Here is a 68,631-nt window from a genome sequence, read left to right as displayed (position 1 = left end):
TGTGCGCGGAAACATTGAGTAGTATTTATTTCCCCTTGTTACACAAAAACATTTATTTTATCCTGTTTGGATTTCGTTAGTTTTCAAATAATATGTGAATTGGTTGTATATACATCTTAATTTGTTATAAATGTACACTACTCGCATAAACAAATCTGTCAAATTTATATTGTGTATTGAATTTAATATTATTTGTTATTATTAGCGTAAACAATCGGTAAGCAAAACTATAATCTTGTTTATTCATTAATTCAATTATTACTTATAACTCGAATTTCTGTAGTTTCACAAACATTTCCTTGTGTCACTCACATTCAACGATTGAGCGGTATTGCTTTTTAGTTATGATACACAATTTCCAGAATAAAATTTGAATTGTATTTTGTAAATTAACTTTTTCGAAATTATTAATTTCTATTACTAGCTTTTACGCTCGCGCTTCGCTCGCGTAACATCTAAGGCGTTTCCACATAAAGGTCTCGAATACACAGTGATTTCAGCGTAACAAAACTGGCGATTTCATTGTCGTTTTCAGAAACGAATAAATAAACACGATGATTTATGTAGTCAACTAAAATTAGCACCCTGCTTTCGAAAGAGAAACTTGTCATAAAATGTGTCCAAATAAAAAATTTAAACAAACCCAATTTGTGTTTGTATGTATTGGTTGAGGGATGAGGCCCCGGGGGGGGGGGGGGGTCACTTGTATATAAACCAAACGGGGAGGTGCAGCAGCCACTTCAAGACATGAGGCACTTGCGCTACCTGTTTTACTGAAAAATATACGGACTTGAACTACCATTTACCAAAATCCAGTGTTCTATAAAAAGACGGCAGAAACAAGGCCACGCCAGAGAGGGCGCAAAATTTGTACTGGTTCCCAGCATGTTGATCTGCACATGGCCAAAGAGACCGTTCATGGAAAAATCACGAACGTGTTTTGAAAGTTTATCGCGCATCGCGGGGTGTGCATGACGACGATCATCAAGAGTGGTCACAGTTGAATGATTTTGTCCTAGGCTGGATGTTTCGTGTTCTTCTACTGATGCGAAAACTCTAGGCCTATTCAAAGGTATTTAGCGATGGGCTTATAGCATCCAGTATGCTAAAATACCTGAAAATTTGGCGATAATTCGTGACATTTTGACACGGGTGGGCGGGCTAGGGACTTAAACTACTAATTTCACCCTGTCATTTCCCACACTTGTGCTACCAACTCTTCATATTTTCCCACACTTGTGCTACCAGGCCCTCGAAAATATACCCGTAAATGCGGCACCTCCCCGTATGGAAATATTTAAGAGTGACCCCCCCGGGGATGAGGCACAATTTTTTAATATAATTTGTATCCACTCAGTAACGAAATAGGCCTATTGTTTCATGTTTTATAGGCCTATAAATAACATACCACTAAATACAGTAAAACATTTGTGATTTGTTAAAACTGTCCATGTTAAAGTCGATTGAAATAGTAAAGTATGTATACACCACTACGACGACGTTTATATTTTTTGTAAGTATCAATTAATAAAAACGTTGAGAAGCAACTGTCAGTAATAAAGTTTGTATATTATGTGTTTATATATATAACAGTAGAGCCTATCCACAACCACAGTAATACAGTTTATTTGTATATATTTTTATATTATATCTAACAGTACGCACACTCACAGTAAGACATTTTCGATTCCAAATGACGACCAAAAATGGTTATTTACAGTAATGTTTGCAATTTTATTCTCCAAGGGCCCATAAATTTACATATGTGTTAAACCAAGGGCTCATAAATTTACCTACTTGTGTTAAACCAAACTGGCAGACTGAGAGATTGGAATTGTCCATTCATCGTAAATCAATACATTTGTATAAGCGTATATTAAATCTATCAAAATAGTATTTTTAAAGAAAATCTGCCTGTCTTCAACATTATGATGCTTTACTCGATCTGTTCAACCGGTTTTCAGCTATTAAAAACAATTATCGTAGGAGGAGATAGGAAAACACCCCAATTTGAGGCAAATCGTTGAACCTAAATCGTTTTAATCGTCAATAACTAATTATATAACTCAATTTAATTAGTAAACAGGGTTACATCAGGTGGTTAAAATCAGTCCCGAAAATATGAACCACCTTTATATACCATCGAGTAAAAATTCTAGAAGTAAGGCGTGATTTAACGAATTTTGCACTTACTTAAATTTATATATAGATTAAACACAAAGGATAAAATACGTAGTGAAAATCAATGTTATGAAATCGTTCATTTGTGTGTTTTTTTATAATTTTATAGCATACAACATTGCTGTATTTAATGTTATCAATATAGTATCATCAGCATTAAGATTAGCATAGTACTGTATCATCAACATTTGTTTAAATTAATCACTGTAGTCAACAAAAAGATGGTTGTAGAGTCACTGGTTCTCCTAGTTTCATCTCCTTTCCTGAACCACATAATTTCGTCCTAAAACAAATGAAATGATATTTTCAACCGAGTGATTGTGGTAGATATGCCAATTAATTGATTATAAAGCTTGGTTTGCACTTGGACGCCCTTTCAAGTTTTCTTTAATAATTTGTCATTCATATGTCAAAACATTTTTATGAACTGTTTGATATATGTAGAAACAGATAAAATGCATTGATGAAATGAACCAGTAACTTTTAATTCCAGAAAAAAAAAATCACATTTCAAGTTAATATTAAGTTAATTTCATTTTTCTTCTTTTGAATTCTTGATTGATGGTGGAATATATGCAAAGAACAATAAATAACATAGGATGGAAAGTGTGAAGTATCACCTTCTTAAAATTACTGTTGTATATTATTATGTATAGTAAAATATTATCAAGCAGTCCTGAAAAATACGAAAAAATTATTTTGCTTTATGCCATTTGCGCCAAAATGTTTTTCTATTTACGAATATTAAGCCGAAATGCTTCTGCCGTCTAAAACCTATACTAACGTGATATGCCTTCAGTTTCTTTGATTAATTGCGGCATCGTACTTTTAGTATTATTGTAGGCCTATTATTATGGAGAAAGATATGCGCGATAAAGTACACAATTCGATTTGTGTCAACAGAGTCCAGGACAAAACAAAGGAAACCAAACACCGAAATGGATGGAAAATGTCATTTATTATTAAATGACGAAATAACTAAATATATAATGTAAAACTACTGTAATAATAATAAAGGGGGCAGCCACCATTACATTATGTAGATTATGGTATTGATATTACATCTAATACCTTACATTACGTGAAGGTTGTCCTGTTGAATATATAGTATTAACAATTAGCATTCACCATTGTTATATACAGTGGGAAAGCCACTTCGCGTTTTGACCGTTAAATCGTGTAAAATCGACTTACTTCCGCATTGACGATTTTGAAGCGCCACCTATCGTTGAAAACTGACGATTTTCGTCGCCTAGCAAATAAGTGCTGTTTTATTTTAAGCTCTCAAGAATATTTAAGAACCGCCCAACATTACCTATTATGGTAAAAGCATTTCCTAATAAGTATAATTGAATAACCAATCGGTTTTCTTCAAAGAAACCGAAGCTAATACAATACATTCGGCGACTGAAGTCGGGACTCGTGAAATTTATAAATGTGGTACGATTTGACTACTGTTTTGTTGTCCATTTTCTGAATAGTCGGAGGTGCATCCCAACAAATTAAAAAAATTGTAATCAATTGTTTTATCAAGAATAATATTAGTTTAATCGAGTATGATATATTTCTATCCTGTTCAAAATGTGTTGGTGTATTCTCAGGCCTCGAAAGGTAGGTACATTTTCTAGCTGTGAGCGTGGTTTCGGCAACGCGAGATACGTGTGTCAGTATAGGCGATAGCGAGACGTGTGTTGGTACTGTGTTGATGCTGATCCGATAGTCGTTAAGTTGTACTGATTACGAGTATCATTGGTCCTGGCCGGCCTAGCCTGGTGATCTGATCCCCCCCAAAAAATACTTTTTTTCAATCAGTATTAATATTATTTTGTTTTTCATTTATTATTTGATTTATTAGGCTCAATAGATGCCTAGCTAGGCTACTAGTAGGCCTAGATTATATAAATAGTAATAGTAAATACTGTAATTTAATTAATAAAATACAGCTTCCATTTGCCTTACTTTTATGTCATCATATAATATTATAATTATATATACAACCAGACATTAACATTTTTTTAAAATAATATTTATTATTTTTTCTGACACTTTCAGGAATCGTTGATGATGCAGAGTTCTTTGTATTTGTGACTTCAAACTGAGAGTGAAGTGGATAAAAAGATGACACCGGTACCTACCGACATTGTCATACCCAAACTATAATTTAATTATTTAAAACAAAATGTTGAATTACAAATATATATGTATGTTGCAGAGGATTTAGATGAATTACAATACAAATATTTATGTTGAATGCAAACCTACTACACTATACTCTGTAAATGATGTTATTGTCATGTGGTAGACCTTAAAAATTGAATATTTATTGTATGTTAGGCCTATCTTATATTTTATTAATACTGTATTAGTTTAATATTACTATTAATTTATATTATACAGTACTAGGCCCCTAGGCCTAGCCTAGTTTGTACATGTTTTTACCCAAAAAAAATGAATAAATAATTTGTTATTCAATCTAATTGCTTGTTTGTTCATCAATAACAAAACAATTGTAAGCAAGTATATAACAGTTCTTGTTAGCCGCTTATTTCAGGTCATATTATTAATATTAGCTAGGCCCGACGCGCCCGATCACAACGTCACTAAGTGACTTTCCGCCCCTGGAATCAAAGATACTATAGCGCCACGAAGTGGCGCAAGATATGGAAGTCCTATCTCTTATACACTGCGCATGAGTGAAATTCCATGGGCAGCCATTCCGGCAAGCAACTTACGCGATCACATACCCCGGAAGTGTATAATAAACCATTGAACCACATCCACGTGTGACGTGTTATTGTTTGTTCGGGAAGTTTTCTCGTGTTGTATTGGGTAAATTGTAGTGGTAAGTTTTTTGAATATATATTTTTTTGTTAGTAAACATTAACAAAATTATTAAATTGTTGTTTAAATTTAGTTCAGCAGGCGTTTCTGCGCAATCCGATCTAGGGCCTAGATAGTAGTAGGCCTAGGCATATTTAATGCCGAATACTAGGCCTAGTTTAGTTAGTATGATTAATAAAAAAAAGTCTGGGAGGATGAATGATATTGATTGGCGTCTTGATCAAACAAGGCTTGGATGGATGGAAGATTAAGAAAAAAACTGAAGCTGTTCGGGAATTTTTAATAAAAATGTACAAGACAATAGGCCTATAGCGTTTTATTAATAATAACATTAACAGAAATAATTAAATGTAATGAAATAAAAAATCGTGAGGATGTTGTTGTTTGTTTGTTTTATTTAATAAATTTAAATTATAAATTTGATCCTCATATTTATTTTCTTCATCTTTATTTGAAAAATATTTAGTTAATTAATGTAAACATTTTTTAATACTTACAATATTAATAAATAGTATATTGACTTTTGTTTTGAATTTAAAAACTTATAGTATTTTAAAATACTATAATAAGTAATCAAATGATTATGTAACAGTTCGAAAAGTGACCAAATAATTTAATGATATATTTTTCCCTATTTCAGAAAGATATATAAGTCTGTCATCATACTGTAAAATTGAGAAGATAGATGATTGAGTGCAAAGTGGTATTTTACACAAGAATTAAATACAAAGGCCAGAACTGATGGACAATTATATTTTAATAGTAATAATAGTTTATATTTTTGATTCTTGAAAAGGAGCAGTATCCTATGGGATTACAAATAAAATCACTATTTTCACACACCTCATACTTTAAAGAGAAAGGAAATAACCAGAATTCAGTTATTATCAGTACTGTTGTTTAGGCCTATTGGCTTCTTTTGTAATACAAGAAATCAAAATAATAGAATTTTCCTTGTATTTAAGAAGGCTAAAACCATACATTCGTAATTTATTTATCGAGTGTATTTAGTTATTCCATCATTATTTATTAATATTGTATAAAGTGAGATTTTTCAGTATTTTTATTGCATTTTAATCCTGTCTGTAATATTGAAAGTTGAGCTAATAAAAGTGGGTTGAAAAGAACAAATTATGATTATGAATTTTTAAAATTAATATTTAATACTTTTACTTTTTTATTGTATGTACAGTATACTACAGTTGTGGCAGATCGGAGTAAAATTCCCCTTGCAATGAAATAACTTTGTAGGCCTGAAGCACACAAAATAGAAAGAGAGGGTCCGAACAGTGGAAAGAACATCCCCCTGCCCATTAATTTTTTTTTTTTTATTAAAAAGACAGTTTTGGACAATATATTTGGCAATTATTACAATTCATCTCCAAAAAAATGCTTCTCTCGCACATAAACTAAGCCATCATCCCAGCCTAGGCCAAACGCGGCCGACCTTGGGCGTGAAGTGCGTAGCATCGCGCTGCGCCCCGCGACACTATTTATAACTATGCCTCAACCGACTGCCTACAAAATTCGTCCTCCATACAGTCAGTGTTTATTCTGTAGCCGTTTGAGGTTGGACAGTGATATACGCATATGTAAGTGTAATATCAAATGGAGTAAATTTATATAATCGAATTTTATATAGATGTTCTTTCATTTTGACGCGAAAGATAAAATAAAGTCGTACTGTTTATCGCGTAGATGTAAATCCTATTTGTTTACATTGATTTGGTGGCGTGCCGCATTGCCTACTGGGTAATCCGCTTGCCGGAATGGCTGCCCATGGAATTATCATTTTTCGAGCGTCAGTTCCATATCTTGCGCCACTACGTGGCGCTATACGATCTTTGCCTGGAATAATCGCTCGCTAATAGGGCTAGGCCTCGGACTCGTATAAAAGCTATTATAATAGTTATGATAAATATTCCTCAACTAAAATGTTTACTGTGATAAATAAACAAGTAATAATATGCGTTGTATTGGAATGTATTTATTTATATGAATTCTTATACGCGGACAATTATAAACATCGCGTATATCGTTCGCTATAAATAAATTCATAAACACGATGACGATGTGTTTACAAAATGGCGGTTTCGCTAGTTTTCGATGGAACAAATAGTGGTACCTTTAGTTTGAATAGTCGGAGCTGCATCCCAACCACCGAATTTTGTATCTTAATATCGTATTCTGTAGATTATTAATTTTTCTAACAGGGATTTTAAATTCAGGACTGTTCAATTTTTCTAAATATTTTATTTTAATGATTTTCTAGGGTACAATTTCGGAAAAAAGACATTGGTTGATTTTGCCGTTAAATTACAGATTATCGTTTTGTTCAAATACATTTAATTTTACATGACAATATATTAAAACCATTTATGAATTTATTTCACTAACAAAATTTTTCCGATAATCAACTAAATTTACAAATATTGTGTTTTTCCAACACCCTAAAATTTAGCCATTTTGAACTAAATTAGAAAAGTAGGGCGCCCTCTCCGAGTCGAAATTTGACACGATTTGTCGACTGGCTGTCCCACTGTATAGATAAACGCACCATTAATATACTTGTAAAATAACCGATAATATAATATAAAAGTTATAGGTCTATACAGAATCGTAACTAACATATCGTAGAATTAATATACATAAACAAATTGAGATATAATTATTTATGGGCACACACACCACTAGACTTGCCCCAAGTCTGTATTATCTTTTTTTTAAATTTATTGGTTTTTATTTCGACCGCGATTTTTGTCTGAAAATACAGACTTGTGAAACACGTATAGAAATCGATTTGCAGACCGCAAACATCCGATAAGAATGACGTAGGTTATCATACCGTATTTGGCTATATTGGGCGGGCGGTATGTAAATATGGATTTCGAATCAACCAATGATCATTTTGTTTCAAAATGAAAAAGATCGAGACGTACGTACAGTGCTGAATGTACGATCGAGACTGTTGAAATATAAAATCGTAATGCCAAGTTGTTTTGTTTATTAATTGTTTAGTCCTTGGCCTAGGCCTCTTTCGTAGGTCCCACTCAACTCGCACGCATGACCTGGCAAATAAAACGCCAATAAAGTAGCCCTACATACCACCACCGGCACACAACAGGACAGTGTCTGGGTGGGAATTAAATCAAAATTATCTCCGCGTAATAAATGATCCATTCAATGTTTGATTTGCGGAGAAGCTATAGCCTATTATCAAGACGAGTTTCATGTTCTTGGGAAAAAATGCCATCAAATGTTTACCAGACTACTAGGTATATAAAATAATTTCTAGCCTTCAGAAACTTTCATAAATGTACCCAAGTACACATTGTCTAAACGTAACATAGCGCATGCGCATCATCTTAGTTGTTGAGTCTTTGAAATTCTGAAATATGAATATTAAAACGGTGTACGAGTGAGTAGCCAATCGCATGCAGCTGAAACTAGTCAACCGGATAATCGTATGCACCAAGAATTCTTGGTGTCAAACCACGTGACTTGTGCGTGTTTCCCCAGACGGAGTATCCAAAATCAAGTAGTATACGTATGAAACGCCATATGTGCCAAAATATTTATCTTTTTACTAATATTAAGACAAAACTCCGTCTGGAACCCAGACTAACACACCACGAACACATAACAAAAATTGAGATATAATTAATTAATTCTATCATGAAACGGTGGAAAGAAGGGGTGGATGGAGGGAACAACAATTTATTGACGTGTTGGTCCGAAGGAAGGCAAAAGGAAAAAGAATGTACATTACTTAAACACATATACAAAATATCTCCTGAACGCCAATGGGTCAAAGACATGACATTCTCGAAGGTAAAAGCCATTAAACACGTATACAAAATATCCCCCTGAACGCCCTTGGGTCAAAAGTACACGACCTTCTCAAAGTTAAAGGCAATAACAGAACCCTTGGGAACATTCCTGAACTCTATCGACACAAACCCATCTTTCATTTGGTGAAAAATGTTCTTTTCTGGCTGATATATTGTGACGCGTCGCCATAATCCTGAAGAGCGTAATAATTAACCTTGTCATCTGGGGCGGATTGCTATAAAACTGATGGTCTTAACTCCCCGATTAAAGCTGGTTTTATCAGCGGTCTTACTAAAGCCACCCCTGACCATTGCTATAAAACAGTCAGACAGATAAGACTACGTAAAGTAACAAATTGAGGGCGTACTTTGCGCGTAGAATACCAAATAAGGTAATGTTTGTCAAGCTTGTTCAATTCACAATCATAACAGTACGTACATTTCTACGCGAGAAAATCTATTCTAGGCCTATATAAGAATAAAATCACCGTTATTATTTGATTTAACACTTAAAACTCGTTCAATTGGTTGCCTTTGACGATAAATAATAGGCTATGAAAAAGCAACAGACTGTTTTAAGACTCCTTCGAGTAGGCTTTAATTTTAAAGACCGCTTACAGGTTAGACCGCGGTATAGCAATGGCCTATAATAAAGACTACTTTACTACTCTACTACGTCACGAATTATAGCCGGCTAAGCGCTAAGACCGTTTATAGACCGCTTTAGCAATCCGCCCCTGTTGTTTTATACACCTAAAACGCGTTATACTGTTAAGCTGACGCACAAATTAAAGGCACTGTATGTTGCTATTGTTGCGCGCGATAAATTTACAAACAGTTATAATTACGCCAAATTCAGTGCAAATAGACTTCAGGTCATGTCATCATGTCAATGTTCGTAGAGCGCATACAACGCACGCTTACACATTTTTAAATTCTTAAAATTAATGTATCGTTTTGATTGTCAACATTATATTTAATATGCGAATAATGAAGACATACCCCTTGTTTATTAGAAGTTAATGTCATTTAACTTTATCCATTCTTTCTTATAATACGTGATTGTTTTATGGTGACGATATACAAATGCCTACGCATCTTATTAACTATGCTGTATATTGATTCACTTTTTCTTGCAATCAATTGTTTAAGTTTAAAACGTAGTCATGGTAAAACGAAATATGATCAGTTTATAAAAATAATCTCTGTTTTTCATTTTAAATATTGATTACATCATTTTATAGATTTACCTCTATCTTTATTATTTTTTATTATTGTAAATAAATAAAATGATGGCAAATGTAATTAATATTTTCGCCAGCTTTGTCCTGTGGTCAGATTTGTCCTGCGGTCAGATTTGTCCTGCGGTCAGATTTGTCCTGCTGTCAGATTTGTCCTGCGGTCAGATTTGTCCTGCTGTCAGATTTGTCCTGCTGTCAGATTTGTCCTGCGGTCAGATTTGTCCTGCTATCAGATTTGTCCTGCTGTCAGATTTGCGGTAATCGTTAATATCATGTTTTAAATTTAAAAACTTGCTCTCTTTATTTAATGAGAAGAACAATTAGTGACGCCACTTTTTTATTGCTGCTACTAATCATCTAAAAAAACTTGTAACATTACAAAATCACATTCTATTTAAGTAGTGTGGTATCTATGATCAGTTATATATGCTTCTGTATATGCATTACCTTCTTGTTTAAATGTTACCGTACTTATTTATCTATATATAAATTATGGATAATTCTGACATAGGCGAGCACAAAAGAAAAACTTCGGTACAAATCTTTTTCTTGGATACCTACCTGATCTATCTATATATCCTACCGTGAAATGTAAATTTGATAAAATTAGTTTTCACTATTACGATATTGTTCCATATTTCTAGCTTAGGAAGATATTATAAAGGGTTTTGTAACAAAATTTCTGATTTCATCGGTATATTTTCAATTCAATTTCAATTGTACGCGGGTCGAAGTGATTTCTGGGTTCACACATGTTCACCTTGCAACTTCCTGTTTTCAACTAAGTTGGCCGTTAGTGGATCTGAACATCGCTTGCGAAGGTACAGATAGTTAAACAATTAAAATTATACTGCAAATTAATAACGATCAAATTATATATACGCCATAAAGCATCGGAGTATTTTGTGGGGAATAGTATTATAAAATTACATAGGGAGATCTGATGATAAGACCTTTTTTTTTTAAATCGAGTGAAATCCCGGTAGACTAGTTTTATTGAGTAAGCTGGCAGGAATAACTGTGGGCTATCTGGGTCCCGTTTAGGACCGGGATACGTCTGCCCATGTTGCAAGCCGTCTAAAACGTCTTCCTTCTTGGGCCGAAACGGCCCACTCTGTCACGGAAGTTAGTTTCAAAAGATGTTTAAACTAAATTATGTATTAATTATTAGGATGGTATTTATTTGAATAAACGCCCAACACCTCCCCAATCAAACATCACTTTGAATAATAATCGCCCCCACCTCCCCCACCCCAAACCCAACTATCTAATAAACGCCCATTCACATTTAAAAACAAAATATTGTATTATATTTGTAACACAATTATACTATTTGTATAAGTACTATTAGTATAATTCATCGCACTGTTGTCTACAATTTACCAAGCATTTGTTATTCTTTTTTACCACTTTTCATTTTAGAGGATTTTATTGTATTATAAATGTTACCATATTATTAAAACTAAAAATTAAAAATATCCCTCGAATAAGCACCTCCATCAATTGAACTTCGCCTCCCCACCTCCGCCTTATAAGAGCCCTACTAAACAATAAACACTATACTTTAAAATGTTATTAATCTAAGACACTGTGAAACCGAGTAGCTTTAGTTTTACGAATGTCAAGCATTTCAATAATGGTAACCGACAGAAAACGTACAAGGAGAACGTCCTTCTAAAACCTTTTTACCCAAGTCATTACACTTCCTAGAGGGGGAGCGAGCGAAGCTTAAACGAATGAGTCTGGGATTTAATAATTCGACCCCAACCTAAATATGGAATTGGATCCCATCCAAAGTACATATACATAGAAAATGTAATTTTGGCGCCGTCAAAATACTTCCACCATACAGTAGGCAAGCAAGTCTACTTCATTTGCTTTTCTGATGTCTTTTTAAATTTTTGACTGAACAGTTCTTGCTTCGAATATAATTCATCCCTCTGTTTCTTTGCAAGTGCAGAGCATTACAAAGATGTTGCCAATTTGCTCCTTAGAATGTTTCTTTAAGTACCAATTATTACACTATTTTTTGCTTCTTCTGTCTTTACAGTTGCTTTTTTTAATGATGGCACAGTAATATATTTAATAGATCCCCATCTGCATTCAAAGTTTCTATTCCATATTTCTGGCATTTTCTGTCAAAGAAGTTGAAAACTGCTTGATGTCGAAAAATTAAATACTATAATTAGTAGTGGCAAGAAATTACTTAATTAGTATTGGCAAGAAATTACCTTAACGACCCCTGTTGGATTCCGTTGATGTGTATCTTTAACTGATGGTTCTTCATCCTTGTTGGCACATTATTTAATGTCCTTGTTATATGCTCATTGAATCTTGGAAACAACATTCAAAAGATAAACATTATATGTCATAAAAAGTTGTTCATAAATGATCGACACCAAACAGATTCAATTTCTAGCAATGAAATAGCAACTTTAAAAGAGCAGAATGGAGATGCTGACTATACCGAAAACTACAGTATGACATTTATCATTTTATGTGTCATCTCAATTCCCAATTGGAAATTGAGATGAGCTTGTGGGAATGATGAGTTTAAATAGCCAGACCCACAGACAATCGCCTCATTACAATATTTTTTTTTATTTTCCTTTACCAATTTAAAGAGATGAAGTTCTGAAAGATGTAGTTGTAGGAAACACAAAACAAGATGTGCGCGTGAGTACAAATCAGTTTCTGAAATACAGTTGATGTTCACAACCTTTCATACTGTTCTGTAAAATAACTAGTTTCATGAGATTTTGTAAATGGAAACTTAATGATAAATTAAGGAGATACAGGACTTCAAAATGGTATAGTAAATATCGGCCATTTTGAATTTATGCTAATTAACACACTTCCTGACGTCCGATTTTGGTAAACTTTGGAAATTATGTTCATTTCAACAAGGAGAATGTTAAGAAACTTGTTTTTCTGCAGTTTCTAAATTGTTCGCATAGTATAATGTCATTTAAGCATTTATAACATAATATATGACGTCACAACTACCATATGACGTAATAGGTACGTCATATGGAATTTAAATATGCTAATTAGAATGTTTAATATCACATTTATATCTACTCGTAATGCACTTAGGTGGTCTAAATCCAACCGTTAAAGATATGGGGCTTTAAAATAGCAAATGGCGGCCATTTTGAATTTATGCTAATTAACCCACTTCCCGATGTCCGATTTTGGTAAACTTTAGATATGATGTTCATGTTCACCATATCAACCATATAAAACAAAACAAAAATCTGTTGCAATTTGTTCTAGGTTCAACCATATTTTTACTGGATTAAATGTGATGTGATACAATAAACCGGCGTATTTATCTGATATCGGTGATATCTTTGAAACAATCAACTAGTTTCTCTGTTACTGTCTATAGAATGTTTATTTCTATATAAAGTAAATAATGAAACAATTCCTCTATAATTACATTGTTTATTAATTTGTTAAACAATATTGAGTGAGTACTATTTTCAAAGTTTTCCCTTGTTAGCACCGAAACTATGATTTTCTTTCATTTGACTGTTTTACCTAGTTCTATTTATTTATATTGTTCTTATGTAAAAGGGTCCTACAAAAAAACGAAGCTACAGCTTTTTTATGCAGGATCAGTTCAGTTGCAATTATGATGTAATTGATGACTAAATAAATGTTGAATAAAATTGAAATTGAAAAAAAAAAAAAAAAATCTATTCCTACTACCGCAGTTCGAGCCTAAAACGATACTCTAAGAAGATAATGCTGTGCAATACGAACCTTTTTTATTTGGTGCTATTTGTTTCTCTCTGTATTTTAACATTTTTTAGATTTTTATTACGATTGTTGTGCTTGTGCATGCTTTTTTGTGTGGTTTTTATAGGTTTTTTTTAATCTTTGTACCACAACCCACAACCATGAGTTTCTCCGGAGTTTGGGATAATACAGTTTTATTGAATTGAATTACATTATAATTTACGTTTAAATTAAATTATACAGTTGTTGTCCTAACATAATATCAGTATTCAGGTGAATATTCTATAAGCCTAATCATCACTTAAAGCGTTCAAGTCGTATATTGTATGAGTTTACTAGAGTAATTGTTGGTTCAATTACACTAATCTAATTTGCCATTCTTTAAAAGTTTTTTCGCAATTCTTTGCGTTTGTTGTTGAAATTGATTAAATTCTATAGAGCTTCTGATATGTTTGTTAATTGTTGTATTACTATAGTTTTGGTGAATGTATGCTCTATTTATAGTTTTGTGTTAGCGTAATAACTTATCTTAGTCTATTAATTTGATTCAGCTTTCCTTCTTTCCGACTTCCTCCAAACCCGGTCAGTACATGTCTGGTACCATTAACTTTGGGTCAAACGTCAAAATAGGTTTTAAACAAATGAATAAAAGGATAGGCCTATTCCTCCTACAAATAACATACAGTAGTACAGTTTTTGTTAATTATGGGGGTCGGTGCTTTCATGGAATTAGGATCAAAGATCAGGTAATTCAATATTATTTGTCGGATAGGGGGTGATACTCAAAAGACCGGGTGTCACGAAACCTAAGACCACAAAAGCTAAGACCCCCTAAGACCTAAGATCACGAAACCTAAGACCCAAGACCTAAGATTACACATTCTAAGATATACGACAGCTTAAAAACATTAATTGTTTATCTATACACAATTTTAAACATAGTAGGTTTCATTTATTAATACTTTTTACCATAAATTTAATTAAATACTTATCACAAACAGAAATAAACTCTATTTGGCCTGTTGAGTAAATTATACCTTTGTTTCACAACAAACAAACTGGACGGTTTGTTTGTTGATATATATTTACTCCATCGTGTTGGTTTCAGGGGGTGTTTTCCTTCGGCACCTGTAATTCAACTAACTTTATTTTGAATATTACACCTTAGAATTAGGCCTCATAAGTACTTTTATGAAAGAGATTCACATAAAAAGTAACAAATAAATATTTGGTATTATTTATAAATAAATATTGGTGATTTTATAGACGTGTATCTTGCACACCTTCGCATACTCAACTTTAAATATATTCGTTTCTATGGAGCGCCAAAAGAGCAACAATAATAGATCAGGGCTAAAAACTCGATGGAATGCGTCTAAATGTAATGCATATTATTGGTGAAATGCACGTTTTGTCAATAAAAATGCTGTAATAAGTTACTGCTGATACTTTTCTGTTTTCAAAGAATATTAATCAATCTTAAAATCAGCATCACTACTTACCCTAGGCCTTGTCATAAGGGCGACCTAAAGAGATATGATGAATTTGTCGATTTTATTCTTAAAGTTAACGAAACCGTGTAGAGTATCAACAGTAACATTTTATTTGTATTAACAGTGACAAAATATATTGAATTGAACATGATTTTCACCAAAAAACGAGTTAAATAGATGGATTCCACATAGTTTTTAGCCCTTTATTAATGTTGCTATTTTGGCGTTCCATAGAAACAAAATATTGAACATAAAGTATGCGAAATTCGCATGAGAAAAACGTCTGTAAAATCATCAATTTATTTTAAGATTTTATTGTTAATTATTGATTCTTCTTCATCTAATTTCTAAGGTGTGGTATTCAGGATAAAGTTGGTTAACAAATTTAGAGTTAAAATACAAGGCAGGTGTGAAAGAGAATTATTGGTAACCTTAGGTCTTAAGGGGTCTTAGCTTTCGTGATCTTAGGTTTCGTGACACCCTCAAAAGACCTTCCTGAAACAAGACTAGCTGTTCTACTATGCAGACCTGTATGCAGAATGTACACATTTCTATCAAAGAAATAGGCTATGATAACATAACAACTGTTACCGATAGGTCACTTCTTTGAATTCATTGAACTTTTGGTTTACAAATCACTGAATGTATTTTTGAGGAGTTTGAATAATACAGGTTGGTTGATCATTAAAGTGAAAGACTAGATTTCATTTATTTGTTTGTATGCCGTACCATATTTATTCAATTAAACGCCCTGGGGCCTTTATTGTTCGGTGTTTTTAGCCGCGTGCAAACGCGACTCTACAGCTCACTTCCTCACTATGTCGGTCGGTTGGTCGGTCGGTCTGTCGGTTGGTCGGTAAACACTAACTCAAATTTGAGCACGCGACTGCAGCCTTGGTTTTTTAGGAAGGTGTGCCTTTATTCGAGGGACTCGAGACGTTTGTTCGAGAGAGGCATTTATTTTTCCTTGGAGTAATATGGTAACATTTATAATCAAATCAAAAATACAACGCAACTAATTTCAAGAAGTTATAAAATACGGTAACAATTGTATAAAAATGCTTGCGCTATTTGAGGAAAAATATAAACTCCCTTCATTTATTTGAGGTGTGTTTATTCTAAAGCTCTGTCTACACTATCAAACTATTTTGACAAAAAAAGTGTGATGTGCCCAAATATGGTAGTGATTATACCCAACGATGGTGATATGACATCATCATGTCCTAGAGGCATATCACTTTTTTTTTGTCATATAAGGTTTTATAAAGTAATGTAGACAGAGCTTAAGTTTAGTTGTGTCTCACAAACCATTTTAATAACCATTCTTCGCTTTTTGCACGAGTCGTTAAACTGTTAAAAAAAAATAATCAAGTAAATTGATACTGCTGAAAGCCCTCAAATTCAAAAAGCATTTATTGGAGATAAACTGTATAAACAGTGAACTTCTTAATTCTATAAAAAAAAACCTTTTTTACATTAATCTTGCATTTTAAAAAACATTTATAAAATGATGGGGCTACCATTGTTTCTTCAGTGGTTTAAAAGACGCTGTTCTTTTCGGATCTTTTTGTACCTGTACTACATATAAGCATTGTACAGTATTTAAAAGTATATATATTATTACTGTAGCCGAGTCGCATCTATTCACTCGAATTATATACTAGATATTTTTAATGAGATTGAAACGATAACAGTGAACTGCTTATTTCTATAGCTTTCCTACATTAATCTTGCATTTTAAAACAACATATAAAATGTGTATATAAGAGAGCTGATATGGCTACCATTGTTTTTTTATATACAGTATTTAAAAATCTATATATTATTACTGCATCTAAGTAGCATCTGTTCATCCATGAGATTGAAACGATAACCTTTTATTTTTAAAGTTTGATATTGGATGAAAACCTTAACAAAACACATTAACCGATTCTATTTTTTTTAATACAACTTTGCAAAAACAAACATGTAGGCCAATTTGTATTGTAAATTCCAAAATAATATATTCTAGGTTTTTTAATTTATAGCATAATCTATGTTATATTATTAAATTAAAGTATTATTCATTTTTTCAAGCAAACTTTAAAAAGTTATTAACAAATAGATGGTTCCAATGTCGCTGATTGTCCTGATTTAATCGTCATTCCTTCGCCACAAAATGTCGTCCTTTGAAGAAAAAAATGTATAGATTATTAGATTGCAATCGTGAAGTCAAGCCTAAATTATTCAACTGGGCCGAGTCGAATATCAACGGATTTTGATATGGAGAAAAACTATGACTATTTTATTAACTTAACCTGTAGTATATTGTTTACCTTGTACCAGTTGGAAAGATAGTAATTTCAACTCTATCTATGAAAATGTACTTGCTCTTCAATAATCCCCATTTCCATGGTTTATACCAATGCGAGTCATATCGCCATGATAATTTCACTTTTTGAAGTTTACCCGGATCCTCGGGAAGAAGACGGGAGAATGGATACGTTGTTGAAGATTTAAAATGTTTAGTGCTCGTTCTAAAAAAAATAGTTGATAACAAAATACGTATTCTGTATTCAATATTATATTTTTGCTATGATAGGAAACATTGAAAATGCCTATTGCTATTAATATACATTGCAATCTAAAAATAGTAATGTATAAGTCAGTTATCAGTAACGATCAGTACTATAGTGAGCGGGTGACTTACTTCCCTAACGGTTCCACTGGTACATATGTGTTTGTGCCAGTCCATTCAATAGAAAGGCGACCACGTCGGTCGTAGCTCTCCCCATTAGGCTTTGGTGCTGTGGTAACGTCAATCGTAATTTTTTTATCTTTAATAAAAATGGAAAATAACTAACTAATACGCTATATATTATGGTTATTCATTTATTTTTATGTAACACCTAAATGAATTCCTGTCATTTGATTGGACGATTGTGGGTCACATGGCGTGCAATAGTACGCATTATTAAACGATCGTTTAATAGTACTTTTTTGTGTTTCCTGTCAAAGTTTCGTATTTGGTATTGCTTCCTCTCAGCCTACCTAGGCCTGTTAGTATTAGGCTAGGCTTAGGCGTTTTAGCTTTGCTAGGCCTACAGTAGGATTGTTTGTTGACATAATTAACACTACAGTAGGAGTGTTGATAAAATCCAAATAGATATAATATTTAATATATTATTAAAAACCAAATGTTACTGTTTTAATCAATGTGAAACAAATGTAGGCATTGACTAGGCCTACCTTTTATTTGATTCAAATGACAGGAATCTATTTAGAAGTTATGTAAAACAAATAATGAATGTTTTATATTCGTGTAATGGTACAAATAATAGCATTTGGTGAAAGATGAAAGGTTATAATATAACCAATAAATATAACCTTTCATCATTCATCTCATGGCATTATTGGTACCATTACACTCATAAACATTCATTATTTGTATAATATTCATCGGTCGACATAGCTTTTCATTCCATTTGTCATTATTATTATAATAATAATTATTATTATTTTAATTAGATAATACAACAGATGGAATAATTCTTCTTAGCTTATTTTAGAGAATTTGAAGTCATTCAAGTGGTTATTGGCTATTTTGAACCAAATGCTTTTTAAACAATTCGGCTAATTCAGCACCATAAGAAAGGGAATGAAGGTTGACGTGAAAAGACAAATGGTAAGTAGGCAATTCCTTCAACATATAACGCCAATGACACATTAAATATCATTAAGTTTGTCTAAGGATAGGAATACGTAGGCCTATAGATTGGGCTAACTAACGCCATTCCATTGTTCCGGAAAATGTATGGTATTAAATTAACATGTGGATTCTTAATAACTTGATTAATTTAAATCGGGACCAATATAGATTTCCAAGCTTCATAAATTACTAATGATGACAATATGAACTGAAAGAAGATACACCGATCAAAAAAAAGGTGAATTTAAAGTTTACCCTTCCTCTGCGTAAAGATACTCACCGGCAGCCCGTACGTAAAATACTTTATTTTGATTGTTTCTCTCATATTCATCTGCATGCAGACCCATTCGAGGACAACCATCTGATCCACAGGCTGAACAGCCGTAGCAACGGCATACGGTAAAGTATCGTTCAGCAACTATCGATGCGATAAAGTAATAGGCAGCTCGTTTGTGATCGCAACTGAACAAGTTGTCTTCGACTGATTTTTATAAAAATATAATAATTACATAATAAAGAACAAAACAATTATAATGATAGCAATAATAATAAATCAGCTTAGTTACGCGCTTACCCTCATACCCTTCAACGTCTAATACGGTTTTTACAGTTATTTGCGGACAACTTATTTGACCTTCTTGGTGGTTAACGTAAAAATCCAAATGTCCAACTGATATTTCACGACCTGAAACGATTAAGCAAAATGCGGATAGTTAACTTGCTTTAATCATAAATAATTTTGAACTCCTTGATATTTTATATTTAGAATGTTTACCTAATATTGTTGTTTCGGTGTGAATGATATCGACCAATTTGGCATCTGTACGGCCTATAATTGCAGACAGTGGTACTTCTTCATCCCCGGCATAATTATATTCATCTGGATCCAATCCTGTGTAAATATATTTTCAATTATAAGAACATGCATACCATATTATTAAGTTTTTCTATCTATTATATAGTGAATGCAAAGATTTAAAGTCTTAATAATGCCTTATATTTTAATTAATCAAAACGAAAAAAAAATGTCTATTCCTAATAAGTACAACTATCCGCCATTTTGGATCCAAAATAGCGGCCAATTTTTCACTTTATACACATTGCTATACAAATGTTTGCTATTTACACAGCAAGCAAGGAAGTGGAGGAGCGGGCGTAGTTGGTTAGTTGTGGGATATTAGGGTATCAAAGTGAAACTGAATCCCTACTTTTTACCATTTAGACTACATTTGTAAATGGCCAGATTTATAGTGGTGTGGGTATCTTTGCTACAGTAGTTAAAATATTAAATTAATATTATTGTTAAAGCTTGGTTCCCACTAGAAAACAAACAAACAAATCTGTCGCAACTCCACTTAACGACGCAAAGCAGAAAACAGTGCTGAATTGAATATGTCTATGTCAACGTGCTTATGTCGTCGTTTCCAGCTTGTGACACGCAAGAGTATGTTCTTGTGTCGTTACGTTGCGTCTACGTCATTGCGTTGCGTCCTAGCGGTAACCAATCTGTATTGAGGTTTGCTATACAGGACTTTTTAATTTCGAAACACTTTTATGATAACTCTTCTGATTGAGCTATTGACGCTGACGTTCTATATTGATCTAAAACACAGCTATTTAAAATTAAAAATAATATTACCAGTGATTCGTCCAATACTGGGCAAATTGCCTTTTTTCTTCTCCTGTCTAAATTCCTTGCCGACATATCCTGCACAATGTGCTCCTAAGGCGAACCCAATCAGGTGTACGTCACTCAATGACATTTCCCTTTCGGTCTAATAAATAAAGAAAATCCCATGTGTCTTGAAACAAACATTTTCAACAAAACAGGGCACCAATTACTAATGGTTAATTACAATATAATACTGTAACTTTACCTTTAGTGTTTTGATCAAATCAATAATACTTTCACCAACAAGGACTACTTTGCCAACCGCGCTACTGTAATCGAGTGCATTTCCTTCTCCTCCATTTCCCCAATCTACGGTAACAACGTTATAATCACCTTCACCGAGCAGTGATAGGGACATTAAACTAACATATTCCTCTTCACTACTCTCCATAAAGCCATGGATTATAAACTTGGTTTGTTTTGCTGGGTCGAATTTTGAGTTGAAAATAGATGCCTTGTCGTTTGCAGATAGAGATTCGTTTTTGTAATTTTGTCGAGTATGTAGAATGAATTTAGTCTTAAATCCTATATAAAACAAATATGCAAGGATAGTGCATGGATTATAATAGAAATATCAAATTACCTTTTTTTCATACTCGAGGATGTTTTAGTCGCGTGCAAACGCGACTCTACAGCTCTACAGCTCACTACGTCGGTCGGTCGGTTGGTCGGTCTGTTGGTCGGTCGGTTGGTCGTTAAACACTAACTCAAATTTGAGCACGGGACTGCAGCCATGTATATTTCATTGTTTCATTTGTTCTCTCCTTAATCGCTGCCACACTATTATTTATTTATGTATTTTCTAATATTATGAAAACACTATTTTGATCCTTTTCCGTTTAAGTGTAAGCCAATGAAATTATTATATTGCTCATTTGTGATTAAACAACAATGAATTTAAATAAAAGTAATGAAACGAAGAAAAGAGAACATTTGCAAGAGTAAACCAAATCGCCCGATTAAAGGGCGATTCACTATAGTGCGCCTAGTGTGTGAGGTTCTCGGACACTTTGATAGTTGTTTTATGGTTACGGTTATGTTGACAACGTTAATGTAAGCCTTAACTGAACGTTCAAACACTTAAAATGCAACACGTATAACGTTTATTCAATGTTTGTAACGTAAAGGTTAAGTTAAATTAAAATTAGGTTTGCAAGATATCACTTACCATATAACATAATGTAACTGTCGTTTTTGTGTGAAAAGTTTCATCGAAATGCTCAAAATGGTCTAAAACGTCTCCAAATGCGATTTAAAGCAATTTTGTGCACTTTGATGTTTTTGTGTGAAAAGTTTTGGTACACGTTAATGCATTTACCGATTGTCATATTGTACACTTAAGCTCTGTCTACACTATCAAACTAGTTTGACAAAAAAGTGTGATGTGCCTTAATGTAGTAGTGATGTACCCAAATATGGTAGTGATATGACATCATCATGTCCATATATGGGCACATCACATTGTTTTGTCACATAAAGTTTGATAATGTAGACAGACTTTTACGATAGATTAATAGAAATTTGCAGTGACAACAATAGAAAGTGTGTATCAACTTCGGGAAATAACCCTATTCGCGGCAAATTTGTTAACCTATTCGTTTTAATCTAAGTAAATAGTGTACTGATTTCCATTAGGTGGTAAATCAGTACTGAAAGTATGTGTTATTTACTTTATATACCATTGAATGAAAATTCTAAAAGTCACCCACGATTTACTGAAATGTTAATTTTCAAAGTAAAAACTTAGAAGAAGATATTATATTTCAATATAGGCAATATTAGGCCTACCCTTAAAGCTAAAAATGAAACCTAGAAACGGAAACAGATTATGTGAAAATGTGATACCTCTAGATATGTCAAATAGAGCATTCCTCTTACCTTCAACGTCATTCAGTTTACTTAGCAAAAGCAAAAAGCAACACACTAAACCGAATGTGTTCGCCATGGCGATTACAATGGTGATATGATACAGCAATCTTGCGTATTTAAGTGATATTTAAGTTTTCGAAACAATAAATTAGTTTCACCTTTTCTGTCTCTTGAAAGTGTTATTTCTCATAGATTAAATAATAGAGGAATTAATGTATATATGTAACTCGTTGATAATTACTTTGTTTAGTGATTTTTAAAACAATCAATTAGCAAATAGCACTTAAACATTGAATATTTATATTTATTTCTAAATGATCCATTGTTTCACCAAACTAATTATGATGTTCTGTATATAGTTATGTAATAGGCAACATAATTTGTTTATGCTTATCACGCACTCGCGTGTCATGTTTAGTTATTTCTATTACAGTACTATTTATTTTGTATTATTAGTTTCATAAACATTTCCTTCTATATCACACGAATCTCTGATTAAACCGCTATGTTTAATATACAAATTGGAAATTAAGTAATTCATTTATAAGCACTGATGATAAGGACATTTTTCAACATGAGAAATAGCTCCCCCAACCTTGATTCGAACCCAGAATCTTGTGTTTGATTTTCAGACATCCTACCATTACACATGGTATGGCTTCAATTAAATTGGACTCTTCAACACCCTCAGCGTGGTACGGTAGAATAGTGACTATAATGCAATTAATATTTGTTTATCGTTTTTTTATGCCAAATTTTAAGAACAAAGAATTCTCTCAACAACCATGAACATTTTTAAATTTAAGCAGGTAATCTTTTTTTCAAACTAGCAATAAAAATGATAAAACCGTGATCAAAGTGAACATGCACAAGCAAAGGCTTCATTGTTGTTTAACAATCAAAAGAGGCAATAATTAAAAGATTTAAATGTAGTAGGCCTATTTATTGAGAGAACACAAAAACTTGAGGGAGAAATAAAATGAAATGTTTTATAACAGTACTAGGACTAAATTTAATAAATTTGTTTAGAATAATGATAAAATACAATGTTGTGGGAGAAAATACCCGGGGTGGAGGATGTCCTAGCCGAGGGAGGTCCTGAGAAATGCCATGAAAAAGAATTTCCGCGGAAGGGCAATATCCAGCGGGAAACCAGCTGAACCGCAGACGGTATAATAGATATCGAAGCAAAAAACCATATGTGCTCAACAATTATAAGAGTATGATTAAAAATGTTCATCTGGTTTTTAATATCCATGAGTTATTGGTTCTTTTTTAAAAGAACCAATAACTAAATTATAAGAGTATCATATTTTTTTAAAGAAGTTATAATAATGTTTCAATATATTATATTTCACAAGCAGATGGTAGCAAAGTAACTTGTTCTCCTGGCTTCATCTCAATTCCTGAACCACATAAGGTCATCCTAAATAAATAAAATAATATATTTTATTTTATTTTTGAACAGAATATCGAATACTTTTAATTAACGTAGCTAAACGGAAGCAATATATGAAATACTTAATATAGGTGGACTCTAATTTGGGAGAAATATCTATTTTGGTTGTATTTGCTGGTACTTTATATCCCCGTTGTAAGTCCTAGTATTTCTGTAATAGTACACTTTTTCTGTCACGAAACTTTTGAATTTGAGTTTATCCTTATTTTGTTGTAAAGTAAATGTTTATTGCTTGTTTAAAATTGGTTACCTTTGACTAAGTGGAAACAATGTCAACCCGACATTATTTATGTAAATTTCTGGCTTTCTGAACCACTGCCACGGCTTATACCAATTTGCGTCAAATTCCCATACCAGTTTCACTCCTTTAACTTCACCCAAACTCTCAGGAATAATAGTGAAGTATGTATACGTCTGTCCAGATTCAAAATGTTCAGTTCTGAACAAAAATATTATTCAACAATTAATATTCCAACAAATTACTTGTTTTCCAAGATATAGTTTATACTGATCTTTCTTTCTTTCATCGATCAGTAGACGGCAATTCGACTTTATATTTTTTGCACACAAATTTAATTAATTAATTTGAAACGATAAAGATAAGGAAATCTGTGAGAATGAGAAAAAGTTGCCCCAACCGAGACTCGAACTCGGACCGCCTGCTTGATATGCAGATGTCCTAACCATTAGACCACTGGGGCTTTCATGGTATTGTTCGAACTCGATTGGATAGCGGCTCTTTAACATTCTCGGCGTGGTACGGCGGAACAGCACTAGTCCTCAGTTGTACGCACGCGCATCAGAGATCAAATTGATACGCCCTCATCTTACAGTATTTTTATTCACGAGGCGGGATCTCCGAAGAGATCATTCTAAATGCGACTTCTTGTTTTGCTTTGTATGTATTCATTAATTATCTGACAATTTAATTTATCAATACCTTGTTTATTAATTTTATAAATTCATCATACTACTAATCAGAAAATGTTGATTGTATTAAATCTTAAATGTATGGGAACAAGGCATCTAATAATATAGAATATTAAAAGTAACATATTTGTACGGGACTGCAGACAATTATTATTATTATTTAACATTTGAACGACTATGGTTACCCAAACATATTTAATGATCAGATAATTTAATCTAAAATGGAAAATAAATCCTAGACTTACTGACTTAATGATCCCAAAGGTGTATTTGATGTTTCACCTATCCATTCAATAGAAAGGCTACCGCGCTCGTTGTACTTATCCCCATTAGGCTTCGATGCTGTTGTGACGTCAACATTCACTTCAACAGCTAAGAAATATAAATATAAAACTTAGTGCAATTACACAGAAAGTTTCTTTATGAAAATAAAAATAATTTAAAATATAAATAAACAGCAATATGCATTACTAAAAAAATAACCCCATTCGTACCTGCGAATGGCTTCTGTGCAACTGTCCGTGAGTAGGCGACGACTCTTTGTGATTGGTCGTTTCTTTTGTATTCATCCGCGTATAGGCCCATTCTAGGACAACTTACTCCACAGTCGAAACAATTTCCATTATTATAGGACTCGTAATCTTGGCAAATGTACGCATTAAATTGTCGTTGGTTGTCCGCTGATGTCGTAAAATACTCCAAAACTTGCATGTGATTACAACTTATTGATGTCACACCGGCTAAAAAGAGACAATATATAACGACAATTTAAACCATCACTGTATTATTACGGATTATGTTCATTTAGGCTTACTGTATTAGAATAGAATTAGATAGACCAAAAATTGCTGTCAATTTGTTGCTAGTAGAATTTTGAAACAACGAAAGAATTCACTTTGACGTATAATATTATCTCATAACATAGTTGTTATTATGTATAATGCTCATAATCATAATATTTTTCAATATAATAACAGTATTATTATCAGTTATATTACCGTCTATAAGTCCTTGGTCACTTATGTTTTTAAAAATTCTTTCTCCACAGTTAGGCTGATTCGTTCCACCGTTTGGATAGAAATCCACGTGACCAACTGGCTCCTGTATTCCAAAGCCTAGAAGAATGATAATTATGTTTAAGAGATTGGTTAGCCAGAAATAAAATAAAAATAACCTATTTTTGTGCCTATTTGGCCCTCTAATATTCGAGTATATGCATAGATACAATATAGCCTATTCCCAAAATGTCAATTACTATATATCGGCAGTATATATATGTTATTGAAAGTGAAGATCAACTTACCTAAGGTATATACTGGATCTGTGTCAGTATGGATAGCGTCCACAAACATAGCATCACTTGGATCCAGTCTTACAATAGGATCTGTATATTCGAAATAAGGTCCGGCTGCATCCAATCCTACGGAAATAAAGATATGGGAAATTAATTTCATTTTCATTTTATTTCACTTTACTAATAACTTAAATAAAATGGAGGAGCCTAAATGAAAGCATAGCTTGTAGTAAATATGCTCCTCAAAACAAAAATATAAAATATAAATAATATTCCAAAATTAGGAACTCCAAAAAACAACAACAGACTTATATAAATATGATTTTTTTTTTCTTAACTAATATGTTTTCTCTAACACATACTTTTTAAAAGTTTAAAACATAAAAAAAGTAATATAGATTATGTAAATTATTTAAGATGAATCCAAATTTGTAAATAAAGAAGAAATTACAAAGAACCTTCAACCAATACTAGTTTAAATTGACGTTTAAATAAAGAAAAGTTATGGGATTTTTTAAAGAGATAAAGGTAGAAAATTCGAGAGTTTAGGTCCAGTGTATACAATGAACAGATAATATTAAATAGATTTAAATACAACATTGCTAAAATGGGGTTGTCTAATCACCATAATAAAAATCTTCTAAGATTCAAAAGGTTTTTTTCAGTTCTAACATGTATTATTTTTTTTTTAACAAATGGACCGAATATTATATGTGGTTACTGCTTTGATTATAAAAATGAGTTATTTTTTATACATATACGGTAGTTTGTATAGTTATAAATAAGGACATGCTTACCTGTTATACGGCCAATTGTTCCCTTTAGCGTTTCACCAGCATAGCCAGCTATGTGTGCTCCTAGGCTGTGTCCTATTAAATGCACGCTATCCGGTAAGATGCCAGAAATACTCTGTAGAATAAAGTTATAGTATGTTAAGAAAACAGTTTTGCATATCTGAAAAAAAAAAATAATCATGGCTTCTTGCCTTAATTAACATAATAAATATCGTATATCACAGATTTTGCTGATTTTTTTGCTAAAATTCTGCATTTTTGCTTAACAAAAGTAATTTAATTTCAATAAAGTTGAAATAAAAATATTTTATTGAATAGATAATGTAATTAGCTATTAATCAACATTAATGTCAACAAAATACATCAAATATTTATTAAGTTATGAACAATAAAGTGCATCACTATAAAATGGCGGCCATTTTTTCCGCCATCTTGGATTTCAAGATGGCCGCAGTAAATTTGCAACGGCACACCTCGTGATTATTGTGTCTAAGGGTAGTAGCTATCAAAAAAAGTTGGTGTGCTGAGTGTGTAGAAACATGGCAATGGGAGCTCTCTAAACAAGCTATTGGACCTCCGCTTATTAAGAGGAATATCATCATAAATATAATAAATGTGAAATAAAGTAAATAGAATGGAATCGTAAGCAATGGAAATTGTTCGTGTAATTGCAAACGTAGATAAACTGAAATAAAAAATTGCTTAACAGTATATTTTACCCATAGGCCTATATAATATATTATATCTAAACACATTAGGCATAGAAGGTTAATTCTAAACCGCCCGGTGATATACTAGAATTTACTTAATTAATTTGAAACGATAAAGATAAGGAAATCTATGAGAATGAAAACCGAGATTCGAACCCGGCCCATCTGATTGATATGCAAATCGATACGCCCTCATCTATCAGCATTTTTTTTCACGAAGCGGGATCTCCGGAGAGATACTTTTATATATACAATTATAGGTGGATCTCTAAATTTCGTAACAATGTATAAAAAGATAGAATATTAAGTTAAAGCATTTTCCTATTGGAATGTTTAGGCCATCACCTCTCTACCCATTTTCAAAATCCTGAATCCCCCACTGTTACCTGTAGTTTTTTGATGAGTAAAGCGATTTCAGCACCAACGATCCGTGTGTTACCGGTGGCCTTTATATACCCTACTTGTGAGCCTTTTGCCCAGTCCACTATTATGACGTTATAGTTGCCAGCATTAAGTAACGCTTTGTACATTTCCGTAACCCATTCTGCAAATCCAGTGTCCTGGAAACCGTGGATTATAAACTTTGTTGGGTTTGTAGAGTCGAAGTTGGAATTTAAGATTGAGTTTGGATCATTTGATGTTAGGATTTCCTCGAGAATTTCGTTTTGTCGGGTATGGAGGATAAACTGCGTCCCAACCTCTTCTCTAGATGATGGTAAACTGTTAACTGGACGAATAGGAAAATTGTAGAATGGGTACGAAGTGTCGAAACAACCAAGTTCGTCATAACATTCAGTAGCCGCTGTAAAATTGAATTGTTATTGTGTTTAGTATAAATCTTAAATTTTAATATATAATGAAAATATGAAATTAAATAAAACAAATAGTGTAATGTAAAAATGGTAAGAAAGGAAATTTTGCGAATGTGGATTCGAAAATGAAATTTCCTCTGCCTGATAGACCACTGTGACTAGTACAGTACAGCAGTCGATACCCTCAACGTGGAGATGTAAACAGCACTGAATTTGTATTTCTTACCTTTAACATTAGTAACCAAACTAAACAGTACGATTGACTTAAGTATTGTGGTGAACATTGTTTACGATAATCGCCACGGAAAGAGAATAACTGCCCGTTGCAAGGCGGTCCAACTTAGTAAAACAACTGACTGTCCACAGTAGGTAACTGTTCGTTTGAATGAAAGTAGCCAGTATTCGTGATACCTTTTATATATTTTGAAAACATTAATTATGAATATGAAATATAGTAATAAGAAAGTCAACTAGTATAACCACGTCATAAGAAACCAAATGTTTGACGTCTTATCATATCACCACGCGTTACAATTTTCCACTTATCTATTAAAAGTAATGGATTGGTTATCTTAAATAAATATCTGTGGTTTAATAATTAGCACCATCTGCTTAGAGGTAAAATAAATTATATTGAGGTGTTCAAACAATTGTACATAAATAAGCTAAAAATATACATGTTTGCGTATAATGTATAGGCGAAGTAGAGGTGACTGTCCTGTGTTTCAGATTGCATTGTGCACTTTTATTTATACAAAAAACTGAAATTAGTTATTGACGAATGTTTATATCAACCGATAGCAATCACTAATTTCAATCACTCTTTCAATTAAGAAAAAAATATCTTTCACTAATATCTTTAGGTATAGTATAGTAATACGAATGTCTGTATGTTTTATTAAATACTTAGGCCTATATCCACATTTAACTAGCATTAACCTTAACCTAGACTGGTCTAGAACCTAGACTAACCATAACCTTTCAATACAGTCTCCCCCAAAATTAAAAAATTAATTATTAAATAGTATCAATATATTATTATATATAGGTCATTTTCTAGTTTTACTAAAGTTAATCACTTTTGCCAACTTGTAGTTATTAAAATAAATACAAACTAAACAGCCACATTTAACAAGAAACCCATTTAATTGACTTCCAGACAATAGGCTTAAATTTTGAACCTCTGCCTACACTATCACATCATACTTTATGTGAAAAAAGTGTGATATGCCCATAAATGTACATGAAGATGTCATCATAACTACCATATTTAAGCATATCACTGCCATATTTGGGCACATCACACTTTTTTTTGTCAAACTAGTTTGATAGCGTAGACAGAGCTTTGATTACGGTTTTATTAGGATGTAATTTTTTCGATCCAATTTTTGGAAAACAGATGGTTTTATTTTTGAAGGGGATAATTATATCAATTATATTCGAATCATTATTGATTATTTATATATATAATATAACAAAATTGAAATATGCACTTGGGAACCCCAATAGATACATTATAGGGTGTTTTTTTATTAAACTTTCGTTTATCTTATATGAAATATAAATTTTAAAAAAAAAATTGTATAAATTAATATTGAAAACAAAAAAGAAACGTAACGCAACATAAGTAACGCACGAGAAGATAAGCAAACAAATATAACCATGAGACATAAAACTAGACACAGGAGTAAGAAAAGCATTTTTAATATTTTTGTTTTTGTTTTTTTTATATTCGTTTTTTAAAATAATGTATATAATCTGTATATAGGGTATAAATGAATTATATGTCAAAAATACTACCGAAAATATATCTATACAACATTAGTAAATGTATCTCCTACAGTACATTTATTAGTTAAGTGTTCACAATTTTAGATGTTGAGAATTATAGAACAAAAACAAATACTAGAAAATTATGAAAAAAGGTGGATAACAGAAAAGAAATAATGCTCTGATTCCAAGAACAGTAACGTTATATATATATAAACCAAACAAAAGTAAGAATAACAATGAATAGTTATTATTATTATTAGAAATAATTGTATTAATCTGTTGATGAAATGAAATGAATAAATAGTGGTTAACGCCACAAAAGAGAAAAAAAAAAGAAAAAAAAAAACTTTCGTAGGTTATCTGCAGTTCATTCAGTTAATATTGTTCTTGTACATTTTCTTATCTTGTTTTACATTTTATTTTATCTGTTTGTAAAATTGAATCAACCAAAATAAAATAAAATGGAAAAAAATTACTTCTTTCTGGAAAAATAATGGATCCAACCAGATACAATAATTGTTATTTGTAGGCTATTGATAGGGAATTGTTTGGTCTATTCGGTTTAACCTATTATATTCAGTGTTATTAGTAACAGTAAGGTTATATACCGTATCTTTGGGTTAAGTCATGCTGTAAAAATAGTTTACAAATTTTTTAATAATTGGAATCTATTCAGCGTATATTTTGAAATATAGATTGTTTCGTTTTGTTTGTTATTTAAATTCTGTATGAATAGCTTTTGAAATCTTGTCCTTGAAATAGCTTGTTAAATAGATTAATATAGTATTTATACAAAATATATAGTAGGCCTAGAAGAACATTAAACAAGAAAGTGTGGCATAAAATATCTATTCAAACATGGAGATACAGTACCAGGAAAATATGATATCGAAACAATGCGAGAAAGTTTACAGACAATGGAAATATAACTCATTTTCAAAATTAAACTTCGATGCACCTAGTTCAGAAGTAAGCAATGATGGAAAATTTGTAGTTGGATCTATTGGAGAAGCTGGAGGATATATGGAATTGAAAAATGGAGATGTTCAACTGCTCATTCCCCCAGGGGCAATGCCACAACAAACCGAGGGCTATGGCTACGTATTCATGTATGCAGACACGGTCGAGTACAACACAGAGAAGCACTATGTTATCATCTGTGGACCTCCCGGTATTCGGTTTAACAGTTCCATAATACTACGTTTTCCAAATGTAAAGCAGAAAGACGAGTTACTGTTAGAACAGATGCTCCCAAGAGTCAAATTGAGCGTTCAGAAACTCGGAGAACCTATGAAATGGAGGCCGTATGACACCAGTAGTGATGGATTGTGTTTTATAGAAGAAAGCGCGGTGATTCTACATCTAAATCACTTTACAGGGATTAAAGTTGATAGTGGAGTGCAAACTATATGTGATGGGAATACGCCTATCTATGTATCAGCAGTTTTAGAAAATAATGCTCATCATAAATTCTCTTTGCGGGTATTTTGCAGTACCTATTATTCTTTGAAGGTAATTTTAATACTTTTCTTTAGTACTATTTTGTTAAATTACATTTCATTGTTCTGATACTTTGAAGTATACTTTCAATTACCCTTAGGGCCTATTACAAAGTTTTTTTTTAACATGAAATACAGTTGCATAATTTCTTTTCTCCAGATTGTAAGGGAAGAAGAACTTCAAACTTCCTCTCAAACACTTGGAAACCCAGTTAAGATTGGTTTACACAACCCAAATGATGAAGTGAATTTCCAAATTATTGATTGCGTGGATTGTACAACCAAACCACTTGAATATGTAAGCCCCTCATTTTTTAACTCTTTTGTGTAAATAAATAACATTTTTATAATATAGAAAGTGCTATCCCATTCATTGTTTTACTCGCTATTACATTTAAACTTATGTTATAATTAGATGATTCGAGTTGGCGATATTTTGTCTGATATGGGTTATATTCATCGTCAGTTTTTTATAAACTGTTCAAGTAGCGATGCTTTCTTGGTATTTGAAGTAACTATTGGTAGTAAGACCGTTCATATGGCACAAGTACAAACTAATAGACGTTATACGCCTGCTATTTCTAGCATACAGGTAAAACAGTTCTTTTCGTACGTGTTTAATAAACTGTTTTCATGTTAGTTTTTTACATTTTGTATATTGAAACTTATAGATAATGTTCTACTGTATATCTATCTATTTATTTATATTTTGTTATCCTATGTTTAAATTAAGAACAAGAGCAATATTATTAAATGACGCTTGTTCTGTGGTTGTCCCTGTTTCATTACTTTGTTTTACAATGTCACAATTTTACTTTTGTGTGTCGTGATTGAAATGAAATAAATAAATATCAAATGATCAAAGCGTCAAGACTATCATAACAAGTGCGTACAAGTTACACGCCGTGGTGGCCGACCCATTTAAAAGGAACAAAGACAATTAAAAAGGGGTTTCATAAAAATGTTTACACATGGCAAATATTCGCCCTCGATCCAACACTGAATTCAAATTTCACCATGTTCTGGTATGACTGTTGGAGTAGGTGCGCCATATTTGAACATTTAATGTAATCATTATTTCTTTATAGTATAAAGTATGTAATCATGAGTAATGTATACCGAAATTATTACTTTTTTAATAGGACGATGAGTTTATGGAGGTTCAATTTTCACCTTCACCAGTGAACCCCCCGATTCTATCACAGAACGTACGTTCCATGCTATGCATTCAACTTGATGTCCTCAGACAATCGCAGAGGCAAGGAGAAAAAGAATTAAGGCTCTGCGATTATCGAGGCTTAGCCAATTTGATGGGTGTTCCTGGCGATCACATAGCATGGATGGGACCAGAAGCTCCAAAAAACTGTCCAACAGATTCAAGTCCCACAATTCTCTTGCTCAACAATTGGGAAGTCAGTTGCAGACGAAGGAAATTGAAGAATACAGAGGCTTTAAGTGAACTGAAATCGTTTCTTCAACAATTGGATCATAATAAATGTGTAAAGATAATTGAGGAATTTACAAAGAAACAGCCAGGATCCATGAACACTAGACGTAAATCATTAACGGAAATCATGTTGTAAATATCTGATTCGTTGCCTCGTGTTATAAGAGTAAATTCAGAAATTAGGCTAGCACATGCTAACATAATCCTAAGCCAACACCCCGAATCCCCTTTGATCCGCCTAATCATAGCCATTTATAAAAGTATGCAAAAACACGTATATCGATATTGGTTACACGGTTCAATCTTTATTAATTATCAGTAGAAATGAAAAAAAATGATACTTAGATTATATTAGTAGTTTTATTATCAACATGAGCAATGATTTTTGGTATTGCGCTATATAAATCGAACGATTGACGATTGATTGATAATATAATTGCATAGTTATTAGAAAATACGATATTATGTTTGACAACATATCATTATGTCTATTAGGTCATTTAGTAAATAATATAGGTATTAAATCAAACACATGGTATCGAACTTGTGAAGAATGCTCTGTTCTCTTTCCCCGCCATTATTGGAGCCTTGCTGCCACACATGATATATCTGTAATTTAGCAAAAGTACTTAACAATTAATATTGGTAAAAATATCAACATTCTAGCACACATGGCGTTCATACGTATAATACTGGAACTGGAATATTATATACAAAAGTAGAAACGTCGACTGAAATACAGACAACATAAAAATGACCGTAAATAGGCCTATAGAGACTTTGGGCAAGTATAAAGAACTATCTGTAGCTGCGAGAATATGTAAAAACTACAGTACTGTTGGAATCTGTCGCAGTCAGACATAAGATCAAAGAACTGTTACGAGTTCTTATCTTAGCAAGACCAGCACTCTTAACTTAACTTAACTTAACTCCCCGATTAAAGCCGGCTTTATCAGATAGACGGTCTTACTAAAGCCACCCCTGTTAGACCATTGCTATAAAACAGTCTTAGATAAGATCGCGTAAATTAAACAAATTGAGGGCGTACTTTGCGCGTAGAATACCAAATAAGGTAATGTTCGTCACGCTTGTTCAATTCACAATCATAACAGTACGTATATTTCTACGCAAGAAAATCTATTCTATTCTAGGCCTATATAAGAATAAAACCACCGTTATTATTTAAAACTCGTTCAATTGGTTGTCTTTGACGATAAATAATACGTAAAGGCAACAAAAAGAGAGGTTTAAGACTGTTTTAATTTTAAAGACCGTTTGCAGCAATGGTTTATTAATAAAGACTACTTGCTACGTCACGAATTATAGCCGGCTAAGCGCTAAGACCGGTTATATTAGCGTTTTTTTTTCCAGGACGAACGTGGGCAGAAATCATGAATAATTCATTACCTTAATTACTTTCTATATAAAGAATTGCAAGATAGCTGATCTACTTCCTAAATATACTAAACCTAACCCTCTAAATAATCTCTCTCAACTATTAAAAAAAACATGTTCATGAAAGATCTCGAACTACCACTAGACCAAACATTTCGGCAGCATGAATTATTCATGATTTCTGCCCACGTTCGTCCTGGAAAAAAAAATTACGCGACCGGTTATAGACCGCTTATAGCAATCCGCCCCCATAACTGTACTACTGCTGAGGGCAGCATATTATAGTTTACAATTTCAAAAACTATTATTATAGGCCTAATAATCAATTATTTATATTTTGATAATAGGCCTAGCGTATCTATAGATTCGTGTATAGGCCTACACTCATTGTTTATTTTTATGTAACGATTGTTTTGTATTTCATCCATCGTGTCAAATTATTTAAGCTTACTTTACGCGTAAAGTAACACATTTAGGGCGTAATTTGCGCGTAGAATACCAAATAAGGTAATTCGTCACGCTTGTTCAAATCTACGGAAGCCCGTTCGGGCCACAAGTTAACTATATTTTAAATGCTGTTATCTGGCGGCCGCCACTTAATTATCTGGCGGCCGCCACTTAATTATCTGGCGGTCGCCACTTAATTATCTGGCGGCCGCCACTTAATTATCTGGCGGCCGCCACTTAATTATCTGGCGGCCGCCACTTAATTATCTGGCGGCCGCCACTTAATTATCTGGCGGCCGCCAGATAATTAAGATAATTGTAACTTTCCTAGACTTATTTGTACAGCCGTCGATTATTTTACATTTGAAGTAGTGCGCCACGTGCGTCGAGAATGTGTCGATGGATTTTTAGTTACCTCATAAGAGCATGATACGTCGCATAATTTAGAATGACGAAAGAGTATAAGAGCATGGACAGTCACATAAGAGCATGACGAAAGAGTATTTGAGCTTTAAGAAAGAGTATAAAAACATTAAGAAAGATTATAAGAGCATTAAGAAAGAGTATAAGAGCATTAAGAAAGAGTATAAGAGCATTAAGAAAGAGTATAAAAGCATTAAGAAAGAGTATAAGAGCATTAAGAATGAGTATAAGAGCATTAGTTATGCACATAAGAGCATTAGGAATGAGTATAAGATAATGGTGTGCGGTATAAAAGCATAATGAAATAGTTTGAGAGCATGACGTCACCGCATGTGAAGAGATTACTGGCGTTCCATATTTTATTGCATGCAACATCGCCTCTGATCCAATGCACGTACATGTCACGTGATGGAACATGTACTAATTATTAAGTGGCGGCCGCCAGATAATTAAGTGGCGGCCGCCAGATAATTAAGTGGCGGCCGCCAGATAATTTAGTGGCGGCCGCCAGATAATTAAGTGGACCACCGCCAGATAATTAAGTGGCGGCCGCCAGATAATTAAGTGGCGGCCGCCAGATAACAGCTTTTAAAATATAGTTAACTTGTGGCCCGAACGGGCTTCCGTACAAATCACAATCATAACAGTACGTACATTTCTAGGCAAGACAATCTATTCTAGATTGTTATTATTTGATTTAACACTTAAAACTCGTTCAATTGGTTGTCTTTGACGATAAATAATACGTTAAAGCAACAAACAGAGAGGTTTAAGACTGTTTTAAGACTCCTTCGAGTAGGCTTTAATTTTAAAGACCGCTAACAGGTTAGACCGCGGTATAGCAATGGTCTATAAATAAAGACTACTTGCTACGTCACGTATTCAGGATAATCAATCAATTTCGGTGATTTCCTGCCTCGCACTTTTTATGATGGTAAAACGATTCCTCGCATAAATTTCCGACTTGCCTGTCTGCCTCGCGTGCCTCGTTGGCTCGCACTTTGTTATTACCCGAGGGGATAGACACCTAAGAATTGTAATATTCCAATCATCATCAATCCATCGTCGCTGAACAAATTATCGTTGCTGGTATGGTGGTTACCTACAACATACATAGTAGATAGTTCAATGCTACATGTTCAGGTTTATCCATAATGTATAAAAATAACTTCAAATAGCAATAGTTTGTTGCTATTTAAATGATGATCACTGTGGTTCGAGATCAATTAATATAACTGGGCGTTGATTCTGAAGTCTACTCAAACAATATGGAGATTCAACATCAAGAAAATATTATATCGAAACAGTGCGAGGAAGTTTACAAACAATGGAAGGACACAAAGCACTCGCAGTTAAAATCAAACTTCAATATATCAAGTTCAGAAGTAAGCAGTGATGGGAAATTTGTAGTTGGACCTGTTGGAGAAGGAGGAGGGTATATGGAATTGAGAAATGGAGATGTTCAACTGCTCATTCCTCCGGGGTCAATGCCACAACAAAGGGAGGGCTACGGCTACGTATTCATGTATTTAGATACAGTCGAGTACAACACAGAGAAGCACTATGTTATCATCTGTGGACCTCCGGGTATTCGATTTAGCAGCTCGATAATACTACGTTTTCCAAATTTGAAGCAAAATGGCGGATTACTCTACGAACAGATGCATACAAGAATCAAGTTGAGTGTTCAGAAACTCGGAGAACCTATGAAATGGAGGCCGTATGATACCAGTAGTGATGGTTTGTGTTGTATAGAAGAAAGCGCAGTGATTCTGCATCTAAATCACTTTACAGGGATTAAATTTGATAGTGGAGTGCAAACTATAAGCGAAGGAAATACACCCATCTATGTATCTGCCTTTTTAGAGAAGAATACACAAAATACATTTACTTTTCGAGTATTTTGCAGTACCTACTATGCTTTAAGGGTAATTAAAATACATATTTAAACATATTGTTTCTCATAAAAAGAAATTGATCATCGTTATTTTATATTATCATTTCAAACTAAAATTATGTTTCATTTAATTAAAATTACGTCTAGGCCTATACTAATACAAATTTGTATATAAAATCGCTTCATAGTGATTGGTTTATTATGTTTATTGTTAAAATGGGGAAACACCTTCTTGATAATTAAGATGTTTTGTTTGTAGGCCTAATGATAAATGGAGCATGAGCTTATCAAACATTAACTGTATAGGCCTATTAATTAAATTCTCAGTATATCACTGGCCAGTTCTGGGAGTTTCCCTATGCCTATCACAACTATAATTATGTAAAATCAGTTTTATGTTCTGTACAAATCCGGCATATTTGTATTAAAGTAAATAGAACAATGAATTCAATAGAATTTTAATTACTACCAAATAAATATCGTTATCAGGGCCTGGTTATATTTCTCACATTTCCTCAAGAAAACGGATTTTACATACACATTTAATACAATTTTAATTAAGATGACTAAAGCGAGACATTTAATAAAAAGGAAAACTGCCTTAAATGTAAAAAAATGTGACATGTTTCGAGAAACTATTCTCATCATCAGAACAGTAAACAACGCCTAGAGTGCTTTTATACCAATAGGACAGGTTGTATGTAAATAAGTCTTTTAGTTTTATAATGTTAACTCCATTATGAATTATAATGCATCGGTGGATGGTATATTGTACTGTAATACTATACCTTTACAAGTACCCTGTCAAATTGCCTGGCAGATGTGGAATATAAAAAATAAATTAAAAAACTGAATTATTTAGTAATAATTATCCTTATCATGTTTTCGTTAATATGACAACCTGTTATTACAAACATAGGCGTGGTAGTATAGTAGTAATAAACTCCATGTTGTTTACATTACCGCGTTAACATTGTATGTATAGATAATACTAAATGCCTCTATATTATAAGATCTATGAATATTATTATTATTGGATACTTAATAAAATCTTTATGATACTATATTAAAGCTTGTAACGACAACAACATAAATTAAGTAAACAAACGAGCTTATATTATTTAATATTTTACAATATTATGATTAGTACATATGAAAATACATATCTAACCAAAATATTCAGTTCATATTAAAGATGATCAATTTCCTCGAGTTATGAATTCGTTTGAATAAGGCAGATGACGTCACAACTACGATCTCATCTTGATCGATGTATTCATGATTGCCCAAGGGAACGCCAACAATCACGTACATTTTGAAATTAAATTCGCAATCAGTTTGCAAAATGTGGGAGAATCTGAAGACCTTGTATTTGATCATTTCACGTGGGGGTACGGTGTTGATCTTATCGGTGAAACTTTGTGGAAAATGGTAAAAAAACAAAAAAACAACAAGGAATGTAGGCAACAACCAATCATATGGCAAGTGTGACATGTCACATTTACATTTTAAGGCAGTTTGCCTTTTTATTAAATGCCTCGCTATAGTCATCCTAACTCGTAAGTTTGGTGGTATTATTCATAATTTTAATTAAGTAATTCAGAAGTACTTAAGTACGGGGCGCCGTTCGGGACATTACTCATTTTGTCGACATAATTCAATTATGTGACACATAATTGGATTTTGTGTCGACAGAATTAATTCTATTTAGACAAAATCCATTCTGTGTCGACAGAATTCATTCTGTGTCAACAAAATTACGTCTATGTAGACATAGTAAATTATGTGTCGACAAAATTTATTTTGTGTCGACAAAATTCAGTTTGTAGTCGACAAAATTAATTTTGTGTTGACAAAATTCATTTTGTGCTGACAAAATTCATTTTGTATAGACAAAATTCATTTTGTATAAACAAAATTCATTTTGTGTGCTGAGCCTACTCAAGCGTGAGACAGAACGTTTTAACATGCAAATTAGAAGGCGGAGCTTAAAAGTGATAAAGGTCGTGACAGTGCGCGAATTTTTCTTTTCTTTTTTACATCTTTCAGCAGTGCAGTCGTACCGTATTGATAGCTGCATGCGTCTGTATTACTATAGTATTAATAATCTATTTTATAATCTGATATAATCAGTAGTCATAATTTGACAATTGAGCACGCATTTGATATCTACATCGTCATTAATAATTAATTATTCATATCATAAGCTATTTCACAATATCGGAAAATAAAATTAGCAGAACTTCAGAAGTAGGCCTACACATTTTACAATGATTGTTTAACTGTTATTAGGCCTATTTAATCATTTTATCGAAATATTATTTATTAATCTTGAATATATTTTTTAATATAAGGCAAAGGTACTGTATTTTATTATCGTCAAGTTCAACTGGAAACTCTTGCAGGCAGCAGTGCAGTACAACGCCTATTCAGATCAAATAAATATCGTTATATCGGGGAAGAGTGAAATTCATTCTTCCCTGGTTATATTTCATACATTTCTTTAAGAAAACAGATTTTACATTGTATTATCCTATTTCTCCAGAATTTAAAGGACGAAGAACAAGGTTCTTCTCAAGCACTTGGAAAACCAGTTAAGGTTGGATCATACAACTCAAGTGATGAAGTAAATTTCAGAATTACTGATTGCGTTGAATGTAAAACCAAACCACTGGAATATGTAAGACTTCATTGTTATATTCTTATAGATATCTGTAGTCGGAATGTTAGTTACATAAATTAATATTAATCAATAACAGTAGGCCTATAGTACATTGATAATCACGCTAAAATAACGTTTGTTCTCCATTTATAATACGCTGTTTCTATATTTAGATGATTTGTGTCAGTGATGTTTTTTCTGATATGGGATACATTCATCGTCAGTTTCTGGTAGACTGTTCAATTAGCGATGCTTTCTTGACATTCGAGGTAACTATCGGTGGTAAGACCGTTCATATTGCGCAAGTTCAAACTAATAGATGTTATGATACAGCTGCTGATTTCAAACAACAGGTAATAAATGTGGATTTTTACTTTGGTGTACACATAATTGAATGATTAACAATAACAACAACAACAATTATTATGTGACAATATGAACAAACAGTAAAAGTTGTGGCTTGGTGGTTATGATGCTTGGCTACCACTCTAAGGGTCCTGGGTTCAAGTCCCGTCACATGTCAGGATTTTTCTAAGGACAAAATTACAACTCCACTCCCAAAGACTTTGTTTATGTAGAGCATCTTGTGTATATGTTTATCTTGTGAACCTCTGAGGGTCCCTAATGATCAGCAATTGGATGGATCACCCTCCTTAAATTACCCTTTAATGTTAAAATGACTATGTGTTTATAATTTATATATTTCCCGGTGTGCTGATCTGAATAGGTGTTGTACTGCACTGCTGCCTGCATTGGGAGTTTCCAGTTTAACTTGAAGATAAGCAATACCTTTGCCTTATGCCGAGATTTACCTGTAATAGTTTGCTGCTAAAACTGATTACTGTGAATTAAATCGTTATGCATGACTCGATACGTTTATTAAATATTCTATATTTTTATTGCAAATAGGAAAGTCTGGACAAGTACATGGAAGTTCAGTTTTCACCCTCACCGGTAAACCCACCAATTCTATCACAGAACGTACGATGTAGTCTATCCATTCAGCTTGATGTTCTTAGGGAATCACAGAGGCAAGACGAGACAGAATTAAGGCTATGCGACTACCGAGGCTTAGCGCAATTGATGAATATTTCTGGAGATCAAATCACATGGATGGGACCAGAGGCTCCGAAAAACTGTCCAACCGATTCAAGTCCAACAATTCTCGTGCTCAACAGATGGGAACTCAATTGCAGAAGAAGGAAATTGAACACTACAGCGGCTTTGTGTGAACTGAAATCGCTCCTTCAACAACTGGATCACAATGCATGTGTAAAGATAATAAATGAATACATAAAGGAACAGGTAAAGAAAAATGCTACTAGGTCACATCGAGCTAGATTTAGATCATTATCGGAATCCATATTGTAAAGACAATTGATTCGCTGGATATATCAAATCAATGACAAATGGAACAGCTTATACCGATTTGTTAAATGCCAAGGTGAAAGAAGTATGTGATTAATAGTTTGAATATTCTATTTAATATGAGAAACGTTGTGAGTTTTACTTTATTGTAGTGCACAAAACATTTCCAGGCGATTTTTAAGCCTATAATAGTAATAACTAAAAATAGGCCTATTCTAAGTCATGATTTAGCTCATCAGAATTATTATAAGATATAGATATTTGATATGTCATTGAAGAGAATAACGATATTATCAGTGATAAATTACTTTTATTTAGTTCATTATTATATTCAAATCAAGCACATGGTACCGAACTTGTGAAGAATGCTCTGTTCTCTTTCCCCGCCATTATTGGAGCCTTGCTGCCACACATTACATATCTGTAATTTAACAACACAAAAGTATTAACATTGGTAAAAAGATCAACATTCTGGCACACGGCGTTTCATACTTATAATACTGGAACTGGAATAGTATATACAAATGTCGAAACGTCGACTGAAACATTAAGACAGTAACTATAGAGACTTTGGGCAAGTATAAAGAATTATCTGTGCCTGCGAGAATATGTAAAATCTACAGTACTGTTGGAATCTGTCGCAGCCAGACATAAGATCAAAGAACTGTTTAGTTCCTTTATTGGCCAGACGAGCTCAGTGTCCTTTTGTTAGATTGCCTTGATATAACAAACAATGCAGTTATTCATTGCTCTCTTATACAAAGTTACGGTTTTAAAACAGATGTTTTTTGTCAATACGTACCCATGTATTTTTGTTCATAATAATAATACTGTATTTATCTAAATCTGTATTATAATATTATTGTAATATTTGACTTACTTCTGGGTTGGCGATGTAATCCTCAGCTCATGTACATACATAATAGGATCAATCCAGATGTCCCATTTTAAAGGATTATACCAATCTGCATCGTAATCCCAGTACAAGTACACGCCAACCAGATCGCCTAGGTCATCTGGGACGTCTGTTAGCTCATATGAGTACACCTGGCCTGGTGTGAAGACCTCTGATTTTCTGCAAGAAAATAGAAATAATAATAGAAATCGCTTAAGATACGATCACTGTTAATTGTAAATAAGCTACCGCATCGACGTTATAATTAACGGAAACACTCTAGTGTGCTTGGAATGGATAACACATTTTTATTTTAATTCATAATGTACATTTTAATATTTATTATTTTATATTATATTTGTAGTGTATTTTGATATGTTTTATCACAAATTAATTAAGGCCTAATAAATAATTCCATTTTGCCCTATTTCTTTTAATGTGTATTTCTATTTATATACAACACTATAAATACATACATACATGTAATAAACAACATTTAATATTACTGTTAATAGCAACAAGCACAGATCTTGCAGCACTGACAAGATATGAAACAAGCGTCATGTAATAGTATATTTGAATATTTTTTGTCAATGATTAGGCCTACTTGCTTAGAGGAAGTTTTCCAGTCTGATGGTCTGCACCAATAAACGTGATGAAAAGCACGCCTTTATCCTCTTGCTTTCTCTGAACTCGTTGTGGGGGTTGATCAATCTTAACTTCTACATTGAACGTCTCCGCTAAATATATAATATAATTCAGATTGAATAACTTGTTTAGTTGTAGGTCTAATCATGGATTTATTATATCGATGGTCTAATCAAAGAAATCTGCTTTGGTATAATACTACACTCTGAGGACTTCACTAAAAAACAGGATAGGATGTCTGTTGTGTCGCGGGTGTGGAAAGATAAACAGTTTCCACACAACACATATCCAAATAACGAAATATGATATTAATAGAAATCGCTTAAATGAAAAATAATGTTAATAGCCTTAATAATATTAATTAGCAGTTTTTTTTTTATAGAAGAAGATACTTTACTTACCGCATGACAAATCAATGAGAACGAAGGTAACGGCAATAAATGTTAGAAACCTCATTTTTGCAATTACAGACTCGGGAATCGTGTACGTATTTGTAATACAATTGGAACACATTAGTTATCTGCTATTTAAATACCTTTACGCTTACCGACCTTATCATTGTGTAATCAACATTTTGCGTGATACACGCTTAGACCTATTAACCACAAATGTTATCTGTTTTTACGTTTATTGAAACAATTTATGGATAGATATACTATCTTTTACCATATGTCATTTTCTCGTAGCAAAACTATTTGGTTTCGGCCTGCATGTAAGTAAGCTTGATTGAACAGTTCGCGTGTATGTATTTTTCTCTCCCCTGCCCCCCTCCCCCATAAGTCTCTCGAGCTCTGCCTGTGTAACGTATATGAAACAACAGAATGTTTTACCTGTTCACTCAACACAACTTAATAAATAGATAAAAACATCTTTGCTTTGACTAATGTATTATATTTAATATCGTCAAAGCCGTCATCATCATAATATATTATTTCATAATTAGGACTAAAATAAATCTGATATTAAAACATTTTCAAACTTGTGTGCATTAATGGCTAATCGATTACATTTAGCATGACGGGAATTAAAATTGAAATTGTATATTTAAAATAGATATATTATATATCATTGTGTTGTTTTACGTTAGGCTATTTCTCTTTGTATCTGCCTTCACACATCAAGGGACACTTAGTCACAGTTATTGACTGGAAACATGGCAGCAGTGTCTTCATTTGCCTTGATTTTGTCTCCCCTAGCCCCACACATGGTAACACTGATATGAAAAAAGAAAATAAATGATTTACTCATAAATGGTTGTAAAACAGTAACAAGGTGTGACTTATTTCACTCTCACTAGATTTATCTTTAAATTCATAATTATTTGGTGGCGTGGCTTGGAGTTTTTTTCCCTGCTTTTTAAATCGATAATTATCTCATTGCAAAGTAGTTGCGTTTAGGTACTGCTGCTTAAAGAATAAATATCATGATTTATGTAATACATCACCATTCACTAACCTACATAATTATAGTAACATGAACATTTTAGAACATAAGGGAATTTATAAGGAGTTCTTGACATTTGATATCAATTTAACTGTTACATCATTTCAGCAACAAATTGCTCTTATTGTTCTCTAATGTTTCTTTATATTTTCAACCTGTTTTTCTTGTAATTGTTTGTAACTACTGTGGAGTAGCTTTGCGTCAGGGTGTTGAGTAATTGGTCAGATGTTTTGCCCTACTCTGACGTAATTTGTACTTTAGACTACTGTAAGTACATTGAGAATACTTCCAGATCACTAGGGGTTATATTTGAGCGGGTACTGCACCAACATGTCTGTAATTGTTTGTAACTACTGTAGAGTAGCAAAGCGCAAGTATTCTCAATGTACTTAGTAAAAAGTGCAAATTACGTCAGAGTAGGACAAATATCTTTTTTTTCTGATAAAACGTAACAAAATGTGTATACAATTTGTTTGAACGTGTATACTAATACTATACTAAATCATACCTGCTAGAATCCTCTCCATCAGTGATAACAATCTTGTGTACGTATATCTCCGGGTTGGTCCAAATATCCCAATCCCAGGGCTTGTACCAGTCTGGGTCGTATTCCCACTCAAACAGAATTCCAGACAGGGTACCAGGGTCTGCGTCAGACGCGGCTATGTATGTGCTCAGTGCTCCAGGTATAAATGACTCGGAATTCCTATATATATATATTAAAATACGAGTATCAAAATAAGAGATTAACAAGATTCTAGATTAGCTTAAACCAATCCTGGGCTTAGTATGTGTAGATTATTTTACACCGACCCAAAAATACTTATAGACAATAGGAAACACACGTTAAGTAGTTAAGCTACCTAATGGTTACGCTCTGTCTATACTATCAAACTTTATGTGACAAAAAAGTGTGATATGCCCAAATATGGTACATTAGTGATATGCCCAAACATGGTAGTGATATGACATCATCATGCCCATATATGGGCACATCACATTTGTTTTGTCGGGTATCCTTTTCCCTGTTAGGGCTCTGTGCAAATTTCAAAGGGCCCCAGAATAATTTAAAATAACAATTAGTCGTCTTACTTTGTTAACGCAATCCGCTTTGATTGAGTATTGTACCCCATGAGTGTCACAAAAAGCTTGCCCTTTTCGGTACTACCTTTCATCCAACCAGGATCGTCTATGAACACTTCAAACTTGAAATTATACCCTAAAAAACATTTAAAAAAAGTATGTATGTTTTTGAAACTCGAGCAAAATTGTTTTCCAACTCGTATATTTTTATAATATCTACAACTCACTATGTCGGTCGGTCGGTCGGTTGGTCGGTAAACACTAACTTGAGCACGCGACTGCAGCCATGTATATGGCCTTGTTTACATTAAACAAACGCAGCCTTGCTGGTATAATTATGATAAAGAATAGGCATACGTAATAATACATTTCAACTGTACATAAAATGATATAGTTTAACCATTGAGTGATTGAATTTATTTATTAACCAGAGTCACATAAATACATACAATATAAACATTAAAAACAATTGTAAGACTCGAGTTAAATGGATATCCCCAAAAAAGTAAAATACTTAATATCATTGGGGTCCAGAACTATGAAATCAATTTTGAAATTGGAAGAAACCGAATTAGACGATGTTTATTATGTGCAATGTTATTTATTTATTGCCGTAGTTAACTATTTTCTCGTTAAATTGAATATTAGTATTTATTTGTCAATATTCTTACCACAGTATGATGATTTATCGTTAGTCTCCAAATAATATATGACATTGTTTACACCATCAGCAGGTTTGTGTTTAATTGAATCGAAGCCTAGTCTAACTCCTTCACTTCCATCGAAGCACTCGCCACGGGAGAAGTACTTGTAACCGTCTTTCCCATAACCTCTATGGGTACATTCGTACGCCCTGAATGGACACTTTGTGTTGATTGACTCGATGAAGTATTCGTATGAACGCATATGGTTGCAGGCCACGTACTGAACACCGGCTGTAATATTTAACATAACATTAATTGTATTTATTTCAAAACAAACATATAAACATCAACAAAGCAAAAGCCGAGGTGACGTTTTTCATCTTCCGACACAGAATAGAATTCAAACTGTAATTATAATAAATACACTATAAGCATAATTATGTCAACTTTAAATATAAAGAAATCAGATACAATTTATATACCCTATTCATATTGTATACGGTATAAATCTCTGTCTGCACTATCAAACAATGTGATGTGCCCATATATGGACACGATGACGTCATATCACTACGATATTTGAGCAAATTACACTTACTAATATTTCTTTCGTGTAAATTTAATCTATAATCATTTAGAATAGTGGGCTTGTAGTCTTTTTGGTAATAATTTCGAAATCATCTAACAACACGATATTATTTTATTATTTTCCATTGTACTCTAACTTACCATCGTACACACCGCCCTCTGTGATAAGATTAGATATAATACCCTGATCACAGCCAACCTGCTCGAACCCTCCATTTGGGTAAAAGTCCATGTGTCCAACCGGTACATATATTCCGTATCCTAATTCAGACAAATAATGTTTATAATTTAATTAGAATATACATGAAAGTAAAACTAATGCCAAAATAGAGACTTTATTGGGAAGTCGTGTCTTCCTGGTTACTGTAAAGCCCAAAATGTTCGCGGCCCTAAATTTTCGCGATTTATTTTTAAGCCCAGGCTAACTAAGCCTAGGCATGATCGACTGTGAACAACATCGTTGGGAATTTCGCGATTTTCCGCGCGATTTTCCGGTCGTCTGTGGCAAGGCAAATGTGTATCCTGTTCCTTTGTTTGGTCACCTAGGTAGGGGTCCGGGACCGCGACAGAACGAGAACGGATGGGGACCCTCCAAAGAAATTGCATTTTATTTGTCGGGCATTTGTAATATTTGTTTTATTTTTTTGAATGCGCCTTGAGCACTCTTGAGTGGTATGTGCGCTATAAAAATCCTGTTATTATTATTATTATTATTATTATTATTATTATTATTATGTCCTTTATTTTCGCGATCGTTGTTCAATTGCGAAAGTCGCGAAAATAAAGGACGCGCGAAAATGTTGGGTTTTACAGTATTCATTTTTCGTTCAACAAAAACGTATGCATGTCTTTGTTTTTCTTTCTATCTTTTTCTTTATTTCAGCATTTATTATACTGACACCACTCGTAGGCTTATTTTCATCATATGACGTCGGATATGTATCTTGTGATTCATATGAGCCTTTTATTTTACCAAATGTATAGATCGGATCTGTGTCAGTGTGAATAATATCAACAAACGTCGCATCGGATGGATCCAGACGAACAATGATATCCATGCCTTCGAAATAGGGTCCTGCTGGATCCATTCCTGAATAAACAGATAATAATAATAATGTCAATTGCTGTTTTGTATATTCGGGCCTAAGTCTAAGTACATTACTCCATTAAACATGTTCGGGTTAGGTAAAACTTTGCTGTACAACTCTGTACTATTATAGTATATATTCATAGTATAGGCTATAATGACAACTTCAATAATGGCCCTTTCACACCTGCTCCGGCACGGTTCCGGTCCGGCGACGGAAAATCCAATCGAACGTCAATGTTTCGTTTTTACGCGGCTACGCGCATATCGATTGGCGCATAGTAAAAACGAAACATTGGCATTCGATTCGTCGTACCGGAACAGTGTCGTAACAGGTGTGGAAGACCCTTTAGGCATGGCAGTGCATGTCTAGATATATGGTTACGAGGAACATGTGAATTCACAGGTAAGCTTATATGAATAATAAAGCAGACTTAGAACACTATCAAGGAGACATCTTCCGATTCGGGACCCAACAATTGTCCCCTTAAAAGAGGTTTTCCCAGAATATGGGTTTCTTAACATATATTTTAATTATACCTGTAATTCGTCCTAGTTTAGGATTAGTTTGCTCCTCTCCTACGTAACTTGCGACGTGAGCGCCAAGACTGTGTCCGATCACGTGGACTTTATCAGCGGTGTAGCCATACAATTCCTGTGCAATATACCAATGCCAATACATTATAGTTTTACATTTATTGAACTCAGAAACGCATACAGTAAAATTATAAAGGGATATCTTCTGAGCAAACAATGTTTTCTATTAACAGCGTTGAATGACATTATATTCCTGTCGTTTCATTAAAACTCAACACAAAAACAAAACATTGTATAATAAATATTGCGTTACCTTTAACTTGTCCAATAGAAATGATATTTCAGCACCAACAATTCGAGTGTTGGCACTTGCTTGCCCGTATAATTCACGTGCTCCGGGAGCCCAGCCAACTCTTATAACATTAAAATCATCGTTATTCAGAAATTCTGTCTTCATATCTTCTAGCCACCAAACGTTTCCGGACTCCAAAAACCCATGGGTCATAATCTTTGTCCCCAAGGCGGGATTAAAGAATGAGTTTGTAATGGTCGATAAATCCTTGGTTTTTAGTTCTTGGTGGTGGGTTGGGTTCTTTCGGGTGTTTAAAAGAAAAGTTGTGCCAACTTGGTCTCTAGTATCAGGGAGGTAACTTATAGGACGATCCGGTACATCATAAAATGGCGGTCCTTTATCGAAACACCCGATATCACTGTAGCAGACGATTGTAGATTTGCCTACAAGAAAATACACTGATAATCGGTATACCTTTATTGGTGTATAACAGCACTTATAAGGTGGATGATATGGAATTGTATATTATGATTATATTGCCTACATAATTAATAATAAAATTGAAACTATTTTGTTTAGTATAGCGAAGAACCGCTATTGATTGATTGATTGATTGATTGATTGATATCAATTTACACTAATATAACATTATTTGATTTGATTGATGAGTTTAGGCAATACCGATTCTACTATTATTGATTTTGTTCCAACAATAATGTAATGATATAAGATCGTTTTCTTGAGGAAGCCTATTTAAGAATATAACATTACTTTAAAAAAAATAAAAACTCACCAAATATCCAATCACGTAGAGGTTTAAAACCAGTGACGCATTGAACTGTGGAAAGCAGCAAAATGCTCAGAATTACTCCTGATTTTGACGCCATGTTGACACCTATACTATCAACTGTCTATAAGATCAAAGCTATCTTGAGTCAGGATAGCCGTGTTAAGAATCAGTTTTATTACGCACATACGTGTGAAAGTGAATGATTTGTAACGTATGGTTCTATAGTAAGTTACTGAAAAGGATGTGTTATCTATAAATTGCCTTCACATATTTCATGATAAAATCCGCCAGTATCTCTCTTCACTAATTTGATTGCGACTTGTTTTAGTATATATCAAGTAATTGGCGGTATTATGATAAAATGTGTGTATCTTAAGGTTGCCGACATTAAGCTTGGTTCTCACTAGCGACGCAACCTACGCAACGTAAGAAAATGCCCTTCCAATAATTGTGTTTGTCCCCGCCTGCGTGAAATCAAACCTGCGATGTTTGCAGCACTGTTGCGTCGTCGGTTCTCACTTGTGATTACGCAATACATAAATTTGCGTCAATACGTCGTTGCGTTACGTTGCATCACTAGTGGGAACCACGCATTATAGAGCTTTCGATTTCCGACAAATCGAAAGTTCCCTATTTTCTTAACAATAATGTACAGCGATTAGTAAGAAGTTAAACATTTTGGTGCGTTTCATATGTCTATTAAGCCTACTTGAGCTGGAACAAAGTGAATTTATCGGATCTCTAGTTTATATTGGCCTGTTGTATGGGCCAATAATATTTATTAATATATATGTATTAGCATGAAGACTCATCTGTGTTGGTGTATTATAGATAATTAAACTTTTGATCACAACACAATAAAATGAAAAACATTTTCGTCCAACAGCGAGAAACGGCTCATTCCGCGGATGAAGTCTTCAGCTTCAGCTGACGAACATTTCAGGTAAACATTTTCTTCTCTTTGTTGTGTTGTGAATAAAAGTTTAATTATCTACCTCAACCGCATGTATGTATGTATATACTATTATTATACAAACTAAAATGTAACATTTATACCGTAGTAAACAAGTTAACTTTATAAAAGCATATTATTTAGTTAAATATTGATAATTTAATTAGTTTAAGCATATGTGGTCAGATGTTGTTGTTTACTTTCTATTCCTAACATTGGGTGTACGTGTAGTGCTAATCACTTCATTATCACTACATTAACACATCTGGATTTTCTACTGAAATTTCACATCAGAAAGCATCAAGATTTTAGTGTCCGTTTGTCATACAAACAAGATAACAATTTAGGCCTTAAAAACCAAACAAATGTATGGCTTTCAGTAAACATGCAGTACCAGTTAGTTGTGCTTGCTCAAGCGTGGTTCCCACAAGAACGCAACGCAGCGACATATCGACGCAAAGTGTTGTATTGCGTAATCACAAGTGGGAACCAACGACGCAATAGTGCTGCAAACATCGCAGGTTTGATTTCACGCAGGCGGAGGCAAACACAATTATTAGAAGGGCATTTGCTTACGTTGCGTAGATTGCGTTACATTGCGTCGCTAGTGGTAACCACGCTTTAAATCCAAATTCACCAAGCGTAAGCTGAATTATTTTTTTAATACGTTGTATTAATAAAGCTTAGTTCCCACTATGGCGCCGCATCGCTACGTAAGTAATGTGTGTTTGTGCTGCACTTGCGTCTTTGCGTTGCGTCCTGGTGAGAACCAAGCTTTTATAGACATATGTACTAGATATAATCGAAGCAAGGCCTGGTGCTATCCAAACTATTGAAAAAAACGAAACAAAATTTGTTTTTAAGTGAATGCTTCTTCATGCTGATATAACTGCGTACGTTAAAAAAAATGAACAGGAAATCTTTATAGTTTTATGTATTTGCTTTATTTTTCTTACGTTGTAAGCTATGAAGTATTAGTTCCAACAATCATATCATAATTTTGAGACTATTTGAGTTATGAGTTCTAAATAAGGCCACAGTAAACTTAGTTTTATCAGGGAAGAATGATCTTCCCTGACGTTATATTAAATTATTATTGGTCCACCAAAGCTTCTAAACCTGAGATTTGGATGTGTCTATTTCTATTATTTCATAAAATTATTTAAAAAATATTCATAGTAACCAAGTTAAAGTTGGTCTATGTAGTGTATCAGTGTAAAACAGGATATTTTTTTATATTATCTTTGGTATAATTACCATTATAATCTACTTATATTATATATCACGTGGTCAACTCTTGATATAAATGACGTCATTTGTTTACTTGCAATCAGACATTGAGAAAAATGCCCGTATGTCGGTGTTGGCTTCAATCTCTTCGTCACTGCTACACATAATGTAACTAAAAGAAAACGAAATAATAAACACATTTGTGTTTAATCAATTCAAATGTATCATTACTGTTATTAAGTTTAAAAATATGATACAATTATATCTATATATTATATCTATAAATCATCTAATAAATGACAGATTTGAAATATTTTATTTGAGTAGGCTTACTAACTAAGTTCATTGTTAAAGTTACATTGTGTATAAATAATAACTATTGTAGATCCTGGAAACTAGATATACATTTAGCATACAGGGTTTTTTTTCTATTCACCACTGTAAATATAATTACAGAAATTGTGTAATTGAAATTGTCACAATGCTACAGATTTTACTGTATAATAATGATTAAGAGGTTCACATACCTGTCTCCTATATCACCTGATTTAATTTCAATTTTGTGGACGTAGATTTCGGGATTGGTCCACAAATCCCAATCCCATGGTTTGTACCAATCAGGATCATATTCCCATTCAAAGTAAAGACCAGATAATTTACCCGGATCTATGTCAGCCATAGCAACAACTTTGATGTGTTCATTTGGTGTGATGTACAACGAATCACTGAAATAAATTACAGTTAACAATGAATATGCTGTAATCATCATAATAATAGTTTATGAATGCAAACCAATATTTATATGCTGATAGGAGTATAAATAAAAGTTTGTGCAGTTTGATTCGCAACGTTTTACACAAGAAGTCAAGAGATAACGTCACCAAAATAATGATAATACGCCTATTTCACCGAGCAAGTGAGTGATAAGCGGTTATGAAAGTGGAACCGTAATACCTTGCCATACTAACATCGACAAGTTTTCGAGCCTCACTCGCTCCATTGTTCTGGTGGTAGAACGAGTCTTCTCGGATAAGGACTATAAACCGTAGGTCCAGTGTACACATCTGGCTCATGTGCACTTTAAAGAACCTAGTACGTCTTTCAAGACGAGTAGGGGGTTACCCCAGTTTACTAGTATGCACACAGCCACTGTCACACTCATCAAGAGGGCCCCTTGATTGTCAGCATACGCTGTTTAGGGTCACCCTTATTAAATAAGGTGAAATGAAAAAAAATTGTAATTTATAATATTGATTATTAAAGTGACAATTTGAATTATTAATATTCGAAATTATATGCATACTACTATTATATTCATCTTCTTTTTTATATTCACCAGGTTTTTATAATCAACATTTATTATGTTTATTCATTATTACTTTTCATGTTCTATTCATCTTTGTCAGTCTCTTACGATCTGTTTATTTATGCATTGCTTACCGTGTAAGCTGAATACGATTGGTAGTTGCGTCTGACCCTATAAGAGTAATGAATATGGTGCCCTTCTCACTGTCTCCCTTCCACCATCCTGGATCGTCAATGTAAACGTCAAAATGGTACTGAAACCCTTAAAAATATGAGTTGTAATATTGTTATAATTATTTTTTTAAGATTAATAATGTTTATTAGACAATGTCCCGTGGGAGGGATGGAAAGAGTCGAGAAGGAGAGCTTGTTTTCATACTTGAAGATGACAATGATGATGATCTTAAGCTCTGTCTACACAATAAAACTAGTTTGACAACAAGTGATGTGACCATATATGGTAGTGATGATATGCCTAAATATTATGGTAGTGATATGACATCATCAGTGTAGACAGAACTGTATGGTGTTGATTGTGATTAATTTCGTAAGAATAATGTGGAGCTCCAGCTTTGGTTAACGTGATTGTTTCTCCAAGGTCATGGTTCAATCCTGCCCTAAAACTACCCTCTACGCCTCATATGAGACTTTATTTAAGCACGATATAATTATCTGTGTTCATCCTGTAATTGGCTAAAAGTGTATGAAATTTCAACACCACAAGTTTTACCGGCAAATGGTGCGTCTCCTCTAGTAGCAGAATAAAATATTCTGCTATTGTCACCAGGAGTGAAGTGTACGTCAGCATAATGTCCCATCTCAACTTTAGAATTTTGGTCAAAGATGTCACCATCCTCAAAGGCTTGATGCGCTGCTTTTCCGTAGCCGTAAGTTTTACTATCGAAGGCGGTAAATATATCTTTACTATTGATAGAATCCTGGTAAATGTCAATTGCCCGATAATGATCACAAAATCCGTATTCTACTCCACCTATAAATAAAATAACCCATAACTGATGATTTAATTGGATTTAGTTGTTGTTAGATACGTTTAGCCTTAAGAAACCAGATTTGTGTGACGATGTAGAGGGCGCAGCACATAAGAACATTTTTGTGTGACGATGTAGAGGGCGCAATTTAAATTGCCGTTTCTGTCATTAGAAAACACTATTATAGACAATGCATTAATAATCAACTTGTATTTTGTTAAAATTACCTTGATAGAGTTCACCCTCTAGGACGATTTGTTCAAACAATCCACGATCGCATCCGGGTTGTTGTCTGCCACCGTTTGGATAAAAGTCCATGTGTCCTACAGGCATATATATGCCCATTCCTGCAAAGAAAATGATTGTAATTTAAATATTAAAGGGAAAAGGTATACTAAACACTCCTTCTTGTAGAACCAAGTTTAATGAAGTAAAGCCTTCTTTCTCAAAATTATGTTATTATTTTATGAATTGGCAAATAATTCGTTACTGATTAGAGTCATTCCGGGTACCCCAATAAAATCAGTGTAGTCTATACGTTTAAGAAACCGTTGCAGTTATCGATCTATTGTGTTTCAACCATTATAGTCTTTTCACACCTGCAATTAAGAGCCCCAGAATTATTTATGCCTACATTATTTACTTTATTAATGTTTCCAACTAACACTTTCTGCTATTTTAATTTATCTGAATTTTTAACTTATACCCTTTTCACACCTCCAACAAATGCAAGATGTAACCAGGATTGCCTAGTGTGAGGACAGTTTTATCGAAAATCTCCCGAGTAGTAACAATTTATAGTTGTTCCAAACTCAGTTCTGTAAAGCGTAATAACATACCTGTAGTATATACAGGATCTGTGTCTGTGTGAATGACATCAATAAACTCAGCATCTGTTGGATCTAGTCGTACGGCTTTGTTTGTACCATCAAAATAGGGACCTGCTGGGTCTAATCCTGAATTTAAATGTCATTTTGGATGAATATTAAAGTAATAAACAAGTTATTTTATCAGTTGTTTTTCCAAGGTTTCCATTTATTTTAGAGAGAGAGGAATTTTACCATATGTAACTTTAGTGCATTTGTCACTGATAATTGTAATCTAGGAGTGGCCAATCCAAGAAAATTTGGTTTGTCTTGCGGAACGTACCGTTATGTTTATGAGATAGACCTTAGAAGCTGCGTTATTCAAACATAGCCTCCTGGAAGGCGCTCATAGACTAGAAAAAGGTTTATTTACCAGTGATTCTTCCAATCTTTGGACTCGTCTGCCTTTCTCCCGCGTATCCCATTATATGCGCGCCAAGATTGTGGCCAATCATATGGATGTTAGAAGCATTGTAGCCATACAGAGACTAAAAACAACAATATCAAGTAAACCAACAAAATCAATAGTGAATATGAAATAATATACGAATAAGTTCTTCTCTTTATGAGCTCATCCAATTTTTATTTCAATTTGTATTGAATTTTTTACAGTAATAATAAACATTTTCTTTTGATTCTGACTATGTTATACAGAGTTTTTCAGGGGAACTGTAACAATATTGAGAACATTTTAATATAGTTTATATGTTTATGTGAAAGATAATCCCAATAATTATAATTGTCCAATAAACAGAACATTTGAATTTGAAAGACAACGTTGTTTTGAGAAACTTTCTATACTATAATAACTGTGTACGTGGTATCAAAGAACTTATAACACAAGAATCTCCTGTTCGTCCGAAGCGCGTAACAATTTCGAAAGGCATTGTGGGATAGAATAGAGCTATGGGTGGCGCCATTGTGAGCCATGGAGTAGGGCGCCCGCATCAAATTAGAAAGTCAAAACCATAGAGGGGATCTGCTAATACTCTAGGGGGATAGAGTAATTGACTGAGGAGTAGGGCGCCCGCATCAAATTAGAAAGTCAAAATCATAGAGGGGATCTGCTAATACTCTAGGGGGGTAGAGTAATTGACTTCCTAGTTTGGAGGGGGCGCTGCTCCATGCTGTGAAATGGCGTCGCCCAGTTTGACCTTTTAACCCTGTACTTCCGATACTGTGTTTTGAATGCAAATTGAAGAACAGGAGATTCTTGTGTTACAAGTTCTTTGGTGGTATCTAATAATGTAATTGAATTACCTTTATTTTGTCAATCAAAAATGAAGCCTCAGCTCCTACAATTCTGGCATTTGCCGCTGATTGACCATACAAAATGGTGGCGCCCTTTTCCCAGTTTATTCTGATGATGTTTACGTCACCGTTATTTATAAACGTTGTGCCCAGTGTATGCACCCAATCAACATCCGAGTTTTCCGCGTAGCCATGGCATATGAATATGGTCGGATGCTTAGGGTTGAACCAAGAATTGCTTATGGTAGTGGTGTTACTAGCTAATAGATACTGAGGGGCAATTGGGTTCTTTCGTGTGTTCAATTGAAATTCGGTACCGACATCTTCTCTGGTGTCAGGGAGATAGCTAACTGGTCTATCGGGGATATCATAAAATGGCCATCCTTTATCAAAACAACCTAAATCGGTGTAGCATACTGTCTGGTCGGCTAAAAATATAAATAAATACAGTGATAATATATTTGAATTTTTAGATAGTACAAAGTGATGGAATAAAACTATGAAACACAAGCAGAGTATTTTTATAGGCCTACTCGATTGTATACAGTGGAACCACTATTAAGAGGACATCTTCGGAACCCGACAATTGTCCCCTAGTGGGGTATCTCCTAAATGGGGGTACCCATATGGACCCCTTTCGCTAACATCACATTTTCCAACTTAACACATTATAATACAAACGAGTTATGACCTCCGAATTCACCAGTCATACTATTTTTCTTTAATATTTAGTATAATATACTCATTTGGAAGATTCTACCAATAAATTATCTTGTTTTTTTAATCGTTGAAATAAGAATATTCTTAACTCTATCCCTCCGACAAACGTCTTCGTCACTTTTGCAAAAACGCGGTTTAGTAGAAAGCTTCAGAAAACACATCATTTTAGCTCAAATTTATACATAGATTTTTTATTTTAACTCTTGCATCTATTAAATGACGTAGTTTAATCTTTCTAATTAATGAAAAAGTAAGCCAATTAAGTCTAAACATTTCGTGGCATAACTGACAACGTCTGATCCAGTATCAATTCAATTAAATTCATCTTTTATTGGTCTAATGTATATAAAAATAAAAATCAGAAAATGTTTAATAATACACTGCAGTTTAAAATACAGGATCCAATATTCAGTATGTTATTTCTCTTGTGTACAATAGGCCTACGTATTTTCATCAAGTTTTGGAAATACATAGTAAAATTAAATTATAAACATATTTTTTAGTGCAACGCGACTCTACAGCTAGCTCACTATGTCGGTCGGTCGTTCTATTCGGTTAGTTGGTCGGAAAACACTAACTTGAGCACGCAACTACAGCCATGTATATGGCCTTGTTTTGTCCAGGAATCAATGACTTTGTTCGTCACTTATAATTAAAGCGAATGATAATTATTTAAATATAGAAACATAACTGATCGTTAACCAAACAGAGTAAGTACTCACCAGCATACGTTATAGAAATTGTAACACAAAACAACAGAATCTTCACTAAATTCATCTTGACAGTCTGGCAAAGATGCAGTTTAGAAATAAGTCTAACTGACATTTAATAACAAATTAAATATTCTTTAATATTTAGTTGATAACAACATTGACCTGAAAAGAAACGATGGAACGAGATAAAGAAGATACACGCACGCCACCACCACTTGTTCATTCTTACGTCATTAATTATTAATTTAATAAATTGATAAATTCATGAATTAATTTTGAATATATAAAATATTTAATATATTCTTTCTTAACGATGTTACTTTAAAGAAATTAGTTATAGAAGGCACTCTTCTCTGACATAAACACAACCTTTTAACAAAACAGACATAAACAATACCATTTAACAAAATATATAACTAATAATTGTTACAATATAACAGATGTGGCATCGCTTATCTATTTTGTTAGTTTGATCAAAATCTTATCTCATCTCATTAGAAATTTCGAAATTAATTTTTATCGTTAACAAAACAACAGATGTCGTCATCTCAGACGCTTACCATATGTGATATTGCGCTAAGTGGCATGCTTATCTTCTATCATCTGTTGAATGTGTATGTGTTATCTGGAACATTCTAGCATTGTCGTTTTATAATAATACTGGTATGTTAACATCTTCTTGGTGAAAAATTTCGTTATCCTTGCTAAGAGTTGATATAACAAAGCATTGACTTAAGAATAGAATATTCTTTAGTCCATGAACACAGTATCAACTTTCCAAATTTCCAAAAGTATATTTTTTATATTGTTTGAAGGTTTGCATGGCGAAATCAAATGTTGATATAAGTTTGCGGTACACCATGTATAGAACTGTTGCGTTTCGATCAATATGCTTTGACCGTCCTCAGGATACTTTTTATTCCAGAAATGTAAAGAATAGGATAAACACAATAAAATCAATATAAAAACAATAGAAATACAATATGTATAATAAATAAACAATTTTATGTAAAATGTTTAGTAATCATTTTTTAATTTATTTTTTTTTTCAATATTATTGTTTTACAGAGGCACCTCACAAGGTAAAACCACCTTAGAATGTTTGTTATTGTCAAGTGAAGTGTTATAGTGTTACATTTTGTTTAGATCCCGTGGTCATGTTTATTTACAATTTACCTTGCTTTGGTGTTAATTAACTTTGATAAGATTATTTTAACTAATTTGCTTTAGCATGTTTATTTACAATTTACCTTGCTTTGGTGTTAATTAACTTTGATAAGATTATTTTAACTAATTTGCTTTAGTACTGTTAATTTGTCATAATTATTAACAATCAGAGATCTGAAGCTTCCGAAATGCATTGATTACCTCATGAGCCACGTAAGCTGCATAAACCAATAGCTGTTATCCTTCTAAATTCCGAAAACTAGACAATATAAAGTCATGTCGTAACGTATGTTTCATCAAACAGCATTACAACATATTTTCTCGACATGAAGGTTTTGTTCCTGTTTAACGTGTTTGTCGTTGCTACACTTGCAAGTAAGTATGGTTTAATTAGTTACAATAATGACAAATTTCATATTCATTTACAGGTACGCAGACGATTAAACGTGTACTTCTATACTCTATTTTAAACTTCTTTGTTATTTTCAATTACCATTCCTCTACTCTGTATTAATAATAATAATAATAATAATAAGATTTATATAGCGCACATATCCACAAAAATGCTCAAGGCGCTAGTGAAAAACCATGAAAAAACATATAAAAATATAAACCTTGAAACATAAATACTACTGATAATTTTGACAAAAACCGAAATAAAACAAGACCAATCGAATCCACATCACTGCTTCCGTTTACTGGCAATTTAAGGTGCATAGACCAGCCAGTACATAACTAACAGGTGTTCTCAGTGATGTGGGTATGTAGCTTAACAAATTAAATTGAAACCCAACACAAACAGCTAGGCCAAAAACAAGGCAGAGCAACCATCACTGAGAAAGCCTAACAAAAGGCAGTGAGAAATGTAAACAAAGAACTTAAGAACAATGGATATTCTTTATTATTACTATTTTCTATTATTTTATTTTTGTAGTCGGTAGTGATACTGTTTGCTATCCAGATCTCGGTTGTTTCGATAAAGGAAAGCCATTTTACGACTTGCCCGATCGTCCGATTAGCTATCTTCCGGATAATCGCGAAGATGTCCGAACCCGTTTTTTCTTGAACACACGCTCCAACCCAGTATCTTACGATGAACTATCCACAGCTGATCTATCAACAATATCAGGATCTCATTTTAACCCGGGTGTAGAGACAAAATTCATCTCTCATGGGTATATGGAAAATGGGCTCGTGTGGTGGATAGAAGATATGGCAACGGAATTTCTTAACGCTGGTGATTACAATGTGATTCGAGTCGACTGGGGCAAAGGGTCCACTGCTACATACGGTCAAGCAACAGCCAATACACGGATTGTTGGCGCTGAAATATCTTTTCTTATTGACAAATTAAAGGTAAGATTTACATTTACATTATTTCAAGGTTTATAACAGTAAATACTAAACAAGCATTGTTAATTCACTATACTTCTTCTGCCCTAGACTCCTGACCTAGGCCATTTATTTACACAGCACATAGGCCGATACAGTACGTACATAATGTAGGCCTATATGGATATTGATGCGCACAGTTAATGTCGAAATATCTCCGTGTTCAGCTAAATATTAAATTATTTAAATTCTTTTAATTTTAAAGGAACTTTATGGCTATACAGCTGATAAGGTCCACATCATTGGTCATAGCTTGGGCTCACATGTTGCTGGATATGCTGGTGAAAGACAGACAAATCCAAAACTCGCAAGGATCACTGGTAAGCCGAGTGCATTCTAAACCTCTGTCTGTCTACACTTTCAAACTGTATGTGACAACAAAATGTGATATATGACCATTATGATGTCATATCATTACCATATTTGGGCAAATCGCACTTTTTATTATCACTAGTTTGACAAAAACAACAACATTTATCTCATTTATCTATTATTTATTAAAACTGTTAAAGAGGGAACCATAGACAACCTTTAAGGATCTTTCACACCTGTTCTGGAACGGTTCCGGTCCGGCAAATCGAACGTCAATGTTTCGGAATCGTGCCGGAACAGGTGTGAAAACCCTTTATACAGTAAGTAAAATATGTAAAAGAAATCCATCTTCCGTTCCGATCCGATATATTTGTATGTATATGGTATGTATTTTGTTAATTTGTGTATGTGTTATTTTAAGGTGAATCAAAGGTATGCGACGAATGTTTATTCCTGCAAATCATTCCATATTAAACACTTCATCTCTAAACATCTTCCTTTCTGCCAAATGTTTTGGGTTCTGGTGTCTTTCTCTTGTTAAAGTTAAATCTCTCCTTTTTTTTAGGAATGGACCCAGCAGGGCCTTATTTTGAAGGTACCGACATTATCGTTCGTTTAGATCCATCCGACGCTTCTTTTGTTGATGCTATTCATACAGATACCGACCCATTCTACACTATTGGTAATAACTCTTCTTCTAATCAAGTTTAATAAGTATGTTATTATTGATACTTGATATCTTACCATTTATATACACTCATGTCAAGAAGTGACAGCTATATAATTTGTTTTTCTTTATTATTTTTTTTTTATACGTAGGTTGCGGAATATTCGAGCCAGTCGGTCATATGGATTTTTACGCCAATGGTGGAACCGATCAACCCGGATGTGACCAATCATTAATTGCGAATATCAGAACGTCTGGGGGAATTTACGACGGTAAGCATATGTTAAATCACTAGATTGTTTGTACGTTGACGATTCTAGGATTTTGGATTTTTCATATAGGTTGTAATTATAGAAATTTGTCGATTTTGCAACGAACTAACACGTCATAAGGAGGTACTATTAGCATACAGTAAGTCAGGTTTCGTTTGTTTTTTTGTTAAGTAGTGTCGGATACAATTTGGTCGATTCGTTATCATAGACACAGTTAAACCTATATTGTTAGGTTTAGGGTCCCTGATTCCAAATCTATTACAGCATACAAAGCTCTGGACTCAACGCAATGTATTATTTATAACATAGGGCATCACAAAGTCTATATTATTTTTAATATTAAGAATAACATTTTGGACTATGGTAATACTCACTACTAACTTTGTTTTTATTTTGAAGGGGGAGTTCAGTACGTTGCGTGCAACCACGTACGATCCTACGAATACTTCACCGAGTCAATCAACAGTAGGTGTAAATTCACTTCCTTTGAATGCACACAGTACGGCCAAGATGACGATGGATACGAGGATTACAGAAACGGCAAGTGTTACGACAACAAGGGCGTGCAGATGGGGTTCCATTCTATCGACAGTAAACCACCAGCAGGGGTTACAAATGTTATGTACTTCTCGAATACAAGAGATGAGTATGAATACTGTGGTAAGATATATGCTATATTAAACATTTTTTTTCAACCAATCTATAATATAAACAATACAATATACCAACTATGTTGTATATACCCGATTCTCAATCATGCATTATGTGATCCGTATTATAGACAAGTTCCGTGATACATTAACTTTGTATCATAGAATTATAAAAATAATAGGGCAAACACAGGGTCACATGTGACATGGTTTATATGAGATTATTAGCATTCTATTTTTGTTACAGGTGAACAGTACAGATTCCAGATATATGTAGATGACCCCGGCTGGTTAGGGGATACTAGAGAGAAGGGTGAAGTGTTTGCAATACTGGAAGGAACAAGAGGAAAAACTAGCACAATTCCTCTAACCACGTAAGACACGATACGATGTAAATATATTTCTGCTAGCCAGGGTTGGTGCAAAAAAATTGTTAGAAAATAAGAAATGAATAGTATGTGTAAATGATCATTTATGTGTTGGGTTGGAATCAACATACCGACGATTGATGACAACTACCTCATTATGATAACAGTGGAAATGTTGATAGATGTCTTTATTACAATGTCTTTGTTTCCCATAAAGGCCAATTTAAGGCCAATTTAAACAGACAAGCGGTAACGGTAAGCGGTAACCACTCAGTTTGTCCCACGTAGAATATGTTACTATCCTCAGCGAAAACCGCTCGTCCACTCCGCCGCGTTGTGTGTAAATTGACATAACGAACATAGTTTCTATATTTGTGTTACCGTTTTCCCTCGTCTGTGACTGGTATCTGAAAATACTTATATTTATTTTACAACGACACGATGAATTCAATTATTGTACCTCACTATCACTCACATATCTATAAAACAATATGAATACGCTATTGCTTATTATTGTTTTCATTTAGAGAATCACAATACCTGGCTCCAGATAAAAACTATGGCTTCATTGGAGTTACGGACACTGACCCTGGAAAATTGACGCGCATGTATTTGGAATGGACTTACGATCCAGACTGGTATAAACCATGGGATTGGGACGTCTGGACCAATCCTGAGATATACGTGCATAAAATTGAGGTTGTTTCAGCTGAAGATGGCAAACAGTAAGTTCAATGACATGAGATTAAAATGTAGAAACTCTAGCATAACTGTAAGAACGTTAGTATGAGAAATAAATGCTTAACACGATGTTTTCATATCAAAATATCCAACACCTATTTTTGTTACGATAAACTATACTAAATAGTATATTTTCTTGACTTAATATATCCGACCATCCGACCAACCGACGGACATAGTGAGATGTAGAGTAGCGTTGCACGCGACTAAAAAGATAAATATGTTGTCGGCATACGTTTCATACGTATACTATTTTAGCTCGTTGTTTCCAGACAAAAATCGAAACGCCGACTGGTCGACTAACATAAAAAAGACAATAACACAGACTTGGGGCAAGTCATATATTAAAGTGTGTAGGTTTAACATTATATTAAGAATAATGGATACTTCCGAAGATATGTGGTATGTTTTATATGACCTGTTTATGTAAACTAACTAGTGTGCCCTGAAGTATTTAGTAATACGGTTGCTCTTCAACGATAGGCTCTATAACGACTTGTACTAATTCCGACACGTTAACAAAGCTATATAACGTCAATTTACAACCATTTTACTTATGTGTTTACAGGTATACTATGTGTGGTGATGACAGTCGTATTGTTGCCGACAGAACCACCAAAGAGTTTGTTTCTTCTACTTGCACATAGAACATCTATACCGGACAATCTCAATATAGATTTAATGAGAGAATCTTATTCTCAAGAATTATTGCTTTAAATGAAAATAAGTATTATAATTAATTGATTAATAATAGATTAACTTATTGTGTATAGCAGCTTCTGTATATAAGTCTGACTTCTTCAGTTGTTGTTGGCGTTTGGATAACAAGTCATTGTCACACTGTATTGCGATCATATTCTAATAGACCTACCTTGTTAACTTAATCAATACACCTAATTTATGACGTATTCATCCAAATGATTAAAATTAATTAAAACTATACTTCTATTGCCAGTGGTTTGTGTTATACTTGTTTATAACCCTTTCTGATAATGTCAGAAAGGGTTATGTGTGCGTAAGTGTATAAATTATCCTTATTTGCAACATATAGAGCGCCCTCTATATCGTCACACAAGTTATGTTTGTTCACGTGTTTGGCATTTTTAGGAAAACATGATGTTTTTTTTAGCACCCAGTAAATAAAACAAAACGATTATAAAACAAAACCTTCCTTTTAAATGATAATCTTCAATCGGACCAGTGAAAATTTCTGCTCAGTATCTCACTCAACATAATGGTGTCATTGTATTGGTAGAGTGTTTGTTCGTTGTTTGCTCGTCAAATGTTTCTATTACACGCGTACGTCCCAGGAACACAGGATATTAAAAAGAATGAAATATTGCTTGGAAGGTTTGGAGATTATGATGTAAATACTGTCATTGTAAATTGGATGTTCTATCTATTTGAATTATCTGTATTATTAATAGTACTAACAACAAACTAAGGTGATTTGATCGAAAGAAAACAACAAGCTATGTGATTGGAACAAAGCATTTAATTTCATAATTGTGTAATTGAATTTATTTACTTATTCCTCATTACATTAGATCAATTCTGATTATTGAAGAAAGAAAGAAAGAAAGAAATACAATTAAAAGTAATATTACATAATGAGAGCACTTTATAATTTATTGTAATAAGTTTATACGCAATCTAGTAAATCAATTGAGATTCAATACATTAATATTATGAATTAATAATACGTTTGCTGAATGTGAAGCATAATAGACAGCCTTTGTCTATTTGCACGAATTAACGACATTATCTGCCTATTTGCACGAATTAACGGCAAAAAGTGCTTTGCTTCCTTTGTTGGCTTTTATTGGAGAATCATCGCCACACATCACGTATCTGTAAAAACACAATGTAAAATAACAACGTATTAGACACCAACATTATGCTATCCCATCATGATGTAAAGAGTTTGCAATAGTATTGTCATGTCATGGAGGCCTACAACTGAAGGGACACAAGCATGGCTTGATGGAATTCAGAAATACAGTGGTGGTACGGAAAACTTTGTACTTATACTTACGTATATCCATCTTTGTCTTGGATAAGTATTTTGTGAACGTATATGTCAGGGTTGACGAAAACGTCCCAGTCCCAAGGCTTGTACCAGTCTGGATCGTACTCCCACTCAATCGTAGCACCGACTATTGGGCCTGGAATCACGTCAGAAACTGCTACGAAATTATAGTCATCCCCTGGCTTCATTAGAAAGGATTCCCTATTAACAAAAAAAAACATTCAAGGTCATTGTTTATCCCGGAATTCGGAAAGTATTACTGTATAAATATAAATATTTTAAATTGCTTGAATGTGATGCTTACGGTGTTAATAAGATTCTCTCAGATTGCTGATCTTGTCCAATAAGAGAAACAAATATAGTCCCTATCTCCTTGTCTCCCTTTATCCATCCAGGGTCATCGATGAACACATTGAAAAGGAATGGATGGCCTTAAAGAAAATACAAAGTAATACAATTAATTATTACTATCATTATTATTAGTAGTAGGAGGAGTAGTAGTTGTACACAATTCGTTTGGAAGTAGAGGAAATTCTGATTAGAACCGGCCCACGCCTGCGGCAGCCACAACCATATTATGTATCGTACACATGTTCATTACATGTACATGGTATATACAAAGTCGAGTCATGTAAAGGCATTATGTCTCATCCATAGAAAGTATAGTAGCTTTTCTTATGATACCAGCAATATAGTACAGGTAGGTCTCAAACACAAGCCTCTCATATGCTGGTCCGATATCCCATACGATTATATATCTCGCTATAATAACCTACCACAGTATCCAGGCTTGTCACGAGTACGTAAGAAAAAGATGACGTTTTCTTTTCCACTGATAGGCCCATCGGCATGAAAACCCATTCGAGCTTGATTTACTGTTGGTCCAAAGCATCTACCATCTATAAAATTGCTATATCCTGTATCTTCATAGCCGTAGGATGTGCAATCGTAGCTTAAAAATGAACACTGGGTGTTTATTGATTCAACGAAGACGTCACATGCTCTGAAATGTTCACAGGCCACGAATTGTACCCCACCTGTGAAGAAAAAAGAACTATTTGTAATATCAAATTAAGTGTATATTTTACATTAAATACGCAAAGAGAATATACGCAAATGTGACCAATCACAAGCGACCGTTACTTGTGTTATATGTACTGTACGTTCTTGCATTGCATCCATTGAGCAAAAATACAGTTCCTTCGGCGGTGTGTAGTGTAACCCTTAACAGTTATATCGAATCCGTCGCTTTAGACTTCCACTACATATTTCAACATGACAATATTAGACTTATTCAAACAAAATTTCAACTCATTACCTTGATAGATCGCACCTTCTACAACAATGTGGTTTATAAAACCTTTGTCACACCCTGGTTGGTCATGTCCGCCATTGACGTAAAAATCAAAATGAGCAACCGGCATGTATATGCCCATTCCTTTAAAGAATAATGTGATAAACCAACATAAATTAGATTTGCCAGCAAAAAAAAATGTAAGTTAAAACATTTTCAGGTATACGCACATAATTAAAAGAACGTTTATCACGTCATTATCACGGTAAAAAAAAAAGACCACATCAGTGCTTTTAACACGTCTAATTACACTTAAACCTTTTCTCCACCATTTCCTAATTCTCTAAATGATATCTCCTCTGCTCTAGTGAAAATAAATTATATTTACCAGTTGTATAGAGGGGATCCGTATCCGTGTGTATAGCATCTACAAACGTTGCGTCACTTGGATCGAGTCGAACCACCACATCAGTATCTTCAAAGTAGGGCCCAGCAGGGTCAAGTCCTGTAATACGTTTCAACTTAGGTGCAGTCTGTTTCTCTCCAGCGTACCCCGCAATGTGTGCACCTAGGCTATGCCCAATTATATGCACTTTGTCTGCACTGTATCCGTACAAAATCTAGTGTAAAACATTGATTTGTTATTATTGTTATTATTCAATAAAATATAATTGAAATACCCATCCCAGAATATTGACTATCGGAACGTTTGAAAGTGCTTTTAGAAACTATCTATCTGCACAGCCGACCATGCCACACATCGGTTCACTGTGTCGATAAACGAATATTAAATTTCACGCGCACCGTTGGTCGACCGTGCCTATAGAAAACACGCACGGGTCGATCTCTATCACAAGGACGGTTGACCATGTTTCATGCATTGCTAAAAAAAAATAATAATACTGTATACCTTCATTTTATCTAATAGGTATGAAATTTCTGCACCAACGATTCTTGTGTTAGCCGTAGACTGGCCATACACAGCCATTGCCCCTTTGGCCCAATTCACTCTTATTACGTTAAAGTCATCATGATTGAGAAATTCTGGAACCATTTCAACCATCCAATTAGCATACGCACTTTCAGTATATCCATGGCAGACTATTTTCGTTTCTTTCGATGGATTGAAGAGTGATGACGTCAGTGTTGATAGATCGGTAGTATATATAAATTGGGGAGTTATTGGATTCGATCTCGTGTTCAGAAGGAATTCGGTGCCGACTTCGTCTCGTGTGTCTGGGAGGTAACTTATCGGACGATTTAGTGGATCAAAGAAGGGAGGGCCTTTATCGAAGCATCCCAAATCTGGGTAACAAACAGTGTCTGAATCCAAAATGTCAACATCTAAATGAAAAAAACGAAAAATGTACTCATGCCTGTTACACTGCTTATTCCATTGTTCCTCAAATGAAACTTTAAGCTAACTTGTAGGAGTTTATTGGGTGTCCTATTGCTATTTTCCGTCCCAGCCGGAGAGGTATATAATATATCAATACACACAATGAGATGCATTTGATTGATACGGCATCATTGGGTTATTGTGATAATTGTGAATATCTTCCTATATCCTGATATGGCTATGGCTATTTTGAAGTCGAAATAGGCATACGGTCACTGCTCTAAAGTAGGCCTTGGTATACGTGACTTTTGTGCCTATGACAGACAATAACTTCTCGCGCTTAAAACACCGAAATTTGTGAAGGAATATTTGTTGAGATATTGATTATAAATTTGAAATGTTTATAACTTACCTTTCGCTGCCCCCTGTACCACAAATATGGTGGCGAAAATCGTCAAAATAAACCTCATTGTGTTGCAGGTTCGTGTGTACTAATACGGTTTAATGCTTAATGTCTTTTATCATATTTATATATCTGTAGATTATATCATCATCTGTCATGTTCTCGCGAACTCAGACGTAATGAGTTGAAATACAACAACAAAAAAACAAGACAGAGTTGTAGCCTACCTTGTCTGTTGTATTATCAATTAGATAATATCTATATTTCATAACAGCTTGTATCTGCATAATTCCATTTGGTCGATTTTGCATTAATTTTTCCACTCCTTTTCTTTTTTTTCATTACTTCTTATAAATAAGTTGACACCATAAATAAGAATGTGTTAAAATAGTAAAATGTCTAAATACTTAGTTTATAGAAACTGTATTCTAAGTATTGCAATTAGTAGCACACAAAGCATTAAAATAATGTTTTATACATAAAAAAAAAATAAAA

General features: G+C 33.6%; 8 protein-coding genes and 1 non-coding gene across 9 annotated transcripts; 2 read left to right on the top strand and 7 right to left on the bottom strand.

The window, feature by feature from the left end:
* Nucleotides 1-16,619: 16,619 nt before the first annotated feature.
* Nucleotides 16,620-22,635, bottom strand: LOC140051930 (pancreatic triacylglycerol lipase-like). Its single transcript, XM_072097277.1, has 9 exons — nt 22,569-22,635; nt 20,896-21,215; nt 20,658-20,793; nt 19,794-19,910; nt 19,593-19,703; nt 19,299-19,499; nt 18,020-18,146; nt 17,646-17,846; nt 16,620-16,680 (listed from the first exon to the last, which is right to left on the bottom strand). Exons 1-9 carry the CDS (start codon nt 22,633-22,635, stop codon nt 16,620-16,622), a joined length of 1,341 nt encoding a protein of 446 aa, XP_071953378.1.
* A 1,271-nt stretch (nt 22,636-23,906) lies between these two features.
* LOC140051927 (pancreatic lipase-related protein 2-like) lies at nt 23,907-28,842 on the bottom strand. The gene is made up of 9 exons (XM_072097274.1): nt 28,785-28,842; nt 28,133-28,548; nt 27,040-27,151; nt 26,252-26,368; nt 25,947-26,063; nt 25,443-25,688; nt 25,194-25,320; nt 24,269-24,457; nt 23,907-23,985 (listed from the first exon to the last, which is right to left on the bottom strand). Exons 1-9 carry the CDS (start codon nt 28,840-28,842, stop codon nt 23,907-23,909), a joined length of 1,461 nt encoding a protein of 486 aa, XP_071953375.1.
* On the bottom strand, nt 24,648-24,719 carry Trnad-auc (transfer RNA aspartic acid (anticodon AUC)). Its single transcript has one exon. It is a non-coding gene; the product is annotated as a tRNA-Asp (tRNA).
* Nucleotides 28,843-36,680: 7,838 nt separating the features above from the next.
* On the top strand, nt 36,681-42,785 carry LOC140052009 (uncharacterized). The gene is made up of 4 exons (XM_072097380.1): nt 36,681-37,470; nt 39,985-40,119; nt 40,275-40,454; nt 41,011-42,785. Exons 1-4 carry the CDS (start codon nt 36,811-36,813, stop codon nt 41,470-41,472), a joined length of 1,437 nt encoding a protein of 478 aa, XP_071953481.1. The 5' UTR covers nt 36,681-36,810; the 3' UTR covers nt 41,473-42,785.
* LOC140051925 (uncharacterized) lies at nt 41,806-43,584 on the bottom strand. Its single transcript, XM_072097272.1, has 4 exons — nt 43,414-43,584; nt 42,972-43,104; nt 42,350-42,544; nt 41,806-41,890 (listed from the first exon to the last, which is right to left on the bottom strand). The coding sequence occupies exons 1-4, from the start codon at nt 43,523-43,525 to the stop codon at nt 41,806-41,808; spliced, it is 525 nt and encodes a 174-aa protein (XP_071953373.1). The 5' UTR covers nt 43,526-43,584.
* A 353-nt stretch (nt 43,585-43,937) lies between these two features.
* On the bottom strand, nt 43,938-49,573 carry LOC140051924 (pancreatic triacylglycerol lipase-like). The gene is made up of 9 exons (XM_072097271.1): nt 49,480-49,573; nt 48,708-49,129; nt 48,398-48,512; nt 47,744-47,860; nt 46,912-47,031; nt 46,210-46,473; nt 45,548-45,674; nt 44,964-45,161; nt 43,938-44,225 (listed from the first exon to the last, which is right to left on the bottom strand). Exons 1-9 carry the CDS (start codon nt 49,571-49,573, stop codon nt 44,141-44,143), a joined length of 1,542 nt encoding a protein of 513 aa, XP_071953372.1. The 3' UTR covers nt 43,938-44,140.
* A 2,144-nt stretch (nt 49,574-51,717) lies between these two features.
* Nucleotides 51,718-57,566, bottom strand: LOC140051922 (pancreatic triacylglycerol lipase-like). The gene is made up of 9 exons (XM_072097269.1): nt 57,512-57,566; nt 56,079-56,566; nt 55,192-55,306; nt 54,792-54,908; nt 54,180-54,299; nt 53,694-53,954; nt 53,099-53,225; nt 52,186-52,383; nt 51,718-51,830 (listed from the first exon to the last, which is right to left on the bottom strand). The coding sequence occupies exons 1-9, from the start codon at nt 57,564-57,566 to the stop codon at nt 51,749-51,751; spliced, it is 1,563 nt and encodes a 520-aa protein (XP_071953370.1). The 3' UTR covers nt 51,718-51,748.
* A 1,429-nt stretch (nt 57,567-58,995) lies between these two features.
* On the top strand, nt 58,996-62,158 carry LOC140051919 (pancreatic triacylglycerol lipase-like). Its single transcript, XM_072097266.1, has 6 exons — nt 58,996-59,044; nt 59,604-60,025; nt 60,267-60,381; nt 60,939-61,055; nt 61,193-61,312; nt 61,712-62,158. Exons 1-6 carry the CDS (start codon nt 58,996-58,998, stop codon nt 62,104-62,106), a joined length of 1,218 nt encoding a protein of 405 aa, XP_071953367.1. The 3' UTR covers nt 62,107-62,158.
* A 2,625-nt stretch (nt 62,159-64,783) lies between these two features.
* On the bottom strand, nt 64,784-68,423 carry LOC140051918 (pancreatic triacylglycerol lipase-like). The gene is made up of 8 exons (XM_072097265.1): nt 68,364-68,423; nt 67,305-67,796; nt 66,783-67,014; nt 66,419-66,538; nt 65,877-66,137; nt 65,405-65,531; nt 65,107-65,301; nt 64,784-64,922 (listed from the first exon to the last, which is right to left on the bottom strand). The coding sequence occupies exons 1-8, from the start codon at nt 68,421-68,423 to the stop codon at nt 64,841-64,843; spliced, it is 1,569 nt and encodes a 522-aa protein (XP_071953366.1). The 3' UTR covers nt 64,784-64,840.
* Between the last annotated feature and the right edge of the window lie 208 nt (nt 68,424-68,631).

Source organism: Antedon mediterranea, chromosome 6, assembly GCF_964355755.1.
Source record: "Antedon mediterranea chromosome 6, ecAntMedi1.1, whole genome shotgun sequence".
Lineage (NCBI taxonomy): Eukaryota > Metazoa > Echinodermata > Crinoidea > Comatulida > Antedonidae > Antedon > Antedon mediterranea.
The sequence above is the reverse complement of the archived record's forward strand: the minus strand, read 5'-3'. Positions and strand labels throughout refer to the sequence as shown.

Bases quoted from the DNA above. Each gene is read 5' to 3' on its own strand.
- LOC140051922 (XM_072097269.1), bottom strand. From the start codon at position 57,566: ATGAATTTAGTGAAGATTCTGTTGTTTTGTGTTACAATTTCTATAACG. The intron at 55,307-56,078 runs GTAATTCAATTA...TGTTGTTTTTAG, and splicing joins TTTTGATTGACAAAATAAAG to TCTCTGTATGGCTACAATGC. The intron at 51,831-52,185 runs GTATGTGAACCT...GTTTTCTTTTAG, and splicing joins TCAGGTGATATAGGAGACAG to TTACATTATGTGTAGCAGTG.
- LOC140051919 (XM_072097266.1), top strand. From the start codon at position 58,996: ATGAAGGTTTTGTTCCTGTTTAACGTGTTTGTCGTTGCTACACTTGCA. The intron at 60,382-60,938 runs GTAAGCCGAGTG...CCTTTTTTTTAG, and splicing joins AAAACTCGCAAGGATCACTG to GAATGGACCCAGCAGGGCCT. The intron at 61,313-61,711 runs GTAAGCATATGT...TTTATTTTGAAG, and splicing joins GTCTGGGGGAATTTACGACG to GGGGAGTTCAGTACGTTGCG.
- LOC140051918 (XM_072097265.1), bottom strand. From the start codon at position 68,423: ATGCAGATACAAGCTGTTATGAAATATAGATATTATCTAATTGATAAT. The intron at 66,539-66,782 runs GTAAATATAATT...TATTCTTTAAAG, and splicing joins GGATCCCCTCTATACAACTG to GAATGGGCATATACATGCCG. The intron at 64,923-65,106 runs GTAAGTATAAGT...GTGTTTTTACAG, and splicing joins CAAGACAAAGATGGATATAC to ATACGTGATGTGTGGCGATG.
- LOC140051924 (XM_072097271.1), bottom strand. From the start codon at position 49,573: ATGGCGTCAAAATCAGGAGTAATTCTGAGCATTTTGCTGCTTTCCACA. The intron at 48,513-48,707 runs GTAACGCAATAT...TATATTGCACAG, and splicing joins TTCTATTGGACAAGTTAAAG to GAATTGTATGGCTACACCGC. The intron at 45,162-45,547 runs GTAAGACGACTA...ATATATATATAG, and splicing joins AAGCGGATTGCGTTAACAAA to GAATTCCGAGTCATTTATAC.
- LOC140052009 (XM_072097380.1), top strand. From the start codon at position 36,811: ATGGAGATTCAACATCAAGAAAATATTATATCGAAACAGTGCGAGGAA. The intron at 37,471-39,984 runs GTAATTAAAATA...CTATTTCTCCAG, and splicing joins GTACCTACTATGCTTTAAGG to AATTTAAAGGACGAAGAACA. The intron at 40,120-40,274 runs GTAAGACTTCAT...TTCTATATTTAG, and splicing joins AAACCAAACCACTGGAATAT to ATGATTTGTGTCAGTGATGT.
- LOC140051925 (XM_072097272.1), bottom strand. From the start codon at position 43,525: ATGTGTTCCAATTGTATTACAAATACGTACACGATTCCCGAGTCTGTA. The intron at 43,105-43,413 runs GTAAGTAAAGTA...TTATATATTTAG, and splicing joins TCTCATTGATTTGTCATGCG to CGGAGACGTTCAATGTAGAA. The intron at 42,545-42,971 runs GTAGGCCTAATC...ATTTTCTTGCAG, and splicing joins GGAAAACTTCCTCTAAGCAA to AAAATCAGAGGTCTTCACAC.
- LOC140051927 (XM_072097274.1), bottom strand. From the start codon at position 28,842: ATGTTCACCACAATACTTAAGTCAATCGTACTGTTTAGTTTGGTTACT. The intron at 24,458-25,193 runs GTAAGTCTAGGA...ATTTTTGTTCAG, and splicing joins CCTTTGGGATCATTAAGTCA to AACTGAACATTTTGAATCTG. The intron at 23,986-24,268 runs GTAACCAATTTT...TTATTTATTTAG, and splicing joins TTGTTTCCACTTAGTCAAAG to GATGACCTTATGTGGTTCAG.
- LOC140051930 (XM_072097277.1), bottom strand. From the start codon at position 22,635: ATGGCGAACACATTCGGTTTAGTGTGTTGCTTTTTGCTTTTGCTAAGT. The intron at 21,216-22,568 runs GTAAGAGGAATG...TGTTTTATATAG, and splicing joins TAAACTGAATGACGTTGAAG to GATTTAAGACTAAATTCATT. The intron at 17,847-18,019 runs GTAAGTCACCCG...TATTTTTTTTAG, and splicing joins CCAGTGGAACCGTTAGGGAA to AACGAGCACTAAACATTTTA.